General features: G+C 35.6%; 1 long non-coding RNA gene across 1 annotated transcript; it reads left to right on the plus strand.

The window, feature by feature from the left end:
• Positions 1 to 7,865: 7,865 nt before the first annotated feature.
• Positions 7,866 to 35,996, plus strand: LOC144365332 (uncharacterized). Its single transcript, XR_013423641.1, has 2 exons — positions 7,866 to 7,926; positions 35,373 to 35,996. It is a non-coding gene; the product is annotated as an uncharacterized LOC144365332 (long non-coding RNA).
• The last annotated feature ends 36,093 nt before the right edge of the window (positions 35,997 to 72,089 follow it).

A 72,089-nucleotide genomic window follows, 5' to 3' on the forward strand; every position in this document is an offset into this window, starting at 1 on the left:
ATTGAATTTGAAACATAATATATAACCATATTCTCATGGTGATTTCGATGAGTTGAAGAAAGAAAACCACATACATTATGGACACAGGGGTCAGGGCACTCAGTAGGTGCTCAAGTATTCATTAAATGATTGAATGAAAATTCTGAAATAATTATGAGTGATAATAACAATATACACACTATAAGTTGGGCTCTTGGGATATAAGATAAGTGGGTTGATGTAATTCAGAAAGGAAGACTTGGGAAGATGCTGAAGAGCATGTCGATTTCAGCCTGTCATCTTCAACCCTGGCTGATATAAGAATAGTGAATGCCTAGTTTCCACCTTAGTAAAGTGCTATTTAATTGGTCTTAGGTGAAGATTAGGAGTTTATATGGACTAAAAACTACAGAGGTGATCCTAATAATTAGTCAAGGCGAAAATCCCTGGTGTTAATGGTCAGAAAGACCAGAAAAGTGCCAGGCAGAGTTGCGGGGAGAGGGATGGTGGTATAGAGGGAATTGTGTATACAGCCTTGAAAAGATGTACATTGTCTCAGAAAGGAGCTAAACTGAGGCTAGTCTAGCTTAATATTGAGGTAATAAAATACTAAAAATGGAGTGGCCTAGACAGGGATAGAAGTGACAGATATATGGCTCTTTCATAAGCATGAGCTTTGATGTTGGATGGACACAGCCTAAACCCCTTAGATGAGTTATGTAGCATTGACATGCTGTAGATTTCACAGCTGTAATGTGGATAGTAATTCTCTTCATGTATCTCTTATAAAGGCTACAGTGACCAAACATGTGGAAAACAGGAAGAGCTGAGTTAAAGTGAATATGAAAATAGGGACAGAGGCAGGAAGATGAAAGTGCCCAAAGCAAGTCACATGCTTCATGAGTTTTAAAAACGATATTCCTAGAGAAATAAATAGCTCACCCCCTCCCCCACCACATGAAATAGACTGAGGATCAGTAAGCCACTATTTTATGGAACAAAATTAATCCAACCTCTCCCCTACCCACTTCTATTACTAATCAATTCCTCCTCAAGACTGACTTCACCAACTCGGAAATGAAACCAGCGATGTGTAAGTCAGTTTGGGAAAAATAAGAAATGACTCTTTGTGAAAGTTTACTTAGTATTTTTAAGAGCTCATAGTAGAAGCAGAAGCATCTAAGTCCCATGAGAAAAAGCTAAATGAAAATAGGAAGTACTGAGAATGAAAGCCACATACATTTTGTAAGAATTTGTCCTTCAAAATGTTCTTGGTAACCTATTTTCACATAAAAATAATCTTGTTAACCTTCAGATGAATATTATCTACATGGCAGCCCATACTAGTATTGCTATTTTTAAATTAAGGAAATGGGGTTGTTTAGAGACATATGAAATAATCATTTAGGCAGCCTTTTTGACTTAGTTCAAACAGAACAAAAAGTAATAAGTGAGGAAGGATGATCTAGAAAGAAGAGTGGATCTCTTTGTCAACTTCTTTTCTCTCTCTCTCTCTCTCTCTTTTTTTTTTTTTTTTTTGTCTACAGCTGTCATTAATTTACCAGGCCAGCTTTTGAAATGCTTTCTAGACATGATTGGCCTAAGTATTTCTATTGTGTCTGTGCATTATTGTGTACTTTTGCTCATTTTGTTGCCACAAGAAATCAGAGAAAGAGTAGATATGTTACTCAGATACACAGTAGAGAAGGTGAGCTGAAGACAGGGACCAACTATTCCAAGTAAATGTGCCTGGCTGAGCAATAACCATGACTACGACCGGGCTGGAACAACAGCTTTCGTGAGGTTGAGCCACTGGTATTTCAATTTAGACTCTAATATTCATTCCAGTAGTCACTGACCTTTTTGAATCACACTAACTACAGTTCATTCCTGTATCTTTCTTCTGCTTGATATAATAGTGAAACAAAATACATAATTCCATATGAATGACTTAGACTCTGATAACTGTGAAATGAAGCTCACATTTTCAATATATACATGGCTCTGATTTTTAGGAATACTCGGGTTAAATATCCTGGACCACTTGTGTAATCTATACCTGCCTCAGATTTTTCATCTATAAAATAAATAATAAGTTTTACTTTATATTAGTGAGGATTTTATTACATAAGAAGGCATATAATGTTCTTAAGATACAATGGGATTGATAAATGTTATCTACATGATTTTGATATTGAAGATAATCATTTCATAATTATATGAGTGTTTATTGATTTTTCATTGAATACAAACATGGCTTTTTTCTCCCCCTTTTCAGTGATGGGATGGAACACAGGGCTTTGTATATACTAGGCAATCAGTCTACCACTGAGCTATATCCCTTGCCCCCAAATTTCATTTTTTTAAAGAAAAATAATAGCTCATATTATAACCAAAGACACTGAAAAAATTCAGATTAAAATATGGAAAAAATTCTAAAAACACAACTACACAAAATATGAAAGATAAAATTAAAATAACATGCGCTTTTTTTTAAGCTAGACAAATTGATTTTAAGGTTCGTGCAGAAAAATAAGTGTACAAAAACAGCCAGGTAAACAGTACAGAACTACATATGGGAGCTAGCATTAGCATATGTTAAAACCTACTATAAATCTATAGTAAATCGCACTAGTAATTGAAACAGTGTGTTATCAGTACATGATAAAGGGACAGACAAATAGAACTGAGCAAAAATTCTAGAAGTAGATGAAGGTACAGTCTGTTCATATCTATTTATTTACATCTGTTTCCTGTTCCTGGGCCAAAACTGAAAACTTATCAATTTTTGGACTCCTATCCTGCATTGACTTAGCACTAATGTACTGACAGGTGACTCTTGATTTCATTTACTGCGTCTAGATACTGGTTTTACTCTATACCAGCATGATTCCCTAGAATGTTGTGCATTGGTGGAAATATTCTAAAAGCTGCACTGTCCACTAGGTCAGCCACTAGCTATACTGTCTACTAAGTCTTTGATATAGGACTAGTGTGACTCAGCAACTTATTTTAAAATTCTATTTAATTTTAATTAATTTATATTTCAATAACTATAGGAGGATGATGGGGATTGTAGTGGGCAATCCTACCTTATGCTCTAAGCTCCTCCAGGACAGCTTCAAGTCTGTGACACCAGTATCTAGCATGTTGCTTGAGAGATGATTGGTTTTATTTTTCCAATCCATATTAATCATATTCCAGATGTTTGGCAGGAAGACCTATAACACCCTGAGGTTTACCTCTAAATCGAAAGACTGAAGTCTCAGTGCTGCCCGTGGATACTTAGAAGCAGCAGAAGGGACAGCTGGAGGTGGGCTGTGCACAGTCAGGGAGGAGAATTACAGTGGGAAGGAGTGTTTCTTGCAGACTTGACTTTTTCTGTTTGGTAAGCACAAGCTGGGTTGACCTGGATCACACAAACTTGCAAAAATTCATTCCAATTTGCAGGAACTTCAGAGTCCTGCTTTCTTATAATTGTGAATTTTTTAAAAGCAGGTATAAGCACATATATTTAAAACACACATTTATTCACCTGCTCGAGGGGACTGTAGCTTTCTTAAAAGAATGTTTCCATATTTTTCATAGAGAAATATGTCTTTGAGGAAACATATGCAGCAAGTGGTTTAAATAAACACCATTCTTAGAAAAGCAGAAAATTAGATGGAGAGCTTAACAGCTAGAGAGGGGGGAAATTCACAATTTGAAAAGAATTTCTAGTAATCTGAAAATTGTTCAAATTAGAGCTAGTAATCTACAGACTGTTCAAATTGTGAACAGAATCAAATAAAATGTTAAGCAGTAGGCTGATTAGAAGCTAGTGGCATAGATAACTGACTGAACTTTCAGCTTTCCCATTCCCTCCCCCATTTGAGAGAGCTACTCAGCTTCTCTGATCTGTTAGCCCCTTTATCTGCAAAATGAGAGGAAGCATTGTGTTGTGTAAGTGAGGTTTGAGGATTGGAATGGGCTAACGTAAGTAAGTACATGTCAAAAAAGGTGAATTTCCTCTCCTAACATCCCCTCCCACACTATCACAACTCTGAGTTAAAGAGCAGTATAGCTGGAGAAGATTCTAGAAACTACTCAATTAAATGAGGAAATTGAGTATGAAAAATGCAAAGACAAAAGTGATACCAGCAACGGACTCTAAAAAAGGAGATGACAAAAGTCACCAGTCACACACCTGCTCCATGCTCTGTCACCACCTTTGAAATCAGTACTAAGTGCCCAAAACACCAAAGATACAAACATCAAATGCATACTTTTGAATTTTCTTTTCTCACACTGTGATTTGCAGTATTTGTTTCAGAGTTAATTAAAAGTATTACCAGAGTAGTAAAAAATTCATTCCAGCAGATGATTACAATCACTGTAAACAAGAAATAATGACCTCAACAGAATTTTATCTAGTAGAAGGACAAGTTCTTTGCTATCAGTGTTCAGAATCATCTGTGTTTTCCTCTTTTCTAAGACGGTGCCTTGTTCTATCCTGAATTTCAACTCAAAATATGCATGTGAGTATTTGTGTCTCTGAATTTTCACCGCCTAGTACTGATTTCAAACAGCTTTCTCCCCGTCTCCCAACTATTTGGGTGACGTTTTTGGCTTCATTATCTTTTCTCTTTGGGATCATAAGAGATGTCTGATTCTGGCATGAGGACCTGTGGAATCACATATTAAAGACAAGGAATCCTTTAGCAATGACTGTGGTTAGAATTAGCACCGTGTAGAAGACAATAATCAATGCATAGATCAAACATTTGCTCACAAGAAAATTTCTTAGAATCATTCAGCTTGATAATGTGTTTTATTCAGATTTGACTGTACTTTTTTAATATTTATTTTTTAGTTGTAGTTGTACATAATACCTTTATTTCACTTATTCATCTTTATATGGTGCTGAGGATCGAACCCAGGGTCTCACCGATGCGAGTTGAACGCTCTACCACTGAGCCACAACCCCAGCCCTTGAATGTACTTTTGATTTACAATAATTATATAATTTATATCATTTTTCTCTGTTTCATAATTTTGCTCTTAATTTTGCATAGGTAAATGCGTACAGAACTTTTTGTGTCAGGTTGATTTTTTCATATAGAATTTTTGAGCTTAACTACAACTTTCCTAATGGGAAATTGTTTTAGGTGAGGTATTCAGATATACTAGAGCCTAAGAGAAAAACCAACAAAAGAATCATAATTTTTCCTTTTGTTACATGAGGTGATAGTACCTAAGTACAAAGAAAATTAGTGTTTTATCCAAATTTTAGAACATTGCTCTGTGGTGTCACTTTGTAAAGGAACACACAGATTATCCCTACAGTATGACATGGGTAGTTTTCTCATTATCTTTATTAGAAAATCTAGATTTGTAAATATTACTAACCATGTGTTTTTGTTGTTATTGTTGCTTTTTACTGAGTGCTTTGGTTTCACCACTCTTCCCCTTCAGATGTTATTTCTCCAATATTTTTCTTTTCTTTTTAGCTCCACTCTCACCAGCTCCTGCCTACTATATATATATATATTTCTATTCCATATATATATTATTTAATTATCCATCCATCTGTCCTACTTGGGAAGAACTCATAGGATGAGATAAGGCTAAAATTAATCATAAAGGAAGATTTCCAAAAGCTTTCATTCAGAGTGCTGAATTTTCGCCTCTATTTTTCGTTTAGAGATGCCATTTGGACAAATTCCAAGATGAAACCTCCTTTAAACAATAGCCCCCTAAGTGAAGCTATTTTCTAGTTGATTTTCTTCCTTTACAATTTCATGCTTTGGTGCAATATTTCTGGACACTTAACCTCTCACCACTTCTCAACAGGAATCTCTTTCTTTATTAAGAGTAACAAAGCCAGGAGGGGAAGCGGGGAAGCAGGTGTTCAAAGCTTCAGTGTCCACAACTAGGAAAAGAAAAAAAGAAGAAGAAAGAAAGAAAATATCTTCTTCCTCCATCTATGTAGAATATAATCTTTTTACAAATATGCCTTCATAGGAATTCTATTGTCAGTTTGATTCAATTTGCTTAACTGTGAGTGCATGTGACAGCCTTGCCAGAAAATTTCCGAGATGTCCTATTTTGTCTTGTTCTTGCTAATGAGAGGGAAGACAGGCTCGGCACACTCCTCTGGCACAGCTCCTGCCCTGACCCAGGGGTAATGGGCCTAACTAGAATAAGGACAAAGGCCCTTCCAGGAGCTTCATCATTAGTCCTTTTTAATTGTAGTGTGTAGGAATCCACGGATCAGTAATCAAAAAGTCCAATTTTGAGACAAGTTATTTTTATAATAGTTATTTATAAAGCCATCATGTGGTATAAATTAAATTACAATACCATAGGTCCACTGCTTTTATTTTCTAATTGGATGTAAGGTGAACCAAAATGACCTATAGAAATAATTAAACTTTTTAAGGTGATAAATTAATGAAATTAACTTGCTAATTATTGTGAGACATGGAAATATTAGTACTCTTCATTTAGATAGAAAAATGTTGGAGGAATTCACTGATACCTTTTCTAATTTTTCTTCTATATTTTATCTTTTTAAAAATTTCTAGTTCTAAGATCTACATGTCAAAAATCTGAAATAAAGTATTTGGTGGTTATTTTTATTCAGAGTCAGTTCAACATGCTTTTTTTTCATCAAGCACAGAAAATGTGAGTTTGCATTTCAGATGTCAGTTTTAAAAAATAACCTGTAATTGGTGACATTCTGTGGAAGGAGAAATGAACATCCTCACATATTTTTGTTGGGGCGGGGGTGGTAAACAGTAGAGCCTCTGTAAAGAACTCTTTGGTAAAACTCATCAAAATATAAAAAGTACATAAAATGTGATCCAGGAACTGTACTTCTATATATTTATCCTGTGGATATACACATATGTGAGCAAAATGATGCATGTACAATGATATTCACTGGTGCATATTTGTAATTCGGAAGATTAGAAACAACCCAAATGTAATTATTAAAAAACATGCAAGTTTATTTGTGTTCCTAGTGTGAAATGACATAGAATTATTAAAATAACAAAATAATTCTAATAAAATGATACAACCATTAAAATCATAACACCTGACATTTATTGAACAGTAATAACTGAATAATATTTATTAGATAAATGTATAAGTTTACTCACCCTTCATAATCGTCCTATGATATTTATACTATCATTAATCCCATTTTACAAATAAGAAAATTAAGAGGTTTCCTATGGTGACCAAGATAGAAAGTAGAGAGGCCATTATACAAATAAAAGTCTTATTCTGTTACATACTGCATGAACAATTATGAAAGTATATAGTATCTGTGCGTATTTATAAGAGATATATTTTGGGAGGGAAAGAAGGAAAAATACATATTTTTAATTTACCTAAATAATATAATTGTTTTAAAATATGCCTTCCTAAGTATTTTATTGTTTATTAGTTCACAGGAATTTGCAACCATACACCCATTCAGTAAGGATTTTTCATTAGAGGTAAAGGTTTTTATAAATCATACATTATAAAGCATTTGTATAGTACTGCCCTTGTTGATCTGGTAGCCCCTAGACACGCATTGCCCTGGAGCATTTAACCATGTGACTCTTCAAAACTGAGATATGCTATAAATATAAAATTCTCATCCAATTTAGTCCAAAAAGGAATATAAAATATCTTAGAATTCTTTTATATTGATTTCATGTTGAAATAATATTTTATTAGGTTAAATAAAATGTACTGTTAAAATAAGTTTTATATACTTCTTTTTGCTTTTTAAAGTGTACCTTCTAGAAAATCTTTAAATTTCTATTAGACAGTAAGGATCACATTGTATTTCTATTAGATAGTAATATTCGAAAGCATTTGTTTCACAGTACTTCACTTTCTGCCCCTCCAGCATTTCCCATGCATGGTGATTCTTGGTGTTTGATGTACATCAGAGTCCCCTGAGAACATGTAAGTAACACCTACCCACCCACCCTCACCACCCCACCAGAGGTTCTGAATGAATTGGTCTGGGTCTCCTGCATCACTTTGCTGTTGCTGTTGGAAACGACTTTGCATCTAATATGATGCCATGGAGAACAACTGCTCTATTTAAGCTTATAGGGTGCCTAATAGGCAACCCAAAGATATTAATTTTTCAAAAGGCATTTATTTTAATAATATATTAGGTGCTAAGTTTAGCAATTCTTAATTAGGTAGAAAGTTTTTACTTGGTTGAACGATTCCCAATAAATTGGAAGGCAGGAAGTTATCAATTAAAGCAAAATTTTAAAATTTTGGAGGTCTTTACTTGTTTAGGTCTGCTTAATCTTTTGGAACAAATAAGCCTCAGCTATACTGCTGTTTATCCTCCAAATTTGGCCAAGAAGCAGTATTTGAAGCAGTTCAAATAGACCAAATAAAATTTGCAAATCTGTTTTTATGAGGACTCTGATAAATTGAATGTGACCCATAGTACTGGCTTAAAGAACAAGTCACAGAAGTACGTTTTTCTGTCCCTAATATTCCAGTGCCATATAAATGAACCATGGAAAAATATACTAATAGAACCTTCTGTGCCCTTCTGGATGAGCTCCACTTTATAAAATGCCACTGAAAATTGATTCTTATCATACATTATTATATTCCATGGAAGTTCTTATTTTTTCTGTCATTTTTCATAATTCATTCTCTTTTCTGCTACAATGTCCTATTCCATATTTTGATTTCCATTGCTGATTGGATGGTAAAAATAAAATACTACTGGTAAAGAAACTAAAATAAAATAAAATTTTGATACAAAATTATTCAGCTTCTAAAATAAGAAAACTGTTCATGGAATTTGGGATATTTTTCCATTGGCCTCTGGTTTCAGCAATATTGTCATTTTCCATTTGTGAGATATCAAAAACTAAACTATAGGAATCTCAAAATTTATTACAATTTAACCTGTTTAAAAGTTATTTTCTATGGGATTAACTTATTTCCAAATTAGTAAAATTGTCTTTGCAGTTTCCAGTATCGATAAACTAGACTATACATTCCCGTGTACAGTTAAAGAACAAGAGAATATAGGACAGGCACTTATCTGCCTTGTTCACTACATCTCTCCCTTGACCAGTAAAATAACATATGCATTATTCTTAAATGAAAGAAAATAGGAATGAATGACAAAATATTTCAAAGTATAATATAACTCCATTGTGATAAAATTCCTTAATGAGGAAGTGAAGTTGTAATTCAAGCACTCTGAATTTTTCACTATTTTTGTTGTGATGTTTACTGTTGAATAATTCTTAGATTAGATTAATAAATAATTTTCAAATTGAAAATTTTACATATTTCTTAGGAATTACAAAAAAAAATACCCTCAAGTTTAGGGGGAAGTTTTAAGATTTAATTTAAGCTTGCCTTACAAAGTATTATTTCAATTGACAACAGCAAAATTGGCAGCTACTAACATTTTAAAGTAGAATCAACTACTATAATTTTAAAAAAATAATAATGGTGCCGTGTTCACCAGTTTTAGAAAAGTTGGATAATTGTACTGGGTGCAACCTAGCATTCCAGGTCTATGCCCTTAACAAGAGCCTGTGAACAGAGCTACTGTCACTCCATCTTGGAAAGCCTGCTATAACAGGGGCAGCCTGGGCAGTAACTCAAATGATATGTGAACTCTCTTGTAGCTGAAAAAATGGATAGATGAGCAGACTAAAACATTTATCAGCACATTTCCCTCATAGTATTCCTTTAAAAAATAGTGTGGATGCAATTTAGGTACACTTGTGAAAAATTCCCTTCTCTTGTCTAGATGATTTCTAGGCTGAAAAGAATTGGGATTTATGAAACAGGGCAAGCACAACTCCACTGCTGTCGTATGCTACCGTCACATCAGGTAAAATATGTGACTTCTTGATCAAGTTCACTTGCAAAGGTCTAAAGTTAAAAAACTTGTTGGAAGAAGGGACTTTTATCGGATATACAAAATGCTTAGCCAAACAATCTATTAGTTTCTGGGAATATTGCAAACTCCTTGTCATCTGTCATTAATATGTTTTTATAGGTATGCTTAAAACTGAATAAAATTTCTGGCAAAGAGAAATTTATTTGTTAACTTTTAAAAAATAATCGAAAATTAATCTCTAGTAATTGTAGAATAGTTAACTTTTTAGAAATGGTAATATTTTGGAGATGTAGTTTTACTAGATAAACCCTAGAGAATACTGTTAAGCGGCTTGATTTTGGGCTTTGTTATGGCAACAAATATAATAGTTGCAAGCTCTTTTCCTGAGATTATAAATGAACTGTGTTCAAATCATGATCCTCTCACTTAGTAGTTCTGTGGTCATGAACAAGTAAAATAACTACCTTGTCTTTAAAATAAGACAAGTAATAATATACACTCAATGTTCTAGGGCTATTTTAAGAATTGAGGTAAGTCATGGCTATGATAAAAATCTAGTTTAGCCAATGTTCACTAAATACAAGCTATCCATATTATTAGTTACACAACTCTTAAAAAGATGTAACTATTTATACAATAAACCTATTTAAAAATCATGACAATGAAAAGTTCCCTGTTAGCCATTACCTTGTTTGGTAATAAGACTCTAGCAGAGCCAGACTAGCTGTCTTCCCATCTCAACTTGCTTTCTGCTGTATTACCTAGTTATTGAAGCTGATGAGCTATTATTCAAATGCAAATCCTCCTGCTCCTAGTTAACACCAAAAAAAAAAGTCTATAAAAGTCCAGCGCTTATGTTATCATAATGTTCAAGATTTATTAAGAGTTTATTTTCCAGACATTATACATAATTTCATTTAATCTTCACAATAACTCCACGACAAAAGTTTCATTATTATTTTTATTCCTTTTATGGATAAAAGAAGTGAAGCTTAGAAAAGTTATGTAACTTGCTGCATGTCCTGCAGTTAGTAAATGTTACAAATGAAATTCAATTCAGAAAATCTGATTTCAACACATACAGTTTTAAATCTTTTGCTCCCTTTCCAAATGTATGTATGATATGCATATCATAAGATTTGAGATGGTTTATTTGGTAGGTAAACTTTTTAAGAGGCTTCTTGTTTATTTAAATGTGTATTTTAAAAAGCTCAACTTACAATCATACCCATAATATCAAAATAGTTTTACACAGGATGAGATTAAAGTTAGCTGGCTGGGCAATGTCCTTGACGTAGGCCATGTGATTTTGGTGGTGCTTTGGTATACCTATTAACACCTCCAGTTGTTGAACCATGAGGATATAAGCATCACATAGATTACTTGGACATTAACATGGATTCCCATATATCAAAATTCTACATAATTATGCCATGCATCCATTATAAATTGCACATGGGGCTGTGCATGCTATGATTTTCTTTTCTCTTGAATCTATCATGGATCAGTGCTTCATAAATAAGTCCGTTAAAAACATAATGCTAAAGACACTGATGGAAACATAGGTGCTTTGGTGATCTCAATGAAATCAGTCATGTGCTTTCAGAATAGTAGGAAGACCAAATTGATGAATCACCTAAAACCATCTGTTACCCTTACAAAAGCGCCAACTATAAATAAAACAAAAACACCATGAAAATATATTAAAAATTATTTGAAACTTGGATGTCAGTGGACTGTCTGGAAGCCTAAATGTCATTAGGTGAAGTGCGTTTGGTGACATTTAAAGTTCTTGTAAGGAAGCAGTCTGTGTCAAACATCAATATTGAAAGGTACACTATGGTGGAAAGTATTGAATTTTTTTAAAGCAAAGCAGAAGGTATTCAAGACCTCAGAAACATCAGTACTGGTGGCAGGAGCTGAAATTGCACAGTTGCAGAAGTCTTGCTTGTAATGGTGTAAGTTTAATTGGCAAAGTTGGAGCTACTGAAGTAATTGGTGGAACCCTTATCAAACCAGCTGTCAAATAGCACAGGTATATTCTGTGGGACAAAGAAACAGGAAATAATCTGATAAGACAACTCTATCAAATACAATGACAGATAGGACCAATATGTAGAGCAGTGTTTATTTTCCTCAGTACAATGAAGCCCATGACCTTCAATGGAAACTAAGATGACACTAGTAATTCAGCAAATCTGATAGTATTTGTCAGAGATGAGCTGATCAAAGAAGCCCAGTAGGACATAATTGGGCCAATCTTTGTTAACTCTTGAAACTGTTGAAGAGATTTTAAAATCATTGATAACTTCAAGACAAACAACGACAGGCAAGCCATGTATTGGGTTGTGCACAGATGGTGCGAAGGCAGTGGGGGCCAATAAGAATGACTTGTTCCATGTATTCAAGCTGTTGCACTGGAAGCAGTATCTGCTCCCCATTTCACACATGGGGGAACTTCTCACTACCAAAGATATAAAAATTTAAGAAAAGACCACTATTGAAACTATGAAGATTGTCAATCACAGTAAGGACAATAAACTGAATTCTAATTTTTCTCAGCTTTGAGAAAATATCAACATTAATTACAATTACTGTTTCCTGTAGTAACTGGAAGAGAATTTTTGTGTCTTTGATGATAAATTGTACACAATGGGTAAGAACAAATGCATGGTTTAGATTGGATTTGCAGATCAGCATGTTGAAACTATATTTTCTTCTTTGAATAATCTCAACTTATTTCAGGGCAAGCAGCTTACCATTTTCTACATGAAATAAAAAATGACTGTGATGATTTTAGTTAAGAATCTATAGGACATAGATCCTGATTATAGTGAGTTGGATTATTACATTGGTATGTATGATCTTATAAAAACATATCAAAAGCAGTAAAATTTTGAAAATTGCAAGTATTCATTTGATAAATACCTCCATCAATACTTAGCAAAGGAGAACAATTTTGGAGTATGAGTGAGTAGCATATTTTTTATGATTTGATCTACCAGATGTCCTCGACATATTCATATCTAAATGAATTCTGCAAATGGGTTCTTACAAAAGTTTGTTGAGCTAAAGTTACTTCGGACATTTTATGGCACCATGATCTAGGAAGTAGCTCATGAGGTGTGTACACTAAGATATTTGCAAAGATTTTAAGGACTTAACTACAACTGGTCAATTTGTGGTACATTTTTCATAGGTTCTTGAAAAGTGGTAAATCTCCTTTTTGTAGATATAGACTTCATGTGGTAGCTATTAAGTAAATGTTTTAATGATATTATTCAAGTCTTCTATATCCTTATCAGTTGTTATTTGCTTATTCTTTCAGAGCTTGAGAGAGAAACGGAAAAGTTTTCTTTACTCTTCTGGTTTGTTTGTATCTCTTTGTCTTTTTTATGGTTTTGCTTCATAACTACTTGTTAGGTTTTTCAGCATGTTAAGGTTGTCATGATAGATTCATCATAGATTGTAGCCATTTTTATAGCAAGTTAAACTTTTAGCTCCATTAAAAATGTTTGACATTGAACTCTGAATTGTTTGATCTTTAAATTTTCCAGGCTTCATTTTGTTTGCATATACTAAGCATCCGATTGTTTGACCGTTTTCTTTCATCGACTCTGACTGGCCTTTGTTTTATTACATACGTCTGTGGTTTATCTTTTGTAGGTAGCATGTAAAATATCATTTTCACCAAATTTGGGAATTCTATTTCAATAATGAATTTATCCGGCTTATTTTGTTTTTTTCCTATATATGTAGACTGATGGCTTTCACTTTACTTTTGTCTTTTAATTTTGTTCATCTCAATTGGTTTTGTTTTCCTTTAAATTTATTATCAGGGATTTGTTTTTTTCTCTAGTAATTTTAAGACGTGAAGTTTGTATTTAGATGTCAACTGCTAGTTTTTTTTTTAAAGCCCCAAAGTATTTTCTAACATATTAAGCTTCAAAAATGAATCAGTATGCTTGTGATTTAAAGGCATCCTGCCTTCTCAGAATAGTAATGCCATTTAACCCCCTTTTTTCTTTCTTCTTTCTCTCTCTCTTGCTCTCTTTTTTTTTTTTTTTTTTTTGCTCATTATAATTCTCCCTTCAAATGTATGATTTTTATCAGCTTTTAACTATGTTCACATCTCACCCATGGAAACAGTCTTCTCTTGATCACACATTGCTCTTGTGTAACTGCTTTATTTCCTCCTTGCTACTAAGCTTTTGGAAAAATATTGGAAATAGCAGCCATTCCCACTTCTCACCTGCCTGGACTCCTGCCTATCACTCCACTGGTATTCCTCCTACCTCTAGGTGCTCTTCCTCAGCACTTTGTTTCATGCCTTCCTCCTCCACCAGGCCTTTATATGTTGTTATTCCTCAAGGATGAGTCCTGGGTCTCTTATCTCCTCTCTCTGGGACATTTAGCCTAAAAGTTTCAAATGACACTAAGACTTGCAAATATGTGTGTGTGTGTGTGTGTGTGTGTGTGTGTTTGTAGTTCCAAACCCAACCCCAGATATTCCAGGTCCATACTTATCACTGTCTTTGTACCTTAAAATTAATGTGTCTACAACTGAAATCCTGATTATCTTCCCAGTACCAACTTACTGTCTTGTCCCAGGAACACAGAGTCCTGAGCAAGCCAAGGGTGATGGTAGGAAATGATTTTGAAGACATCGTCCAGGCCTGATCTTGACTAGCTTTGGAGGTCATGGAAGGACTTTGGCTTTTCCTTTGAAATGTAATGTCATCTGAGCCTTCCCTAAGAGAAGTAACCATATCTGTATTTTAAAGGATTGCGTTATCAATGGAGCAAGGAGACCAGCTAGAAGTCTGCTGCAGAGATTTAAGTATATCCAGTCTTGAAAGAGGCTTGTTAGCAGCAGCAATGGAAAAGATTAGAAGTGATAACATTCTAATATTTTTCCAAAGTAAACTCACATGTATATGTATACTTTATATATACATATAACTCTTCCAAGGCTTAGTTCCAGCATCATCTGCTTATGAATTCTTTTCAGCCAGTACTATTCCTTTAAATCCTGTAGTATTGTTTCTTGTGACCTGTAAATGCCTCAGATGTTATGATTATTATATTTTATTCTACCCATTTTTTTTTACATATGTTGCTCTTTCAACTCTTTGAGGGCTGGTATATCATCTGATTAATAACAATGTCTGTACACAATTCTGGGCACTTAAAATATACTAAATAAAACTTTGTCATATTCAGGGGTGAAAGTCAAAATTGTGAACAGCCATACTGAACATGAAAAGGCCAACCTGAGTAGATGTTCAGCTGATAATAGGGGACATAATTCTGGTGCGTATCAGCTGAATATTAGCCCTTCAAAGTTTGTTTTCTTCTATTGTATGCCTTTATATAATTTTGATCTCTTGAATCTAGTGAAATAATATATAACCAAAGATTCCATGATTCAATACATAGTTCTTTTCAAAATCAAACTTTTCAAGACAGCTCTGGTCTTCATTCTTACCTGGGCTTTACCATGTGTCAATTGCCAAGACAAAATCTTACCAGATCTTCAAATCAACACATCCTTCAAATTATCTAAAAGAACATTGATCTTACCTTTGAAAGTGAGGGTTTTGACACTCCCCAGGTAATTCTTCATCACACGAAGTGCTTTTATCTTGCCTCTGACACATCAGCTGGAACACTGAGAACAGTGAATTACAGGCCTTTCATTGAAAGGTTATTTATACAGCAGTCAAAAATATCTTAACCATTGACAATGTTAAATAAAAATCCACTGACAGTTTATGTTCTACTTTATGCAAACCAACCAGCAAGACCAAAGCAACCATGGATACTCAAAGGAAAAGCACCAAGCTGCTCATAAAATGGGCCTCTTTTGGACCTCCTGGATTTAGTGATGCTTTTCTTCTCAAGACATTTAACTAAACAAAGATTAAGGTGAAAATAAAGTAAGTAAATGTGTGATGCTATTTTCTGGATACACACACATATAGATAGATACATATTTTAGTCATCATGTTATAAAATAGTGCCTTTTAGCATTTCAGCATATAGGACCACGGATCATCTGAAATGCTACTTAATCTTTAGAAAGTATTTACAACAACCCAATGCCCCCTAGAATAAGAGAGCATTTAATGTGGCAGACCATGATGAAGGGGAGGCAATAAAAGAGAAAGCACAGCTTGAAGTACAGTATAACTGGGTGACTTACACCTCCCTGCTGAAGGCAGCAGACTTGCAGTTACAGAACTGCTAATCTGTTCTACTGTTTTTTAATCAGATGTTGGCATTATCTGCCACTAATTGCTTTTTCATTTCCACTTGTAATTATTCCATTGCATGTTTGTAGTGAGAAGCTGAAAATGAGGCAGATCACTGAGAAAGAATTAATTGTTAATGAATAATCATCAGTAGGAAGCCAATTTCATTATCTTCAAAGAGGTAGCCAGAGATTAACCACTAGCTGTGGTTCTCCTACTTTCTGTGCATGACTGTAAAGTAATCACAAATAATCACGCCCTCCAACTTCATCAATTATTTTCTATTATGTGGATTGATACCCATTTTTGTCTTTGTTGTTTAATTATAATGGCAGTATTCATGCTGGGGAGTGCTAATTGGAAGGTGTTACATTCAGTGGGCTCTAGGCCTAATTATTAGAGCATCTTCTTCATTAGCACATGATCCTAGAAGGGTTTCATGGTAGGAGTTACTAATTTTTCCAAGTTACAAGAATATCATATTAGGAAACTTTTGCATATCCTTATGCCAAGTAACACAGAAAATCTTGTTTCTGGTCAAAGTTTCATGCCTACTTATAGAGAGTTTTTGCTTAAATAAACCCAGGGGATGAGTTAACCTAGGTCCTGGAACATAAGGCCTGTATCTGCCCTAGAAGTTGGATCTGCCTAGGACTGTTGATGAGCTTTTGCTTCTGCTTTGTTTCTGCCATTATCAATGCTCTCCCCTCAGAATGGCTCACCAGGCCCCCTGGGACTATTACAGCTCTTGGTGGAGCTATGCGGGCTCTTGATGGATGCACCATGAGATGGGTTTGAAAGTCAAAATGGAAGGGTCCTAATGTTTGTTTCCTTAGTGGTCTGGTGATGCCATTCCACCCAGACTTAGGGAAAAAAATAAGTATATATTTGTACTTACCATTTGCATGGGGCTGTATAACTTTTCAAGGTACTGTGTCCTTTTTTTCATATTTTACTATGCTTTGACTTTATTATTTGACATATTTTACTATGCTTTGACTTTATTATTATTAATACATATTAATTACACAAATTAATGGATTTCATTGTGGCATTTCCAAACATGCATATATCATGCCTTGATGATGTCCACTCTACCTTCTATGTTCTTTTTCTCACCCCTTTATCCTCAATTTCCTTAGTCCCCTTCCCATTCACTAATAATCCCTCTTCTTCTTCTCCTTATCTTTCTTCTTCTTCTTTTCTTTTTCTTTCTTTCTTTTCTTTATTTTTGGTGTCCACATATGAGAGAAAACATGAGATACTGTTTCTGAGTCTGGCTTATTTCACTTAACATGATAACCTCCAAACCCATCTAGTTGCCTGCTTGAAAATGACACGATCTTCTTTGTTATGGATGAATAACCCTTTATGTGTATATGTACCATATTTTCTTTATCCATACGTCTACCGGTGGGCTTATCTTAGCCACTGTGAATAGTACTACAATAAATATGGGTATGCATGTATATGCAGCTGTCTTTTGTATGCTGATTTTATTTACCTTGAGCATGTACACAAGAAAGTGATATAGCTAGATGACATGATAGTTCTATTTTTAGTGTTTTGAGGAGCCTCCATACTGTTTTCCATAGTGGCCGTATTAATTTACATTCCTTCCAACCCTGTATATGGGTTCTTTTTCTCCACATCCTGGCCAGCATTATTTAAAAATATATATAGTAGCCATTCTGACTGGGTGAAAAGAAATTTCAAGGTAGTTTTGATTTGCATTTATCTGATGGTTAAGGCATTGAGTCTTTTTTTTATATAAAATTATCCATTTATATTTTTTCTTTTGGAAAGAATCTGTCAGATCATTTGCCCATTTTGATTGGATTACTTGCTTTTTAGTTGTTAAGATCTTCAATTCTTCATGTGTTCTAGATAGTAATCCTCTGTCAAAGGAATAGCTGGTAGATTGTTTCCCTTTTTTGTGCAAAAGCTTTTTCCTTTGATGCCATCCCATTGTCAATTCTTGCTTTTATTTCCTGAGCTATCAGACTTCTGTTCAGGAAATCTTTGCCTGTGCCAAAATCTTGGAGTATTTCCCCTATGTTCTCTAGTAATTTCAAGGTTTCATGTCTTATATTAAGGTCTTTGATCCATTTTGAGTTGATTTTTTTGTACAGGATGAGAGATACAGTACTAGTTTCAATCATTTAAATGTGGATATCCAGTTTTCCCAGCACCATTTGTCAAAGAGCATTACTTTCCTCCAACGTGCATTTTTGGCATCTCTGTCAGCAATCAACTGGCTGTAGATGTGTTGATTTATTTCTGGGTCCTCTATTCAGTTCCATGTCACTGTGTTCTTTAACAGAGCAGCAGATTCCCTGCTGTGGCCCCATAAACTCGTATGGCACAAACTCCCACATATAGCACAGGCATGTTCACCTGCCTTCTCTTTCCATGGTGATGCACAGCTCATTAGTGAGTATGACTGAATAAATTTCTCTCCAATTAAAAAAAAATCCTCAGTGCTTGTAATGTCTTTCAGTCACCCAAAGCCCTTATTTTTTTGAAACCTACAGAAAAATAAAGGCATAGCATGCAGCAATCACAAGCTTATTGGTTTATAAAACATGTTCTTGAAAATATCCAGGAAGAAAAATTTACAAAACAGATAGAAAACTTGGGTGTAGTTAGAAGAGTGGATTTGGTCATTCCTCACCTCATGTAAGCCATGGGAGGCAGTATAAACTATTAAACCCCCAGGAGCCTGAGTTTTCCTCATAAGGTTGTTGTAATTAGATATAAGATGTATTATGTTTAAAGGGCTTGAATACTTGAGTCAGAGGGTGAGAATGGGGAAAGCACATGTAAGTTTTTATAGGTGTCTTACATATGGGACACTGACACATAATGGGTTAAGAAAGGTTCAGATGTCTCCTAGCTTTATAGGTACAGCCACCAGTGAGAGGTACAAAGCCTCCAGACAGAAAACATTGCTTATCGAAATTCCTACTACTCAGAACTTTTCTCATGAGTACAATAATAAGATTATTCTTTTACCAATGCACAATGACTTTTACCCAGGCACAAAATAACTTTACCCTACAAGGACAATAACACTGAACTTTTTGCTCATTTGTTAAATGAGAGGTTGGTAGTGAGAAATAGAATTTGTTAAATAAGAGGGAGATGGTGACAAATAGAATAAAAGGAATGGTATAAACATGGACACACCCACAAAATCACAGTGTTTTCTGTTATAAAAGAGAAAAGTGATTACCATGGTATAAAACTAATGAATTTTCTAATGTATCAATAGGTAACATTATTTTGACATTTGTGCATTGGATTATTCCAAAATGATGAGCTGTAAACAGATGCTTTGGCATGAAATGCTTTCTTTTGTGTAATAACCAAGACCCCTTATTTACACATTTTGTCTGTCTGACTCTTCTTTCATGTGTAAGACATTTTACAGGATACCAGACATGCACTTCAAGATCCTGACCTATGATATAAGTCTTAGAACAGGTTTACTGATGCTTGGTTACTCTTAGCAAAATGTTTCTACCTCCCATATCCTTTTCAGCCACTTTAATGCCTTTAATGAGAGATGCATGTTACCCTGTTATTCTGCAACTCCAAACCCCAACTCTCCCATGACTGCCACCATGGCATAGTTAAAATTAGAAGTTGAAGTTCTTTTTGTAATTTTTAATTTGTTTTGCATTGAACTAAGGGATGTTCAGGCTGGATGTGGTACAATAGAGATAGTTACCAAAAAACTTCATTCTGTTCAACAAGAGGATATACTGTCCATAAAAGCACTATATGATCCCTAGGGGCATAAATGCTTTCTGAAAGTAGGACATCATACCCGAAAAGCACACCAAACGTATTCTTTTCATGACCCAGAGGGGGGACTCAAATACAACATTCTTTACATACTGGTGTTGAATATTTATGTATAACAATAATAATATTACCATACATTTTAATACACTTTAATTCACATGCTTAGTATTGTGCTAAATATATAGAAATGAAAAAGATACAGTCCTTTCCCTGAAAAGCTTAGGCTCATATATGTCATCTCTTAATGACAGTCCTATTTCAGTGTTTCACAGGTGAGCAAGAGAAATCCAAACTGGAGATTTTAGAGGCCTTCTGAGTGTTTCCAGGGATAAAGGTAGTTATAAAAGTATACAATATGACCTTAAATATTATAAATTTTTTTGAGACTGTAGACCTGGACTTCACAGTGAAACTCATTCATTAAAATATATTAATTAACATAAAAGTAAGTGGGGCTACAGTTTATGAAATAAATCTTGATAGACTACTAACTGTATTTGGGATCATTCATTCTGTCCATTAAGTTAGCCATCATACATTTTTCCAGATGAGATCTTTCTAGCAATTCATATAGTTTTAGCTCTTCATTGCAAGAGATAAAAGCTACTACATAGCACCAGGCCCACATCCTATACATTTCCATTTGAAGTCGATTCTGAATTAAGCATAAAGATTAGCAGATAATATCAGGAAAGAAGCCATGATTGAGCTGTCCATGACAAGTAAAAACAATACCCCTACAGTACTAGTCTCCCGTTTTGTCATCTCATATCAATTTTAATACCTTATGTCTCATCAGAGAGCGCTTATACTCTAACATGTTCCCTCTTGGTGCAAGATGGCAGCTACTAAAATATAAATCAGTGTAGAGAATTACTGGATTTAGAGCCAATTCTTCTAATCGAAAATAACAGCAATGTTAATTTCAGCTTGAGAATGATGGCTTTTGTATGGTGATATAATGGTACAGACTATAATGGTGTCAACTATTGCAATAAAATATCCTTCAAATGGGCTACCTTTTTTACATTTAGACTAGGGTGACTTCTGTCACATTTCTTTTTTTGGCATGAAACTGACATCTATTAAATAAATATTAATCCCTAGCAGTCTTCAAAGCAGCCTCAACCATATCAGGATTTTAAATAACTTCATTAATTGCTTAACTACCTTTTCCCTAAATTCCTAAGGGATCCTTTGATGCTAGTCACTCTAATGAGTTACCAAGTGATTCATGACTTCAACCTGTTATCATGCAAAATACATTTCCAGTTGGAAATCTTTGCAGATGGCTTTGCCAGAAAGTAAGTAACCTCTCTAGACTTTAAAAAGGGCAGATTCCATTTATGCAGTGTGTGGAGAAAAATAATCTGCTTTTTTTAACATTAGTGCTCTAAAATGGTATTATGTACCCCAAAATTCAATTTGGGCAATATATGATCAAATAAAGGAATTCTGGTTGAATGGTAAAGGATTATTTACATTGTTTGTCAGTGAATTATCCCTGAAAAATCTCTTTATTTATTTTTTTTAAAGAGAGAGAGAGAGAATTTTAATATTTATATTTTAGTTATCGGCGGGCACAACATCTTTGTTTGTATGTGGTGCTGAGGATCGAACCTGGGCCGCACGCATTCCAGGCAAGCGCACTACCGCTTGAGCCACATCCCCAGCCCTGAAAAATCTCTTTATAATATCCTGTCTAGTCTTTGCTTAATAAATTTTTATACTACCTTTTTCCTTCCAAAGTAGTCATAGAAAACATAGAACATAAGAAATTAGTGGCTGGGTTGTGGCTTAGTGGTAGAGTGCTGGCCTAGCACGTGAGAGGCCCTGGGTTCAATCCTCAGCACCACATAAAAATAAATTAATTAATTAAAGAAAAAAATATATGAAATTAATCTAGACAAGAAATCATTGATAAAGTAATGATTTTTCAAAGGATAAGAAGAAATAATTTTTGAAATCTCTTTAACAGCTATGTTTCCTCTTAAATTGTAATCAAACATTGTATAATCTTTGGTTTTAGTAAGAAAACATTTTTCTTACACTGGCATATATGTATAATTTTTAAAATCACTGTAATGTTAACAAGGAAGTCTATTGTTATGGCTTTGGATCTGGAATGTTCCCCAAAAGCTTATGTATTAAGCACTGTGGCAATGTTCAGAGGAGAAAAGATTGGATAATGAGAGCATTAGCCTCAGAGTTGATGAATCCATATGATGGTTTAGTAATTTGAATGGACTACGGGGTGATAACCAGGAAGGTGGAGTATGAATGGAGAAAGTAGGTCACTGGAGGAATGCCCTTGGGGATTATGTCTTGTCCCTGATTCTACTCTCTCTTTTGCTCTTCTCCCACAACCCTCTCTCTCTGTCCCCCTCCCTCCGATCCTCCCTCCTTTTCTCCTTCCCTCCCTCCATTCTGGATGCCATTAGCTGAGAATCTTTCTTTTGCCATGTCCTTTCTGTGATGATGTTCCTCCTCCCCTAGGGCCAAGAGCTATAGAGTCAGCTGCCCTGGACTGAAACCCCTGAAACCATGAGCCAGAATAAACTTTTCCTCCTCTAGGTGGTTCTTGCCAGGAATTTTGATCACCGATACCAAAAGCTGACTAACATATATATCATTCCTGGAGAAGACCATCAATGAGAGTCCATCATTTTCCCTTGTACTCTGGTCTGGCTGCTGTCCAGGACTGGGGTCAATTCCATTTAGGCTTTCCTTTGTCCTGTGTTGAATCACCCATTTCCAGTGTTTTAGAATAAAGGAAACTACCAAACTGCCTTTGGGAGCATTCATTCTGTCAGTCAACTCCGCCATCATACATTCTTACAAATGAGATCTTTCTAGCACTTAATATGGTTTCTAGTTCCTCGGGTAAGATAATCGCTAATTATATACCAGGCTCACATCCTGTACATTGCCCTTTGAAAAAGTAAATTCTGAATCAAGCACAAAAATTCACAGATAACTGTTGAATAGCTTTTAAAAAGTGTATGTTTATAGTATTCCAAGCACTAGGAATATTTGCAAGTCTATGTTCTTAGGCAATAAAGATGGCTGGAAGAATGTATGCAGACTCCTCCTCTTTTATAGGAAGATACCTTTGAATCTAAGACCTCATTGAAGATTAAATCTGTGAATTCCTAAGATTAAATCTGCAAATTGAAAGGGAGTCACTTAGGTCAAATAAACCTTTTAATTTATAACTATACTGTCCACTTCTACTTTCAGTATCTGGTGTCTCCAGTTCCTGAACTTTTCTCAGACTTGCGGCATAAATCAGTTTATTTTCCTAGGTACAGATTTCAACTTTCCATCTTCCCAACATATGTTGACATTGGCTCCTCTGCTTTTTAAAATTTTTATCCTGTGGATGGTGGTGGTGGTAGTAAGTGGTGATGATTTTACTATCACGTTAGTCAGTCATGGAAAGGAATGCAGCAGTGATAAGTAGATTTGTTCAGTCTGTCATGTTAACTAGATGTTGATTTTTCAAGTCTTGTCATTTAGTCAGGAATTTAGGCAGTCAACTAATAGGTCTAATATGAACTGAAAATATTTCCAATCTATTGAGATGGAAACTCCTCTAGGTTTCTTTGTGAATATTTCAGTCATTTTAAATCCCTGCTTACAGAGATTCCACAGAACTTCTCTGGGAGCTACCACATAAGGAAGGAAGAATAAAAGGCTGCTACTGGTTAGGACATTAGGATGCCAGTTCCTCCTCCCACACAAAATCTAAGCAATTCGATCTTTGCCTGTTTCAGATATTATGTTTTTTACATTATTTTAATTGGATAAAGAATTTCAGATATCTAAAATGTTTGAATCCACTGTAAGTCAAAATACAATTAAATGTAGACTATGCAGAACTCTTGAGAACTCTTGAGAATGAGTGACTGGGTCTTATGACATACAATGACACCTATGACCCTTAATATGCTAATTGTTTTTTCTTCACTATCATTCACATATGGGCTGTAGTCTAGGATCCTATGTCAGCATGTGGTCATACTCCAAGTGGATGTTCTTTGTACCTTAAGAAGGTGCTGAACTGGGACACAAAGTAGTATAATATTCCTCAGTGTGTCTACTTGCTCTATCTTATGACTTTCATTTTCTTTTCATTCTTTCTCTTGCCTTCCTTAATCTTATAACAACTTAGCCAGAAGTTTATTCTTTTTTTTTCATTAACATTTTCAGAGAACATACGCAAATGATTCTTTCATTCCATTTGTAAAGCAGCAATCAGTTTATATTCCCTATAACCACTGGGTGATTGTTTCCATACACTGAGTGCTTACTTAAATACCAAAGGGTTCATTTTCCCAGGCACAGAGCCATTTAAAAACCTGATACTTTTGGAAATATGGAATTTTTCTAAGAGAATAACTGACCATAGGTGAAAATAATTAATAAATTAGCATAGTGTAGACATAGTTAAACACCTGATATTGGTTTCACAAAGGAGCAAACCCCAATATCCTGACTCTCATTGTGAGTGTTACCATTGAGGAGAAAATAAGCATCCCCATGCATAAACCAGTTCTTTGTGCCTTTCTGACTGTATGGCTTCAGAATCCAACCATCTCTATGAAATTCAAAAAACAAGAAATTTATTCCTGAGTCAATTGCTGGCCATCTTTAAAAACTATAAACTTATAATGTATAATTTTTCAAATACAGAAAGTATTAGGTATGTCTCAGTTTATTAAAAAAATCAATGTATGAAATGTTTGGAAGCTATAGGATTTTTACAAAAGAACACGTGTAGGCCTTGGAGTGGGGCAAAATTGAATTATTAGGGACTCAAGGAACAAATTAAGCTTACTCTAGGATTCTTTTATGCATGTATACATTCTAAGGGAGAAGTGTATGTGTCAACTGACCATATTTATAATAGTCAAATGAGACTATTTTTATTCAGAGGCTGTAAGTTAGAGGGGGGAAAATCATGTAATATTGCAGAGAGATACTTCCAAACATGCTGAATGTTTGTTGAGATTTAAAATAAACTTTGCCTATAGGTTCTTAATTCCTTAACTACCTGATCCCTCCAAAACAAAGATGACAAGTAGAAGTTCTAGAATGTATTATTGGTTTTTTCCCCAAATACTGTACTAAGTTCTCCATGAATCAAGAACTCTACCTTCCTGCTAGGTAAACCATGGTCAGATAACAGTAATGGTCTAGAACAACCCAGTCTCTGTGTCTGAAAACAAAGATAGGCAGGTAGATCTTGAATTGAACAGAGTACAATTTACTGGGGAACTTGCTGACAGAGCATGGTTCTGGGAATCAGCAAGAGCAAATGGATCCCCACAGTTTGGGTCTGAAGGAGGGGCATATGTATCTGTCAGGACAAAAGTGACTTAATCCAAGTTGTAATGTGCTTGCCTTATCTTAAGCTAACATCAAAGAGTCAGGCATGTTCCTGGCGCCAGGGTCTGGTTGTCAGGCTCCACATATCAATCTAGTGGTTTCATGTGTTTATAGTTTTCTGGGAAGTCATACAGGAAAAACCAACTAGAGCTCCTCTGGTCAGTCATGGCAGTTACAGCTCAAGATGGCTGCAGTCTTGTCAAGTCAAATCCATACAGATGTTCTTGCTGCCACTGCCACAGTTCCCAGGGATGTATCACATTCTATAGTGACTCAAACTGAACCCTTAGTTTCAGTGTCCTTCCTTTTACTTTTCATATTTTTTATTTAGGATAAAAGATATGGCATTTTATTAAATTCAGATAGAGTGTATGTTAATATGTTAAATCCTTTACTAGGAGTCAAATTACCACTCCCCCTTTTTTTAAAAAAAATCAGATAACAGAAACTTTCTTAAAAATTTTTGTGTATGATTCAAATATGCAAGTATAGCGAATCTGAAATGAATACATTTGAACTATACCATAATTCACTTTTAAAGTCAAAGTCAAAATGCAAGTTAAGCTCTGATTACAATATTCTCATCCAGTTGTAGTAATATTATATGGTGGCTTCACCTGGGTTCATTTTCTACTGATGTGTCATGGTTGAGAAAAGTCACACATTTGGATTTTCAAAATTTAGGTGTTTCATGGTGTTTTTGCAGTTGGCAAATTATAATGTAGTTTCATTACTCAAAATGAAAAAGTCACTGATTTATAGACTAGAAAACTAGAGCTCAAATTTTCTAGAATCTAGAAGACTGAACATTTTGAAGAATAAATTATCTTTTCTCACCAATTTTCCTTTTTAAACAAAAAAAGGTTAAATGGATATGGAGAGAATAAAGGCAATAAGGTAAAATCAAGGAAATAAAGATGGATTTTTAGAATAAGACATCCTGTTTCTATAATATAGATTAGTGATAACGGATTTAACAAAAAATATAAATAAAAGAGAATGACTTTGGAAGCCAAATTTTTAGATGAGGAAGTTCAGGATAAGAATGCTAGTCATTTCGCAAGTATGGATTAAGTACTCATAGTGTTTTCCAATGTACTTGGGTACTTTGAATCAATTAAGCATATCCTCTGATCTATCTCAAGATAGACATGATATCAGATAACAGAAAGCAATTGATATGAATATAAACAGATAATTGTACTAATTGCAAGTCTGTGTAGAAATGAAACAAGTCACGGAGAAAGTGGCTGAAACTTTTTAAATTTACAAGAGGATAAAGGCTTGGCTCCCCCTAAACTCAGAAATGTGGCTGATTTCTTTTATGAGCAGAAAAAAGGAAGAAGAGAGAAATGAACCTTTAGCCAACAATTTTACAATAGCCAGTTTTGACTTCCAATATTATTTGTATCCATTGCTGAGAATAAAAATGTGCCAGTAGACTTAGGAAGGAAATAATGTTTAAAACAGGAACTTCAAAGGATTTTTTTTAACATTATGTGAACTACATTTCAGGCTATAAGGAACATTTGCTTTGTTAAAAAGCCTGCATGTTTCATGTGACTGGCATATTTACACCATGACTGAAAGAGTATTTATCATCTTTCCTTTCAACAAATTCCCTCTCTAGAGTTTCTCAGCTCTAATGATTGTCATCACCAGCTTCCAAGTTGCTTGAGTCAGAAATGTTGGCTTCTTTCTTTTAAGTCTAGTTGCTCTTTCAACTTGTATGTCCTCGCAGTCCCTGAATTTTATACTTTCACGAGTCTGTTGAATTTACTCATAATTTTTCCTTTCCCACTGCTCTACCTCAATTGGTCCTTCTCTCAGGTTGGTTCCTACCTCTTCTATTCCTCCATACTAAAGCCAAGAGAATTTCCCGTTAGCACAAATGAGAATGGATCATTCCTAATTTAAAACCCTGGTCTGGTTTCTCATCATCCCTAGGATAAAGTTCAAAGCCCCTAGTATGGTTTTGCCCTGAACTTTATTTGCCTCTCCAGCCTCATGCCTGTGACGGACTCCGTGTATTCCAGCCATTCTCCATCCTCCACTGTAGCAATTTTGGGACTGCACCTTTTGTTTCTAGGCTGTCAACAAACTGCCCTTTCATAGAATGTTTTTCCCTTCCCTCTTTCCACAGCCCACTATCACTATCCTGTCTGCTTTACTCATAATTAGCTGCCTGGTCCTCAGCTTGCTTGAGATTTCCATGAAAAAAAAAAAAAAGAAAAAAAACTTTCTATACTCCTATCCTTCAGTCTCTGGTGAGGGGTCATTTACTGTGGTGGGTGTTCTTTCTGTTATCATTGCATGTTTACTTGTAAGTCTCACTAAGATACAAGTTCATTAGGACTAGAGATGGTATCTTGTTGCCCCTTAGAGTATATTCCCAATTTGTAGCACAGTGTCTGGTATTCACAGAGTATCTGTTGGAGGAATTAATCATTAATAGACATTTTATGTGTTCTTCTACGAAGTTTTGTTCAAAGGAAGAAAAAAAAAACGTGCTAGTATCAAGAGACAGATCAGCCACACTAAACCTCATTAGTCATATATTTGTAAACAAATCTTTGATACTATTCATACAGGCTGCTCTGACTAAGCAGCCTTGAATCTAGGCTAGCTAAAAATGGTGATAGCTAACATTTACTGAGGACATACTGTATGTTGGGCAATGTATTCGATTGTTCTTATGTTTTTTAACCTCAGTTAATCAAAAAAAAAAAAAAAAAGGGCAATACTTCCTAATGGCTCTTTTCTTCATTCCATATCCAGAAAGCCTTTTCAGCTATCCTCCAAAACATACTCCGAATCTATCCATTCCTTCAATTCTTTCCTGCTTTCCCTTTAAACATTACCTAAGCCACTCCCGGATTAATGTCAGGTTTATTAAGAAGTAATTTACATACAGTGACACTTGCATGGTCAGTTCTTCAGTTGGATGAGTTTTGATCCATGTAAACTGCTGTGTAACCCCTACCACGATGAGGCACAGAGGTCACTCCAGAAAGTTCATGCACTTTGTCCCCTCTTCTCATTCCAGCTAAGGCCATTGTATCCAACCTGTTCTGCCCTGAAGTTTTGCCTTTTTGAGAATTTTATATAAATGAGATAGGTAACCTTTAAAAATATGAAAATGTTTTGATCAACTTATCACTGAGTATAATGATTCTGAGATTTGTCTACGCTGGTACACGTAGCAGTAGTTTGTTCCTTGTTATTGCTGAATACTATGTTTTATGGATGTATGGCAATTTGTTTATTTCTTCATTGGTTAATAGACATTAAATTGTTCCTAGTTTGGGCTATTATTTTATTTTAAAAGTGCTACAGATTTCCTCATACAAGTCTTTGTTGGACAATTTTTTTTTTTAGTTAATTTCTAGAAGAAGAGATTGTTGGGTCATATGGTAGATGAATGTTGAGCTCAAAAGAAACTGCTTAACTATTTTTCAAAGTGACTGTACATTTTGTGTTTCCTCCAGAAATACATGAATGGTCAAGTTACTATGCATCCTTGCCCTCGCTTGGCATTTTCAGCTTTTAAAATTAATACAGTAGACATGAAGACATTTCACCGTGTTTTTAACTAGTAAACAAGGATGTTGAGTAACTTTTCATGTGATTTTATTTTGCCACTTGTATTTCCTCTTTTGTGAAGTGTCTGTTCACATCTTTCTTAAATTAATTGTGTTGTTGGCCTTCTTTCTTTATACATTCTGATAAATTCCTTTAAGAGGTAAAGTGCTTTGCTAACAGTGTGTGGCTGGTCTTTCTCCTAACAGTTTCCTTCAGTGCAGTTTTTTATTTTGGTGAGGTTCAAATGCTATGGTTTACATGTGCTTTGTCCCATCCAAAACTCATGCTAAAATTTGATTACTTTGTTTTGGTGTTTGGAGCAGAGCCTTTAATAGATGATTGGGCCTTTAGAAGGTTAATGCCTTTCTCATGGGAATGAGTTACTCTCAGGGGAGAGGGCTGTTGCAGAGTCTCTTGTGGTGCTTTGTCAATTCCTCATGGGCCTCCTCACTCTCTACTTTTCTACGACATTATGGAGCCCAAGGCTTTTGCCAGATGCAACCACCTGATCTTAGACTTGCAGTATCCAGTACCATGAGCTAAATAAACTTTTCTTTATAAATTTTCCAACCTTAGGTATTCTGTTATACCAACCAAAATGGACTAAGATACCAATTTATCAATATTTTTCCATGGTTCACATATATTTTTGTGGTTGGGTGGTAGTAACAGGGATTGAACCCAGGGCCTTGTGAATGTTAGGTGAGTGCTTTGTCACTGAGTTATTTTTATTTTGAGACAGGGTCTCAAGAGTTTAGTTTGGATGGTTTGGAGCTTGAGATCCCCTTGCCTTAGCCTTCGAACTAGTTGAGAGTATAGACATGTGCCACCATATCTGGCTTGGTTCATGCTGTCTAGTGTTGTCATTCTTATCCTATATAGGTCATCTTTGTCTAACCTAAGGACACAAAGATATTCTCCTAGAAGTTTATAGTTCTAGGTGTTTTACATTTAGTATGAGATAATGTCAGAGCTTTATTTTATTTCTTTTGCATAAGAATGTAGTTCCAGACTATAGCTTTCTCCATAATACCAGAATCATCATAAACTTGTAGGAGTTAAGTTTTTAACATTTACCTTTATTTATATTATTGCAAGCCTGTGATTATTTGCCTCTCATTTAGGCACAGGCTGGAACTGCTGTGCTGACTTCCTCCTAGATATTACAAGTGCCTGGTTTTAGATACCACAGACTAGTCATCATTGCCTAGATGCAATGTGGCTGTGTGTAGGTGATACCAAATCATTGCTATATGAGCAACACACATAATTTTTTAACTATGTGCTGGCAACATAGTTAAAAAATTAGATGCAGGTGATATGAACTAGTATCTTCTCTTGAATACTCACAGTGAGCAATATTGGCAATGCCACATGACCTCCCCTTGGAAGGCAGCATCCACAGTTCTAGAATTACAATATTTCATGAAGAAGCTACTCTTTCCATTTTATAACATTCACATTTATTGGAACTATAAGATACTAAATCACAAAAAAATTGCATAATGACTTCATTTACATATATTTGCTCTTTTATTTTTTTTAAGAGACTAATGCAGATTTCCTGATGGCATATGTAGAATTTAATTTGATTTTTGGAGTCCTCAGAAAACTAGGTAGGAATTACCATTCTGGCTAAAAGACTGGGTTCTTCCTCCTGCCAGCTTCCTGTCTGTTCATTCTGCCTTGACTCCACAAGGATTCTATAGATCTTATTTAAGTTGTATCAACATGCACAGACGTATCTGCCCTAGAGAAGCTCCACTTAACATTCTACCCATCACTAATGTTCCTTTTTCATTTGGGCTTTTAATTTGAATGAATTCCAAATTACTATTTATTCTGATAGAAACACCACTAATTGCACAGAGTACCTTAATAAAGAATGGTTTTCTAATGCCTTGTACTTTTAAAACAGTACTAAGGCACTTTTCTTTCATAGTTGTTACCAAATGCTGTTACAACTCTTGCTCCTTGATGTTTTCCTAATGATGAGCCAACTTGAGATTCAAGGGTTTTATGGTGAGTTCTTAACGTTTTCGTTAAATTTGACCTACTAAGAAAGTTTGGAAAACATATTGACCTGATGATGATGTACAAAAATAAGTCTCTAGATTTGTGCTTAAAACAGATATAAAAATAAAGGAATCAATTTTATTTTCTTGATCTTGATACCCCTTAGAGCTTATTATTGGATCCTCCTTCATTTATTTTACTATAAAAGATTTAATAGTTGCATTGATGGCCTTCTTCTTCTTCTCCTCCTCCTCATAACCACACCTCTTGTTAAGTGATTTACAGTTTCCTTGTCAAGGCATGAGACTTTTTCTTTGCCTCTTGGTCTGAGTGTAGGCTTATAAATGGTTTCAGCCAATGGGGTGCAATAGATGTGATGCATGCAGAGACTTGGAGGAACACGTCTGAAGTTGGATTTATTCTCTTGTGCTTCAGTTATTGCCCCAGAACTGCAGGCCCAGCTCAGACTATTGGTTTCAGGATGAAGGTAAGAAATACATGCAGCAGACCTCAGCTACCCCAGCCCAGACAAGCCTGGATTTGTTTACCTCCAGATACATTCAGACGCCTGAGTGAATCCATTGTAGATAAGCTGGTTCTCACAGATACATACAGGATAAATGTTAATTGCTGTACATCTCTGAGGTGTGATCATTATTTGTTGCAGTTGTTAACCACATTAAGAACTTTTTGAGGACATGATCCTTACTTACTTTTTTTTTCTTTTTTAATCCTAGGTGACTGGAACTTGGTAGGAGCTTATTTAATGTTTATTGGAGCTTTCATCAATATGAGAGCCACTGAACATAGTTTTTGTCAATTGAATTTTCTTGCCCTCATATCTTATGCTAGTAGCCACAACTGAGAGCTCCCACATCTAATAGAGAAACCCTGTGATTTACCATCCTAATGATACTTACCCCTCTAGTTTTTCCACACCCAATCTCTCCAGGAATACTTTCCACAGCCTCTCCCAAACCCCTGACTTAGGTGGTATTTACCATTCTCAGCAGTAAGAACTTTGGCTAATAAAAATGAGTGTTCATGAATGAATGATGTATAGATAGTGAGGGCTAAATGGAAAATTTTATTTATACCCCAGCTCAACTCAGGCAGTAGTGTTTTATCTCAAGTCATGTTTCACAGCAATTTGAAAAGGGACCTTTTTGTGCTTCCTTGTGAGCTAATCTCCTTCTATTCCTCTTCCAAAATAAATATCCTCTTCTCTGTCAAACCTGTTCTAAATTATCAATCTAAAAAGTCAGCTAAATGAGGAATTCCAGGTAGCGTTGTCTCTCATAAGGAGATTTGCATGTTGACATTCCTTCACTCATTCAACAATGCTAAACTCTGCCCAGCCCATTTCGAAGTGCTGAGGGTCTAGTGATGGCTGAGCTGATCATGGTATCTTTCTTCACAGAATTCATGATTTAGAAGTGAGAATAGCTGGGAAGGGTAGTATGTATTGAGAAGAAGAGGAAAAGGGGACAGTGGTGTGTGTGGCAAAAGTTGCTGACCTAGTCTAGAGAAGCAGGGACTTCCCCTGGGGAAATGATGGTTACCCTTAAAGAAGAAGTTGAATCTAGTCCAAAAGTATAGGAAAATCATTCTTGGAAAAGGAACTGCATAAAGTTCCCAGGGAGAGTTGGGTCATAGGTTTTTTCCAGGAACCAAAGGAAGTCCTGGTGGGCGAGGGTGAAAAGGAACAGGGCGTGATCCTTGGTGACGATATTTTGAATGTGCTCAAAGTTTGTATTAGTCAAAACATTGTTTTAGAGTGGTGTTTACGTAACCTGGGATGCTTCTGAAAGAAACTGATAGGTCAGGAAAACCCAGTGTTACAGAATCAGAATCTCCAATCAACGCCTCTGATTTGTGCTTTAAGCTGCTCAGAGGGCAATTCTGAAGTTCTCTAAATTTTGAGAACCACTGGCCCAAATGAATAAAGCTCACAAGTAGAAGAATGTCAGCTATCACCGATAGGTAAGGGATGTATTCAGGTAGAATGCAGAGTATTCCTGAAACTATTAAAAATAACACCACCTAGGGTGGAAGGGAAAAGGAGGGGGCAGGGTTTAGCAAGGGTGGTGGAATGTGATAGACATCATTATCCAAAGTACATGTATGAAGACCCGAATTGGGTGTCAAAATACTATATATACAAACAGAGATATGAAAAATTGTGGTATATATGTGTAATAAGAATTGAAATGCATTCCACTGACATTATTTTTCTAATCAATTAAAAAATAATAATAATACCACCTGGACCAGTGTCTGCTACTTTTTGGCCAGTAGCACCACTGATTCTGTGTATGGATAGGAGCATGAGGTCATGCTAAGCAGGCCTGACATTACTGAAATATTTCATTTTGAAGGAATATACTCAATAGAAATATCAAACAATTTTAAGGCACATTTAGCTCTAATCTATATATCATAATAAATCTTGGAAAGATAACTGGAATTCATCTACCATACTGTTTTCTTAAAAGCTGCCCCAGCCATACCCCATTTAAACATTTTTCTGGACTTACCAATTCTATCCAGTCCCTCTGCCCTGTAGTATCTAGATGCTTGTGAAAGAGGATATTATTAAGAATAATTACACACCTTTGCTGCCACTTACTGAGACTTACTCAACATGAAGCAGTCATGTTTGTTTTCTCAATAAATATTATTCTACTTGCTTCCCATTGTATAATATGAAATTTAAATGTTCAACAAATAAAATGTAACTTTTCAAAGAAAACTATTATTTTATGGAGATTAAATTTACTGCTTTGGAAAATTTGAAATTGCTTTCAAGCTGGGAATGGTAGTACAAGCTGCTGAGGCAGGAGGATGGCAAGTTCAAAGCCATCCTCAGCAATTTAGCAAGGCCTTAAGCAACTTAGTGAGACATGTTTCAAAATAAAAAATAAATAAACAAATAAATAAATAAATAGGGATGGGAATGTGGCTCAGTGGTTAAATACCCCGTGGGTTCAGTCTCTAGTATCAATAAATAAATAAATAAGTTTGGGGATTTGTGCCTTAACAGCTTTGAAGGTTGTTTACTGTTAAGGGTAGCGGTGTGTCCATGAGCAGTCTGTCAGAATAAGATTGAGATGGTAGATGGTAGTTAAAGTCCTTATGCTCTGTTAAGAGCTATGTATATGTTGTTATTATTATAATTAATGGTGACAGTAGAGTGTTATAAAACAGGAATCTTTTCCTTTTTCTGGAAGGACACATTATTTGTTCATTTGATTTATTTCCCCTACAGTGCAAAGCCAGAATCACATTTGTTTCTGTCTGGAAACCCTCAGAGATTATGAATACTTTTGAAATGGGTTTTCTTCCTCTGTTTCTTACTCTCTCTCTCTCTCTCTCTCTCTCTCTCGATCGCTCTCTCGCTCTCTCACTCTCTCTTTCTCTCTCGTACACGCACTCTAATTATAATGGCAGGTATAGTAAGATCAGAGTATTTCCAAAAGCTTCTGCTCTTTCTACAATAATCCTCTGAGAGACCCAAAAGAGACAAGAAGAGTTTCCTTTCCAGATATGCCAAGGCCTCTCTCATAAGCCCACCATAAGCCTGTTACGGTTTAGATATGAAGTGTTCCCCAGAAGCTTATGTATGAGACAATGCAAGAACTTTCAGAGGTAAAATGTTTAGATTGTAAGAGTTGTGATATAATCAGTTGATTAATCCACTTAACTGGGTGGTAACTGTAGGGTAGGTAAGGTGTGGCTGGAGGAGATAGGTCACTGGAGGCATACAGACGGGGTTCATGTTTTGTCCCTGGTGAGTAGAGCTCTTTCTGCTTCCTGACTGCCGTGATGTGAGCTGCTTTCCTTCTCCATGCTCTTCTTCTCTCCCTCACCTCAGAGCAATGGAGTTGACCATATGTGAACTGAGACCTCTGCAACTATTAGCCTGAAATCAACTTTTCCTCATCCGTGTTGTTCTTGTCAGGACTTTTTGGTCACAGTGATGAAAAGCTGACTAAAACAAAGCCTAAGAAACAAATATTGGCCAGAGATGCTTGAAATTCAGGAACATTCTCCTAGAGAAAAAAATTTCTGGTCCCTGACTAGGGTATCACACATATAAGAGGCTGAGATTACTATTCAGTTGCTTTTTTAAAATAACTAACATATGTATAGTGAAAGCAAGAAGGGCTCCTAAATTCTGTGTTTTATTAAGAGCAAGATATCACTATGCACCAATTAGAATGGCCAAAGTTCAGAATCCTGACAACAACGAATACTACTGAGGATGTGGAGCAATAGGTGCTCACATTCCTTGCTGATGGAAAAACAAAATGATCTATCTACTTTAGAAAGAGTTTGTTTCTTAGAAACCACATGATCCAGTAATCATGCTCCATGGTGCTCATTCAAAGAAGTGGACCACTATGTCTACACAAAAATCTGCCCAAGGATGTTCATAGCAGCATTATTTATAATTTCAGAACTTGGAAACAACAGAGATGTCCGTTAGTAAGTGAATGGATGAACTTCGGTACATGAAAACAACGGAACATTCAGCACTTAAAAGAAGCTAGCAAACCACGAAAAGACCTGGAGATGTCTGACATGATTGTTAGTAAGTAAAAGAAGCTAATCAGAAAGGCTACACACTTACCAATAATGAAAGAGAATATGACTCCAAGTATATGACATTCTGGAAAAGGCAAAACTATGGACACAATAAAAAAAAAATCATGGGTTCAGGGTGGAGACAGAGTTGGAGCTCAGAGCGGGTCCTGAAACTACTTTACACTATTCTATGAAACTACTTTACATTATTGTAATGATGGAGGTATATCATCTTCTTATACATTTGTCTAAATGTATTGAATGTACAATGCCAACAGTGAAGCCTAATGTAATGTGTAGACTGGTAGACAGTGATGTGTCCAAGTAGTCTTATCAGCTATAAACGTTGTACCACTGTCATGGGAGATGTTGATAACAGGGGAGACTGTGAACATGTTGGGGCACAGTGTATATGGGAACTTTCTGCATTTCCTCTCAATTTTGCTGTGAATCTAAATTTACTCCAAAAAATAAAAATGAAGACCTTAAAGATCTGATTTGTTTTCTAGGATTCAATTACTACCAGTGATGTACATTTATCAACTCCCCTTTTCTTATTTATTTGAATAATAATTTATATAATAAAATCTACCTTAAAAATTCTTAGAAATGAAGCAAATAAACAAATTGATCAAGGTTACTGTCATGATTTTTATTGCTGGTCGAGTAGTCATCTTTATGTAGCCCTGTGATCATTTCCGTGATCTCCTTTCATTCTCTCCATATCAGGGTCTCTGTACAAAACTACAACTACTTAAGCAATATGCTTATTGGGGATTTTAGATGACAGAGATGATATATGTGCACACCTGATTTTTCTAAATGCTTTATAGTAAGCAAATAAGTGGATGTGCAGAGAATATCTGCAATGCTGTATTTAAGGTTCCCATGCTTTTTTTTTTTTAGCATTACAAATTGACTGTCTAGCAGAATTAGGCAGAGAAAATATACATCAGATCTATGATGCTTTGTGAATAATTGAATAGCCACACAGGTGCAAAAGATTTCAGATGAGGTTTTTTTTTTTTGGTGGGTAATATGTATTAGTTTTTTAAATGTCAGAAGAATATTTCAGGGACTTCTTGTCACCTTCATAATAAAAAATTTGCATAAGCTTAGTTTATTAAATAGCCAACATTTTTCTAAACTGCTTGCATTATGATGATATTATCTGTATCGCATTTGCCCTGAGAAAATAGCAAATGCTATTTTAATTCTTATTGTTGTTATGCTTTACAAAACTGGCTTATTTTTCTTTTGTTTTGAGGAATAGGATGCTGCCTCAGCATGGTATTCTCATCACATTCCATTAAAGCACTCTGCATTTGTCCCTTGTAGCATTTGTCACAATTGTAATGATACAATAACCCACATAATGATCCATTTCCTATTTATCACTTCTCCTAACTTATAAGCTACTTGTAGGTAGCCTTCATGGTAGAATCCTAACTTATACCATGCTCCCAACACAAATTAGATAATTAACTCATTTTTTCTTTCCAGTTGAAGGATGGATAGACAGCAAGGAGTGTGGGATTGCATACTTTTCCTCCTCTCCTTCTCTCATCTTCTCTGGTGCTGTTGTGGGTTGTAGGTTCCTAAGAAGAAGCAGAGAGGACTGGGGGAGAGAGCTCCTCTTCCCCCTGCCCCAAACCTCTGCTCAGGTCCATACTCAATCCCACCCCTTTTGGCTTTGAGTGCTGAATGTCCTGCCATTGTAGATATATGCAGCTGGAAACAATTATTCTGAGACGAGCAAAGGTTGTGCACACTGCAAAATTTAACAACAACAACAAAAAAATCATTGATTCCACACATGGCCAAGGTCATCCTCACACCACTTTTCATGTAGCATAAATTCAGATCCTTTTGTAGAGAAATTTTATTGTGAACAACTGCACTATTTTGAGAACATCCTTAACCTTTTGAAGTTGACTTCACGGTGGTCATCCCCTTCACAGAGGAGATCGGTGACTTCACACAGTTTTCTTCAGTCTATCATCATGGACAGACTATGAAGCAACTGGAAGGCAATTCTAACAGAGTTTTATATTTCAGAGTTGGTTTATTCTGATTATGCTAATGCAAATACCTCACCACACACAGTATAGCTATAAAAGAAACTGTTAGAAAAAAATAGATCTATGACATGCTAAGTTATGGAATAGGGGAGACAGAGAGGCCATAGCTGCAAGACTAACAGACCAGGTGAAAATATATTAAAATTAAAATTAACCATTATTTAAGAAAATGTGTGTTAAAAATCAGATTATAATAATAGTAATATGAGACATCAATGAAGATAATGAAATCTGATGATGGATTGTAGACTCAAAAATATCTGAATTCAAAGATTAAAAAAAGAAAATTATTTTTTTGTGAAGGAGGTACCAGGGATTCAATTCAGGGGCGCTCAACCACCAAACCACATCGCCAGCCCTATTTTGTATTTTATTTAGAGACAGGGTTGCTCAGCACCTAACTTTTGCTGAGGCTGGCTTTGACTTGCATTCCTTCTGTCTCAGCCTCAGGAGTTGCTGGGATTTCAGGTGTACACCACCATACCAGGTAAAAAAATTCTTAATAGCATATAAGTCCAGTGTCAAATAATGAAGAAAATTCCATGTCATGTTATAATTTGTGATTCAAACATTAGAACAAAATATCAGAGATGCTAAAGGAACAAAATGTAGGTGTGGCTAATCATAATTTTAAAATCAGTCAACCAATAGTACCTGGGGCCCTCCTGCAAATATTGCAGTAACCTCTGAAATGACTCACCCACTTCCCCATGTCTCCTAGTAGTACGTAAGCATGTACTACCCGTAGGTCCTCTTCTTCTTTTCACACATTCATTATCTTGTAAGGCCCAGTTGCATGCATGCCCACTGTCTTCCATGAGCCCTTCTCTGATACCCATTATCTCCCTCCTCTAACTTGCCATAAAACTTTATCATTGCCTGTCTTATTTATGACTCAGAACTTAACACTTTGCATTTTAGTGACTAATGCACATTTTAAAAGCTTCCTTACTAGTTCATAAACATGGGATTGAAATTTCTGGGTATATTCCGCAGAGGTTATTAAATATCCAGGACACCAGATCCTCCATGGATAAAAGTAGACAGTGCATGACTTTCATGAACAGATTCTGTCTAGAGAGCTCCATCGTTCTCTTTCCTCCCCAATTTCTCTTCTCTGATCTTCTAAACCTGGCTCAGAGACCCCATTCAATATTTAGCTCTTTTGTGAGACTTTTCAAGACCTCCAAGTTCAAGTTGTCTCTTCCCTGACACACACATGTATTCATCATCTAGAAGGTTCAAACCACTATGTGAGCTTTATGGTACTTTTGTGCTGACTCCTGGGGTAGGTCATCATTTTTGTGTTCACCGACCCCTGTTTTCTCCAGTCATGATTGTAAACACTTTGAGAGGAGAGATCATGCTTTAGCCATTTTAGCTCTTACTGTCATTTAGTTTTTATTATGTACTTATCAGCCCCAGATATTAGGGAAGGAAGAAGGAAGGAAGGATCTTGCAAGGTAAGAGCTCCAATAGCAGAAAGAGAAACACAGACCAGTGTTCTAAGCTTAGCTTTTGTATGACTCAATAACATTGCATTTGGCTACATGAACTCTGATTTAACCAACAACTCCATGATGACATTGGTTAAATTATCAGCTCCAGACTAACAGATCCCATTTATTTTTTTCCACTTTGTTTCTGAGTTATCCTAAACATCTAGAACATAGTAGGTGGTCAATAAATATTTGTTGGATGTAGGTGAATTGATGATTAGTGAAAGTTGACTTCTAGTCATTCTGCATAAAAGATTGAGGTTTGGGGCAGGAGCCTCTTAGGAGCTAATTTCTTGGCTAGGAAAGAGTAGAAAGCAGTGTGTGCTCCTGGCACATCTGTGCTGCAGGATAACTGGACTATTTAGGCAGGCCTATTCTCCATGATCCTCATTTCACTTGATCTTAGGCATGCCTCCTCTAGCAGCTACAAGCTGCATTGGAATGGTCTCACTTGAAAATGCTCAGCCATTAATGATGTGGACTTATTGTGCCATTTCCCCTAGGGGCCCAGTAATTTTCCTCTGACTATTCTGAGTAGATAAATGCAATGTGCCTCCTCTTTCAGAAATGTCTTTACTTCTGTGATAATTTCCAAAATATATTTTAGTTACCTTGAATTAAGGTGAAGAACTCTCTCTCCATTCACTTGTCATTAATAAACAAAATCATCCACCTCATCATGGAGTTGTTGGTTAAATCAGAGCTCATGTAGCCAAAAGCAGTGGTATACTGAGTCATATGAAAGCTAAGCTTAGAACCCTGGTCTGTGTTTCTCTTTTTGCTGTTGGAGCTCTTACCTTGCAAGATCCTTCCTTCCTTCCACCTTCCCTAATATCTATTGACAGCCCTCCAACACAAGGCACACTGCTACTTGCTGAAGATATAGTGGAAATGAGGTTAGAAATACTTTCTGTCCTAATGGAAATTAGTCTCTTAAAAGAGATTGACTACTGATTTTTGCTATTTTAATTCCAATTGTTTTAAATGCAACAAAGAAGAACAGAGAACTATGAAAGCTTAAAGGAATCCATCCTGGTTAGGTGGGAAAGGGACAGTAGGGTTTGGCAGTTTGGAAAGTATCATCTGGGAAAATGGGTTAAGTCTGAGCCATGAAGAACTAGCAAAGAAAGTGGGGGAAGAAGAAGAGAAATGTTCTACTAAGCAGAAGAGAATAAGTAAAGGTGACCCCCAACTTCCAATGGTTCAATTCACAGTAGTAGTTTTACTTCACCATGGTGTAAAAGTGATACACATTCACAAAAATTTTAATTTTGAACTTTTACTAGGCTAGTGAGCTCTGGTATGATACTGTCTTGTAATGTTGGGCAGTGGCAGAGAGCCCAGGCTTCTGGTAAGCCACGTGATGACCATCACAAGGTTGAACAACTGATAGTTTATGGTGTACTGTGTTGATAAGTTATGATGTTCTGTAGGTTAGGTGCACTAAGCACATTTTCAACGTACAATGGGTTCATTGGAAGGCTACCCCATTATAAGCAAGGAAGCATCTGCCTGTATGTGGCTTTGAGTGGTTATTTCATTTGTCCTCCCACATTAAATATACAATCAAGTAATGAGAATGATTTTTATCAAATTAGTAGGTGGCTTAAACATATGACTCATGAGAAACACAGTAGTACACTAAATTAAAATTTCATACACTTTTATTAAAGCCTGTATTTTTCTCCCTAGCCATATGACTGAGTTGAAAGTCTGCCTTCATTCATTAATTTGAAGTGGTGGTATTAGAAGAAGTCATATATAAATATTCTTAGAGTTCTTTTTGGATCGAGTTACACAGAAAACTAGTCATTTGCTCTTTTAGTTTTTCAAATATTTAGTCATATCCTTAAGAAAATGTGCATTGCTGATCATTGTCATATTGGTGATTTTTACTCTACTTCAAATGGAATTTTTGGAACAGTTTTTCACAATGTATGTTTTCTAGGTTGATTGAATTTTCCATATATAAATCATAGTAATCTAAATATAATCTTTGAAAGTCCGATTAAAGGTTATTAGAATGTAAAAACTGGTAGGGGAAGCAGCCCTACTACATTTAATGCAATGGATGTAATTTAGTTGAAAAGAAACAAAATGATTGAAAATTGAAGATTACTATTCTAATGTAATCCTTCTATGGCTGACAATGAATATGGCAGGATTATTGGATTTTTATGCATGTTGTGATTTTTACCCTTTCTAGAATGAAAATTTCATATAAATCTGAAACATTGAGTATATTTTGAAATATATATATATATATGTTATATGTAGTAATAAGAATATATAAACATATGTGTGTACGTGTGTTTTTGTATGTGTGTGTGTATAGTTATAACTGCAGCTAATCCTAGTAAGAATTATCTTTCAGCCAAAAGTGATGTTATGTGTGACCTCTTTTTGCCCATAGAACTAAGCAAGTCCAATAGATCAAAATTATCTAAGTCACATCTGTCAAATTAGAGGCATTATTCTCTCAATAAGATTACAAAGGATATTTTTATCTCTTTTAATTCAGTGGTCAAAGGATTTCTAACAAAAAGCTACTAACAAAATGTCTACCATTCTGTACACTTGCCACTTTTAATAGCATTTATTTTTAACTTCATTCTCTATAACTGAAGTAGAGTAAGTATGTGATTTTGCAGGTTCAGAGGACAAATGTGAAAACTTGACTCTTAATTTCATGTCCTAGTTCAAACTACTTGGGACTCATACCTCTCTCCTTGAGGCTTTAAAATGTCCATTTTATTTACATAGTTTCTACTCTTTCTACATGATTTCTATCTTCATCTAGGTGACGTCTATTCATTCATGAGATCTTAACTTTTATGCCACTTTTCCAGGCATGTGCAACCTAGGTACAGTTGTACTTCACTGTTGAATTTGTTGTCTGTATACTTGTTTTTATATGTCTTCTCTACTGGACTATAAACTTATGAGGGCAGGAACCATTGTTCATTAGTACAATCCCCTTTCTAGTAGTTACTTAATAAGTGTCTGCTGAATACTTGAATGAATTATTGCTCATACTGTCCTTTAGGGCTCTGGACTGGGTTTACAAAGAGAACCTATGAAGAACTCTTGGCCCTTCTCTAGAAAAAATGTGATTCCACATTGAAGAGAGAACTAGTGACAATTAATTTCTACCTCTTTTTGTGAAGTTCTGAATACCAGATACAGATCTTGGGTCATGTTATATTTATATTGGGATTTTAATTTCTTTTATAGTTAGATATCATTCTATGATTATTTAAATCTTTTAAAAAATGAATAATGTAAGAAGAGTTCTGGGAAACATATAGCAACATAATAGTGGTGTGTGTGTGTGTGTGTGTGTGTGTGTGTGTGTGTGTGTGTGTGACTTACTATGGCTATTGTATATAACCAACTTTGTGCAGTATTAAAAGTACAAATACAAAGATGCATTACTGCTCAACTTACTGATGAATTTAGCCAACATCCTTTATGAGACCAGATTCTTGCTCTGGTAATTACCAAGTACAGGTATTATAATTTAGATAAAGTATGGAAAGTGCTTAGCCCTTTGGTTTTAAGAACCAAAGGAGATATATTCAGATATTCATTGCTTTCTTAAATGGCAATATGCCTGCCTTCTCTTAGACATTTGATCAAAAGCCAATAGCACATATAACTCTACATTCACCTGATTTTATAAAAGGAGAAAGAATGTTGGTGTTCATTGAAGAGAGAAGTGAAAATGATGAACCAATAGGGTAAAAACCATGTCAGTGATGTGATCCATAAGAAATCTTCATAAAACTCCCCTCAAAATTAGTTGAGATTTTCTAAATATAAAACACGTAAGATCATTTAAGAGTTTGTTCAGTGGAAATGTTGGGCTGCATTTGTGTGTAAAGAACCGGTATAATATTCGCTTTCACCACTTTCTTACGAAGCAGGGTGCCAGGCTGTTGTTCAGGACAATCACCAATCTTACGAGCTTTTTGCTGTTATCTTCATGTAGCATCATATGACCATATGGGTCAGAAAACTCCCATATATTAAGACTGGCAAATTCCAATGATGCTGGAACACCTGGAAGTGCTTTCGGGCCACAGTCAGCCCATTTTTCTCCAAGGGGCCTTTCTGTCCACATACCACCATCATTACACTTCTTACTTTGGGTGATAACTGCCTGTTTCACTTGTCTGCCTCTCTTAAAGACTATTAGCTCCTTGAGGACCAGTTATTCTTCTTGGTAAACTCAGTGCCTGGCATGGTTCCTGGCCCAGAATAAAGGTTTTGTTGTTGAACTGAGCTGTGGTTGAACTGAACTGAATGCTCCTCCACTTTTTAAGGTTCATAAAAATGTAAGCCTCTAGAGAAATGTCCAAATCAGTACTTGAAAATAAGCCATTCTTATCATAAGGTAGGCAGTCTTGAGACCACTGATCAAAAAAGATTCAAATATAATCATAGAGTTTGGAGCATCTTGGGTTATTAATTTCTCAGGGGGAAATGATTTGATATTTGTTTCTCACACTATTTTAATTGATAGAATTCTTACAGTATAGATTTTTAATGTACCCTGAAAAACTCATGTGTTGGGCAATGTAGCAATGTTCAGAGGTGAAATGATTAGATTATGAGATCTGTAACCTAATCAGTGGATTAATCCTTTTATGGGTTAATAATTCAAATGGACTAATGGGTAGTAATTGTAGACAGATAAGGTATACTGGATGATGTAGGTCACTGGGTGCCCTTGGGTACTTTATCTTGTCCTTGGCTCCTTGTGTGCCCTTACTTGCTTGCTCTCTCTCCCCATCCCCTGCCCCCTCTGTTTCTGGGTTGCCATGAGCTGAGTACCTCATCTCTACTATGACCTTCCAACATGATGTTCTGCTTTACCACAGGTCCAGATCAGCAGAGTTGGCCGACTAAGGACTGAGATTCTAAAACCCTCAGCCCAACATAAACTTCCTCCTCTAAATTGTTTTTTGTCGGGTATTTTGGATACAGTGATAAAAAACTGACTAACACCAGAACCAAATTTAAGATGCTAAAAAACTTTCAGGAATCAAAATATATGGATCAACTTTCACTGTCAAGTTCACGGATGTATAGTCTTCATAGTATACACATAGGTCTACATTACCAGAAGTTCTTGAGTATTATCAAGATCTTCTTGATGCTGCTCAAGAACTTCTTGAGTAGTGATTTAAGAGGGCATGGCTGTTGACGCTATGGGATTCTACATAATTATATGTCTAAAATGTTGTTGAGATAGAATTGACTCCTTTTTCTTAATATTAATCATCTGGCAGTCACAGCAGAAAACTTTTGAGAAATTCTTAGATTCCTGTAGTTTGTTCTCTGTTCGAAAAGGAACCTGAAATTGGGTGACTTGTATCCAACCACCAGTATAATTTCTTGGGAAGCTTTACATTCTCATCACTGAAACTTGGTGCAAAAATGATATTTCTAATAGCAGAAGTCTATGGTCCAAGGGATTCTCACAAGTTCAACTTCTTACTTTTCAAGCTTTGGTAAGCACAAGCTCTTTACCTCTTTTCAGTTAGTAAGGGCAACCAAACCACAAGGGGATTTCAGATTTCTCTGTAAGTTGTTGTCATTGTAAATTCCCTCTTCTTGATAACTAAAAGGGCAATTAGAGACAGACCTTTTCTGCCATTCAAGTTAAAATGACTTATCTTTAAAATAAATTGATTAAATTTCTGTCAGTATACCTCTCTGAGTTCCAACCTCCTCCAGATGCATTTTATACAAAGTCAAATCAATTACTATTTTATTTCTAATTAAAAATAGCTGCAAAAGAGTGGTGTATCATGTCACAGTGGACACACTTCAACAATGTGTTTTATGGGAATTCTGGGGAAGAAATATCTCAAATCATACACTTCAATATTCACTAAGTCTATGAATCTTTCAGTCAGAAGTTAATATTCAGAAAGGAAGAGAGCTACTCACACAAATCAGAAAATAAACCAAAAAAAATGAACTTCTGGTTACTTTCAAAACCACAGAATGTGTATTATTCTTTCTATATATCTACATAATCTAAATATTTGATTGAAAAAAGAAAAAAAACAATTCTATTATTTTGCCCATCTAATATTTAACATTTTTAAAGATTTCTCTTTCACCAGAGACAGAAGCTTCTAGTTAAATATGTACAATATTGTATAAAGATCCTGTATGGGAGAGGATTTTCTGTTATTAGAATATAGTATTTTATTTTCCAAAACTGTTTCTGAAGAAAATCATTTATTTATGCCAAGTGATATTACAAAAATATCTCTTAGCCTTTCTTTGGGGGGAAAATTGGATTTTTTCCAACTTGTAACTGGAAATATACAATTCTTCTTACAAATTTGGAGTATCATATATTTAATGCTTAGAAATACCATTGGAAAAAGGACAGGAAGACATAAATTTTAGATAAATAGAATAGAAATCATAGGAGACTAGTATTTAAATATTGTACTGCAAGAACAGCTTTGGTTTACAGAGTAACCAGTGAAGCTAGCTCTCTGGTCAGTACTGTGAAATAAAGGGTAGATAGATTTAAGTTTTATGATTTCTGATCTTTATCTGAATAACAAATCTGCTTAGAAAAAGCTCTAGAAAAAAACAGTGGGGTACTGCTTTAAGAAAGATCGCCAAGAAATTTAAAGGAAAAATTCTTCCCTAAGTCAGATACGCATCACATTCTATATACCGACTCTGGAGCTCATTTAAGAGACATGATTTTGTACATTAGATCCCCAAGATGTATTCATGTTATAATTGAAAGTTTGTTGACCAACATCTCCCCATACCCTTTTTGTCCCCGGCAACCATGTTTTATGAGTTGGACTTTTTGAAATTCCACATATTAGTGAGGTCCTATGGTACCTTGTCTTTCTGTGTCTGGTTCATTTCACTTAACACAGTGGTCTCTAGGTTTACTCATGCTGTCACACATGGAAGGATATCCCCTCTCTTTTTATGACTGAATGGTATTCCATTGTGTGTATGTTCACAAAAATACCACATTTTCTCTATGTTAGTATTAGTTACTAATATTACATTATTTATTTGCAATTTTATAAAGAGAAGATTGTAAGTGTCCTAACCTCCCACCCCACCCCCACACAGAGATGGTAACTATAGGTGATGATGGATGTATTAATTAATTTATAACTATTATAAATTGTGGTTATAACTTCACAATGTATGTGTATTTCAAACCATCTCATATGCCTTGAAAATATACATATTTTTAATGAAATATATTTAAATTAAAAAATAGGGGAAGAGACTATAATCCTCTTGGGAGGAAAAAATTCGTGATTTTAATAAAGAAAATTTGGATGCTGATTTATCTCATAGGATAATAATCCTACTCATGTTTCTGGAATTTGCATAAGGAAATACAGAAATGGGTACTTTTGAAAATGAGAGTGACCATGAAGATCATATGTCAAGAGTAGACCAGTAACCTTTACAAAGCTACACAAAAGGTTTATATTCAGTCAACAAAAATTGTGGCTTTGTTTACTGTTGTTCTCATTTATGCATTTTTTTTCCCCAAAGACCAGAATGTCAACAATTGCTTTTCAGAACATAAACTATGGATTGAAATCTCCCACTTAGTACCCGTCTTTTAATTCAGTGGAAACCCTCTGAAATAAATGATATTTATAATAAAAGATCCTACATCTGTAAATTAACTTATGCTTTCAATAGTGCTCTGCTAAAAATTTTAGTCATAGATAGTTTGACCATGATGGATATTTTATTGTTTTACCTTTAGTGTAATGATGCAGAATTAGAGAAAAGAATGTCAAGTTGGAGTATCCCAAGGTATTTAAACAAAAGTAATTTAAAGGAAATTTGTCTGTGGTAGCATCAAAGATTAGACAATGGTAGTTATTTTTTTATTTGACTATAAAAAGATTATGTTCCAAGTCTTTGAGTAATATTTATTCCAGACCTAAATAGGAAATAGCAAAAGGTCAAATTCATATATCTGCATAAACCACTTGGGTTCTTATTCACACACCAGGAATGCAGTGTAAGAAATATTGCCTCTTCAAAAAGGGCTGTTATGCATATCAGTTTACAGTAAGGGCAGCATGGAATAGCTCACATGGGTTTATTGAGGCGGCTATGTACAGGATTTAAAAAAAAAAACAAAAACAAAAGCAAAATGGTTTATCATTTTACTGAAGAATTATTGTCTAGTTGGTACCAATTTGCATAGTTGCAATCATGTCAAACAAAGGCCTTCCCCTGTGGGCTTACGTTCCAGGGTCAAGTACTGACAAAATGGAATATCAACTACAGACAATTGGGTGGGGAGGATAAGGAGAGGGAGAGATGAGCAAAGAGGTATACTATTGTTAAAAAGGGAAAAAGAACTTCTTAAGTGAGAAGTCATATAGCCAGATAGGATGTACTTTAATGTTTTGGAAAGGCGTTTGGTGGGCAACTTAAATTCTTGGAAAATGTTTCAACGTCCTTATGGTAAAGTCAGTGTTTGGGGACAGTAGTGTTTCCTTCCTAACTTCCTGGTGGATGAGGGCTTTCTGTGGTCTCCGGAACTGGAAAGAAGCTTGGCTGCTCTGCAAGAACAGAGGATTTCCATGAAGTAGTAAGTATCAGGCCTCAGAAGCCTTTTCTGTACCAAAAAAGGAATTGTACTTCTACATTAGTTAGAATAGGAGGAGAGATCCAGGCTACATGCTTTTAATCATTTTAAGTGGCAGCAGTCAAAACTCCCATAAAATAAACCTTAGGAAAACTGTTTATACAACAGATTTAAGTGACCTTGAATGTTTTTTTAAACTCCAATTTATCACGAGCAAACCCATACTGGGCTCATATGCAATGCATTAATCATCAAGCATATAAAATAAGCTACATAATAAAATTAAATTAAATCTCAATTTACCAAAACATTAACATGCTAACAACTACCAACTTTGTTAAGTCACAGTGTAGAGAGGAAATGAATAAAACACTAGAATCACTACACCAAACAATGTAATTGAAGTTAAAATGCTGTTTTCTGTGGTTCTTTTTAGAGAAAATAACAAGTTGTTTACTTTAATGCAGTGACATTTTATTTTGTGATTAATTTTAAAATAACATTGTAAAAACTACAAACTCATTTTAATTTGACAAGCATTTGGTAATTAATTTTCAAACAATGCTATGGGAACCCAGAAAGCACTCTTCCTTTGACATGTATTTTATAATTTATTTTAAAACAATGCTTCACAAATCTGCAAAGGCATAATTCATCTGGGAGTTCATTAATTATGCAAATGAGTTGCAATTAACAAATCTGTTCCAAGGATGACATTTGCATAATAATGAACTTCATGTTTGTGACATTATTTAATAAGATACCTTTGTGCATTTTAAAACAAAACACTCCTGTGAATACTATATGATGAGCTGGGGTTGAAAATGGACATCTATCTAGTCAATGAGATTCAAAACCGTATGCAGAAAAATGTTGTTAAAATAAACAGAATTATATTTAATTCAAATAATAAATATGGATATTCTTTTTAGAGCACAGGGGTTTTGATTAATCTCAGCTTCCCTAAATAGCATAAGACTTTAATTTACATTTATAAAGACCAGTATACAAATTAGGCTAAAGCAAAATGAAACAAGAAAACTGTTAACTTTGGTTTACTATTTCAAGTGAAGGTAGGTTCTAAACTAAACCCACAAACCCCAAAACATAAACCTTTTACTAGAAAGGAAAATATAACATGAACTCAAATGATACCATCTGTCTCAAGGTTGTGGCAGGATGACCACAACACGTGAGTTTGTTAAATCCGTAGTCATTTATTGAATGAACATCGACAGTGGGCCAAAAGTGTGCTCAAGAAAGAACAAATAAAAAGAAGATGAGCTATTTTGCTATCCTTGCTTGGAATTACGTCTAATGAGGGACATAGACACATAAACACCAAAGCACTAAAATGAAAGTTATCGGAGAGAAAAACACAAAGTGCCCTAGGAGCCCAAGGGCTAGAATAACTGATACAGTTGTGTGGATTTAGCAGCATGTAAAGAAAGGCAGACAAAGTCTTGAAGGATGGAAAGGAGTTAATCAGTGGTCAAGAACATGAAGGGTATCTAAGAAACAGCAAAGTGCTTATACAAAATCAAGAAATACCTAATAACAGAGATGAGAAAAATGACAGGAAGGTCACCATGATTTGGTGCAGAAGATATGGATGGGGGACAAATACTTTTCTTTTCTATCAGAAATCTTAGAGATTCAGATTGAAATGTTAGAAAGATAATGAGAACAGTGTTAAAGTAGATGGCTTAGAAGGGACAAGACAACAGATAAATTTTTTTCTGCTGCTCATCAGTTGCAAGGAGTGCATTGATTAATCAGTGATATATATCTCTTTTTAAAAACGTTTTATTTGTTCTTTTTAGTTATACATGACAGATGAATGTATTTGATATATCAAACATACATGGAGTATAACTTGGTTATACATGTCAAGTTACACTAGTTGTGTATTCATATAGGAACATAGGAAAGTTGTGTCTGATTCATTCTACTGTCTTTTCTATTCCCATCCCCCCTTCCCTTTATTCCCCTTTGTCTAATCCAGTGAACTTCTATTCCCAGCATATGAGTTAGCGTTCGAATATCAAAGAGAACATTCTGCCATTGGTTTGGGGGAATTGGCTTATTTCACTTAGCATGATAGTTTCCAGTTTCATCCATTTGTTGGCAAAGGTCATAATTTTATTCTCCATTGTGTTTATGTACCTAATCAGTGATATATTATCTTGAATGAAGGATGAAATCAGGTCCCTATGAGCCAAGTGTTTGCCCTTCAAAATCAATATGACACTGTGATAATCATAAGACCCTGATTCTATCACATGGCTTCCCTAAATGGTTTTTGCTTGTGCTTGTACCCTGTCTGATTATATCTCAGTTTGAAACCAAAGATTTCTTAGGAACTACTCCATGCCTCTCTGTGCCCATTTTCTGCCACTAATAGGGTCTTCCAAAGCCAGTTTTATCTATCTGTTCTCCACTTAAGCCTTCAAAACTCTATTTTCATGGTTTGGAAATAAAGGTAAATAAGTAACAATAGGTAATCCTGCAATAGCCAACCAGCCAAGCACACTGGTAATACCTTTAGATTCCTCCTGGCCAAGCTGCTTCTAGAATCACATGGTAGACAGAATGGGCAAAAGAAACAAAAGAAAATGCTCATGATGATAAAATTGAATAGCCCTACTCAGTGGCAAGAATTGTCTTGGTTTTGATTTATTTTGTTAATTTTTAGCATAAAGACATGAAGTTTTCAATTTCAATGTTAATCTAATATGATTCCCCCCTATTTTTTTAAAATAATAAACTACTGATAGATAGCAAATCCTATCCTATAAAAAAATATGAAGATGGACATTATTGGTTGTTGACCACCTGGCATCCATTCTCCATTCTTACCTGTACCTTGTTTTCTTTGGGAAATTGTCTCTTCCCCCATTGTGCACAGTTCTGGGAGAAGGAGGTAATAAACTAGCTACTTTCCCTTCTATTCTTTCCTCCAGATTCCATCAGGCTTTGCCTAAAATCCAGGACACTGAACACTCTCTTCCCAGATTTTGAGTCTTGGTGAGTGTGTTACAAAGACAGAAGCAATAGTAAAGCTTCACTTCCTGTTGTGGTGGCTGGTGCTCCTTCCAGAACTTGATCACTAGAAACCACATGGGTCCCATGAGCTCCCTCATAAGCCTTCCATAAAATTCATCTTTGCCAGTCATTACTGGAGAACTCCAAGGCAACACAGAATCACAAAATGCTCATGTTAACCCTCCCAAAACAAGATCCTTGTTGGGTAGGAATAATCAGAATTTCTACCACGATGTAAGAAAGTAATCTAAGGAAAATGCTACTTTGAATAAATGAAATATAAACAAAGGACTCCAGATGAAGTCTCTATAATGTCCATGGCAGTTTTTAATGGTGGCATTGATCCCTGAGCCCCTGTAACTGGAAGCAGAGGTTGAAAGCCCTGTAGAAGCTTGCAGAGATACTGAGACATCTGCATTCTCAGCCCTTCATTCCGTTTTCCCAACCTAGCCCTACCCCTTTCCTTCAATAGGAGTAGGCAGACAAACTTATGTACTGTCTCACCTTGAAAGCAGGAATGGGGAACTTAGACAGAGAGTAATGATTCTAGTGTTGAAAATAGATAAGCCCCCATAGGCTCAAAGACCTGGAACATCAGGGCCATCATATCAGCCCAGCGCAAATAGCTGGCTTAAAACGGACTCTAGCTGTCTCTTCCTTGCACCAGATTTAAAGTGTGAAAAAAAAAAAAACAAATTTTTAAAAATTGTAACAATGTAATAATTGCAGTATCATGATTAAAGTAGCGATTATCTTTGTTTATATTAGATCCTGATAAGATCAAATATGTTTTATATGAAATAGTTTATAGAATAAAAACTTTCATCAACCACCAGCACATTTTAAAATATTTAGATACTGGGCATTGTGATAAAATATAAAAACAAATTATTGAAAAAGAAAAAATAATAATAATGTCCAAAAAAAAAGAGTATTTAGTTCAAACACTGTCCCTGTACATTTTTATGGGAAGTTATATAGTGGAAGGTGGGAGGAGACACCTTACAACACCTGTGTTTGTCTAAATGATGCCATTCAAACTGTGGTCCAGGCTTTGAAAATTTTTTTTTTCAGTGTTTATATTTCCTAAATCCTCGTAAAGCGTTCCCATATGCTCAGGATCTGTCAGCGCTGTTCTCTCCATGTGCCCACAACTGTGATCAGTGACTCAGACTTCCCAGCGAGGAGACCAGTCGTCCTGCGCTCCAAAGCATTTCCTTGTCATGTCCTTTTCCCTTTTGAAGTCCAGTTGCCAGAAATGCTTAGTGTCTTGGAGCTAAACCAGGCATTTAAAGGAGGATATCTGAAAATTCCATGGAGCATCAACGTTTTCTCTGGTTGGACTTTATCTGCCTAGGAGGCCCAATGAGGTTTCAACCTGGTTGTTATTAGATACAAGTTCACTTTTCAGAATAGTCCACTAACATTGCCTGATTATTCACATCAGCAGTTGTCATTCCTCGTTGAACATAATAAGCACCTGGGGAACATTTGTTTTAGAAATGTCATTGTTCCATCCCTACCTGAGGGCAGGGTTTAATCATTAGCATTTTCTACAAGCCTCCCAGGTGATTCTGATGTGGAACCAGGTACAGAAGCACAGATTAGGTCATAAAGAGCGTGTTTAAACACTGCCAAGGGCGGTGTCTCCTCTCTCACATGACACGGGTCTTCTAGCTGTCTGTAAAGAAGAAATTTTCTGCCCATAATGATACCAGTATTTTTCTTCCTTTTTTCCCCCTTTGATCTCTCCTTGGATCTTCTAGCTGTGTTAGTTATACATGTGGATACATTGTTCATATTTTCCAGTTCTAATCCAAATCTGTGTATGTAAGTACATATATATGTATATTTCAGTGATATTGCTGTACCTTAGTTCAAATAAGTTAATACTTTCATACACAGTGCATCATTTAGCCAAAATCCACTTTATATTAATGGGAAGGAACTAGAATAAATAAAGAAGTTAAAAAATAATAATTCTAATTTATGAAGATGTGAGCCTTGGAACCATATTTATATGTGTGTGTGTGTGTGTGTGTGTGTGTGTGTGTGTGTGTGTGTGTATATATATATATATCAAAAAAGCACTGATTTGCTTATATGAATTCTCATCCATCTCATAGTGATGAATCACATCTACAAATTCCTATCAGCAATTTCTGTCCTTTTCTACACCATCTTCTGGGGATCTCATATCATTGTAGTGAAATGTTAAGTGGTGTGTGGTCAGCTGAAGCCTACTGGTCGGATATCCAAGATGATTGACGTACATGGCTGGCAGAGAATTTTAGCAGTCTTTTCTTTTTCATACTATATTTCCTTACAACATAACAGTAATTGATTTTGTGAAGCTGCCAGGATAATATTCATTTGATGATTTTAATTGGCTTTCTGTGTTCCAGTTTTTCTGTTAGGTGAACTAAATATATATCTTGCCATCTATGAATTTACCTTTGAGAGGGAAAGAAAAAAATTTAAAAAAAATAAAATGTATTTGTAGAATGGTAGATATGTGAAAATTGGCAGCTATGGAGATTCCCAGAAAAAGCATAGGATTAGGAAGCCAAGCAAGGCTTCCAGAAGATGCACCATCTATTCTGGCACAGGGAAGTTATACAAGCATTACCTCTGTTAACAGGGGCAAACGAGCTTTCAGGGAGAGGAAATAGCATGCAACAGATTCAAAACTGAGAACACAGGGTCAACTGGAGAAATTATAAATACCTCAGAAGAGCTGGAATCGTCTAGATACGTGACTCTCTGGAGAGTCAGGTGAGCATATTTGCTGTTACAATATTCACAAACTGTTCTCTCCATGTGCCCGCAACTATGATCAGTGACTCACTCAGTGACAGTGGGGTCTTTTCAGTGCTGCCTGTGTGCCTGTGTGGAGGCTCCTTCCCCCACCTGTTCATACTGGTTTTGGCCACGCAGCATCTTGCTCTGCCTAAAGGAAGGTAAGCAGAAATGACCTGCATCTATTTTCCTCAGCAGTTTTAAAAACCTCTTTTTTATTTTTACTGCTCTGAGGGTAGCCATGTTCTTCTTCATCAGACTGGGTCCTCCTGAGAGGATGGCATGCACTGAAGCCCCCAGCTGACCCATATGGACAGGAAGTGAGAGTGAAAAATAGCCTTTGATGTGATCGGCTTCTGGTTTTTCCTGTACATAAGTCACAATATCCTGACGGATACATTGGACTTATCCACTTTAAACAGTCTATTATTATTCTATGTCTATTTTGAAGGTGTTCCCTGCAAACTAAATAGCAGTGACTACATCAAAACACAAAAGAAGAATGGAGGAAAAGCCATCATTTTCTGTGACACTCTTAATTATCGTATCTGAAGCAAAATCATAAGAATGTACCCTCTTATATTTTACAATTTGAAGACAAAAGAGATCCAAATAGACTGTCTTTCAGGGATCTTCATGTAGCCCTTGAGGGTTGCTTCCTTTCAAGAATGTGTGCCAACCGCCTTGCTCAGGAAGATCTTAAATGGAGTTCTGGCTTTCAGACCCTCAGGCTGGTCATGAGACACTTTATGAGTCACTAAGTACCGTCCACTTGGCCTCTGCTCTCCCCCCAGCCCCATGAAGGCTAGCAGTGATGGGTCTGAGAAGCCACTTTTCTAAGTTGGTAGTTCCCTGGGGCTTTGTGATTAACTCAGTTAACACTGAACTAGCAACTGATGCAGGGTTCCCTCTGATGTAAAAGAGTATTGATGGTGAAAGAATGAAAAAGTAGAAATGTACAAGTCTAAGGAGAGAAAATGCTTAGGAGAGAGATAGACCCTTCCCACAGAGGTCAGAGGATTAATGATTAAGATTCTTGTCTTTGGACTGGGGTTCAGTCCCCAGATTTGTCACTTACAAGTAGCTGCCTATTCTCCTCAGTTTCCTCCTTCATGTCACAGGGATGACCATAAGTGTGTGGGGCAGTACACACATACTCTGATGTGTATTGTAAGTAGTATAATTAAATAGAAAATCTCTAAGGAGAACACTGAACAGTGACTGACCAAGGTTCTTTTTTTTTTTTTTTAAGCTGTAATAATATCATTCTCATTCTGTGGTGTCACATGTGATCCGGACTGACCAAGTTCTACTACTCATATAATTTATTAAGAGAAGGACCAAAGGTCATACAGCTCTCCCCAGTAATAGCAAAATTGAAATAAAATTCTTCCTCCTACCACCTTGGGTTACAGTTATATAATAGAAAACCCATAATAATAGAGATTTTTAAAAGATAAAATCTTTGTGTCTCGTGTCTAAGAAATCTGGAGTTAGACAGTCCAGGATGGTATGATAGCAACACAGTCAACACTGATCCTTTTCCTCTTTTGGCTCCATTCTATCCTTCAAGTTTACCTCATAATTCCAGATGTCAACCAGAGCTCCATTCATCACATCTGCAGTCCAAACATCAAGAAGAAAGAGGAAGTAGTTAAATGCTCGGATTGAGTCAGCTGATTTTCAGCAAGCCACCCATAGAACTACTTTATCTCTTAGGCCAGAGTTTAGTCATTTGGCCATACTTAACAGGAAGTGGAGAAGAAAAATGCAATCTTTTAATTTGGTGGCCTTTCTACCCCAAACAAAAATTTGATCCCGAGGAAGGAGAGTATGAATGCAGGAAGCCATCAGCAGTCTCTGGCCCCTCTTCACACTTGGTCGAGAGGGTGAGGAGTTAGATCTGGGCACAGATGCATAACTGTGAATTTCTGAAGTACTGACCCAGGTCCAGATATGGGCCTCAGGCTTTCTCTACATGCCAACCACTTTTACTAATCAGAGTCATAGAGGAATGTTCATAATACAAAGCAGAGACCCAGAAACTGTATGGTTTATGAGTCAATGACCCCTTTGTATCCTTTAGCCACTCCATAATGGGTCATTTCTTTTTCCTATATATTGCTCAGAGCATTTGGACTTGTTGACCCTTGACAAGTTATAAATTAGCTCATTCATCCTAAAGAGAAAGGGTGATATCCTTTCTCATGTGGGACATTCTGTATATTTTTATTTAAATATAATAATTTTTTTCAAAAGAATATCTTTAATCATATAATCATGTTGTCAGGTTATTAAAAATATCAACAGACTTAAGAATACATATTAACTGGTACAGACGTAAAATACCTTCCACGATTTTTCCTTACATAATTATGTGTGATGAAAATGGAGCCTAATTCTTCTTAGCTGAATAACATAAGCAAAATGTTTCATTTTGATTCAAATGTATTATATGAAGACAGCAAATTCATTCTATCTTTTTCCTAAAGGATGTTTGGGATGAGGAAGAAGTAATAAACACTTATTTCTTTTGATTATTATTTTTATTTGGTACATGTAAATATCTGCAAGGAAAAATTAATTCATTTTGTTTGTTATTTCTAACGATCTGAAATGAGCAATTATTTAAGGATTGAGAATTAATAAACGAGGCATATTGTGAAAGGGAGGTATAAAATGAAGAATAACATATACTCTTAGTTTCTTCTAACTGTAATAATGTTGCAAAATACTACATCCATTTCATATTAACCCAGTTAGAACTAAAACAGAGAATCTAACAGAAATTAAAAAAAAATAAAACAATTAGGCTATTTCCTAAACAAACAAACAGCAACAAAACTTTCATTCCAAAAATGAGGAAAGAAAAAAAAATCATCACCCTGCAACTGACATCAGGTTAGCAGGCAAATATCAACAAAGAACGTTTGACATTGAAAGAAACCCCATAAAGAAGGAAGAGATCGAAGAGAAGGCTTTCACTAAACAGGGACCCTTTGCTTCCAGAGATTCCACTGCCCCCTATATTTCTCTGACAAAGAGCTGTTCTTATACAACTCCGGCAGACCTCTATGACCCCTCTTCTTTCCCCTGATGTGGTCTAAACTCTCTTTTCAAAGCAAAACATTCAGGTCCCTAGAATCTCTTTCACTGGTTATACAGACTAGAAATTCCACAGCAATTTATGTTTTGTCTTGGTAAATGCATGTTCTAGAAAAACCCCACCGTATACTAAGAGAACCATTTGAAATCTCAAAAGTTGATCAAGGGTTATCAGATGCTTAGAGACAGGTGGAGTATTCTCTGGGTTGTGGGACACCTAACACTCCATGCTTTAAAAACCCTCTGCAATCAATAAAAATTCAATTGAAACTGAAAAAGTGGAACATGATATCTGTTGGGAAAAAAATCTAATTCAGCAAAAGCCTTTGGATGTTGAATAGTCCAAAATAAAACATTCTGGAATGAGGAAAACCATGTCCTTCATGTAACAATGGCTATTTTCAAAAGCCAGAGCCCTAGCACTGTTAAATAGACCATCGAGGACAGCTGTTCAAGTTCAACAGTGAAATAATCAGACATTCCTCTCTGCTGCCATTTGATATGAGGTTCCCAGACAAGATCTGTAAGGCCGGGAAACAAGGGTTGGTAACAGAAGACACAAGGAGGGGGGAAAATAGTGTGAATGGAATGAGTAATACTAAATGGAATTAAGATTCTGCACTTGCTTCGCCAAAGATTTATATGGGCGAAAATCCCAAACCTAAATACAGTGAGGTCTGGAATGTTGGAACGGCTTTCGGAGATGGGAACATGTGTGGGGCTGCCAAATGGGTCATTGTTTCTAAAAATGATGTGTCCCAAGATGACAGCAAACGTGTTTCTTCGACAACTGGTGTTCATTTGTGTGGCTGCAGCAGCACTTCCTTCCTGCTTGATTTGTCCTGACACGGCTGCATTGTGATCCACACGTGTTGCCAAACTGAAGATTACGGCTGTTTGGGGTTTTCGTGTTTATGAATATCATTTTCATTTGATACGTGTTACTATAATATTCAGGGAAAGAGGAAAGAAGCCAGGATGAGCATTTCATTCAGCAAGCCTGTTCAGAAACCCCGGAACTCTGAGGATATAAAAGAGTTCGCTTTGAGGCCATAATGAGCTCTTCTTATTTATGTTCACTTGACTAATTTATCTTTTGTATATGTTAGCTATTTTTCCTCAGGATCATTCCTTTAGAGGAAGTCTTTCCAAATGCTTTTGATAAGGATCTGTGAGATTTTGTTTTGCTCTGGTTTTATTTTCTGGCTTCATTAGTGATAACTGGAAACAGTTGGGTATAGAGCCACTCAACATTATTTTCCAAAGCATCATTTCTGGAAAGGTGTGTGCTGCTGTTCCCGGTCCTTGAAGTCTTCGTGCAAACCCACAGCTGCTCTACTGTGCTCCTGCTGTTTTTAGGGTTTACATTGACTCTAGTTAGAGTTTAATATATCAATGCACCTGCACATAAAATCAATCACTAAATCTTAACAGTACTGCTTAAGGAATGTCTTCAAAGTCTATTCTTCTTGTCCTTCCTCACTGTCTGTCTGTGAGGCTTTACCGTCAGAGCTCTCTCTGTTCCCTAGCCAACAAGCAGCCATTCTGGAAATCCCAGCAGTTCCTCCTCTGCTTAAAGGGTTCCACTTGTCCCCAGTTGCTTGTAGCATGGACTCCACAGTCACTATCATGACATCAAGGCAACTTCTCATGATGACAAATGATCTCTTCAGCCTCAACTCTTGACACATCTTTCAATGTCCTCTGTTTCCAGCTACTGACCAGCCATCTCACAAGATCTTCTCTGACAAAACAATATGCACAGTTACTGATTTTCAGCAGCAAGAAAATTCTACATCAAATCAATAAATGGAGCTTACAGAAGCAGGGCCCAAAATAGCAATATACCCTGCTGACATTCGTCCATCCACACAGCCATCCATTCATTCCACACATGTTTTCCAAGTACCTACTCAGTGCTAGACACATTGGCTGTGGGGAAAAGCTCAATAGCCTTTGTAGGTATACCTGGAAATTCAGATAATTCCATTAGCAATATTCTCAGAAAATGAAGAATAAATTATGTATGTGTGTATGTTATGTATGCACATACACATTTACAACATTTACAAGAAGGATATTCAAATTATTTCTAACCACCAATAGGGCATAGGCATAAACAACTCAGATTAATTCATTTTATTACCTGAAGCCCTATTCCCCCCTTCCCAAAAAGTGGCACTGGAATGACATGGAAAGGGTAGAAAAAGTCACAATGACATAATTTCCTGGCAAGACTAGGGTCTAGACAACAGCTTTGAAGAGATACTGATAAATCTCTTCATTTTTGCTTATTCCTAATCTCAGAGGGAAAAAAATCAGAAATGAACAAGAGATTTAAACATCTTATTTTTTATTGTTTGAGTAGTCACATAACGTTAGTACTCATTTTCTAAAAACTATCGATATCTATACCCCCAAATGGCATCCCTTCAAAATCAATGATTTTTTGTGAATAACAGGTCAACCAAGAGATGATAAGCCAAATCCATACCAGCAGGGCTGATAATGATTAGTTAGTTGCTTGCTATTTCACAGCTACCTCTTCCAAAAGTTAAAGAAAAAAAAGAAGAAGAAGAAGAAAGAAAATGATATTAATTGCAAAAGTTTCACAGATGTCTGCAGCAGTTGACCAGAGCTCCTGGGTTATTGCTTGTCAGACTATTAATGGGTTTGGCTAACCATGACAGTCATTACGTTCCCCCTCCTGTGAGCTACTTTCTGTGTAATTTATGCATAGGTTTTGCCAAGATTTGACAACTTTCAGGATATTAACATAAAATTAGACTGCAGAGCCGAACAATGGGTGGCTTTAAAATTAGCCGTGGTGAAAACCAATCAAACAGAATTGGCTTTTCCTTTGCATTGCTCCTAAGTTTATTATCATTGTCTTTCCTTTCCACACAAGAGAGTCCATGTCAACAGCTCTGCAGATTAGAGAGAGGAAGAAGGGCCCAGAGAGGCATACTGACCTTGGAGAGGGGCTCAGTGACCCAGGCAAGTACCCACCAGATAGAATGCCCATAGTGGCTTAAAGGAGCCTGCATGCCAACCATTCTCAGAATTGACTCAGGGCACACCCACATTTTGGAGCTCATCTGAGGAGGAGAACTTTTCCTCTGCCATCTCTCGGTTCCACACAGCTTGCTCAGTGAATGCCATTACAGAATGCGATGTGCGTGTTAATAAGCCAGGACATCTGGTAACCAGCTTTTTTCTGATTCATTAACTGACTGTATTTCTGTGGCCAGCGGGGAGGAGAGGAGAAACTGGAAGGTTTTGCTTTTAGCAAACGGGTAGTTGACGTATGTTTTGTTTCTCTGGTCTCACCTCCACCTTCAAACTTTGCTCCAAGGTTAGCATTTAAATACAACGGACTCTAGGTCAGCAGTGTCTTCTCTGCCTCACATGGAACACATAGTGCTTAGATTATTCCATGTAGTCTGAGAATGTAGGAAAGGCATCTGAAAAGTCTTATTTTAAAGCAGAGGGTGAAGGAAGCAAAGGACTTGTTTAAGATTACACAGGTAAGGCTGAGGTCAGGCAGAGGCCAGACTCCAGGTATCTTCACCTTCGATCCTGTCTTTTCTGCCTCAACACATAGCTTGACCTAGTCTCTTTCTTTTTGTTTAGTGTGACTGTTATCTTTTAGGTCAACGGTGTCTGCTTGATTTTTCTTTTTCACTTCTTGTTCAGATGCTTTTAGAAGATGTGAGCAGAGTATTGCTGAATCAATCCTCCTGCCTCTCCTAATAAGTGATTAGGGACCCATTGGAGCATTTATAAGAGGTACTTAGGGACAGCTAATTTAAACTTTCCAAGAAGGGACAGTTTCAATCCAGCTTGTGAACAACCCTAGGGAATACAATCAACTAATGAGAATACAACAACAACAAAACTCAAATGGAGAATAGAACAAGGTTGGGAAAATCTCTCAATGATCCAGATGTTTTTTAAAAATTTCAAAAATACTATTACCCTATCCCAAAACATTTTTAAACCAGCCTCTCTATGGAAGTAAATCAGGCTCAAATGCTCGAGAGAGTGATTGAGTAAGAGAAGTATGACTTGATGGTACATGTTGAGGGATGAAATGGACAATGAAGTTTCCATATGTTGTTTTTACGCAGTAATTAGAAACTGTCACACACCGTTTCATTTTTTCATTTCCTTGGGCTGATTTGCGTGTTGGAACTTCCTTTGGAGCAGAATGGAGAGCATCAGACTGGCACCCAGTTGAAAAGAGGAGCAGAGGCTTATGGGCACCCTCCCTCCTCTGAGGCAGGAAGGAAGCCAGAGGCAGGTCCTGTCAAGGCACATTGTTCAGTGAAGCAGTGAGTGGTGCAGCTGCCCTGGACGTCATTCACGTGGCTCTGCAGCCTGCCTGGCTTGAAATGCTGACCAAGCCCTCCAATTGGTCATTATGGAGCACTTTGGCTATCCGAAGCTCATCGCCCTTTAATGCACTTTCATTCTGTCCTAATTTTTTTTTTCCTTTTCTAGTTGCATGACCAGACTTAAAGTGGGTACCCCATTATCCCTGTGGCCAGGCACTAAGTGGTTCCCGTGGGGCCGTGGCAAATCTACATAAATAACCTTATCATGTCTGGATCCTCATATACAATCTTTTTCTAGAAATCTTCAGCATTATAAACAAAACAAAACAAAACAAAACCCCCCAAACACCAACAAGCCAACAAGTTTCACTGAATAGAGATTGTAACTAGGAAATAAAAACTCTAGAAGTCTTTGAATGTCACTGGTGTTCTCAAAATCTGCTGCTTTCTAGTACTAAACCATTAGTAGTGAACTGACAAATTCCAGAAAGCTAGAGGAATTTCATTTGTCTAAGATAGATTATCAATGTGGACAGCTATTCAACTGAATACTTAAATGACCCAGAACATAAGAAGAATTGAATTACACAGGTATGATTTGACTCAGAAAAAGTAAAGAATTTTCCAGAATTAGATTTGGTCAGGAAGAAATTCCTCGAGAAGTTTAAAATGCCATCTTAATTAAATCCTTTAAGATACATATTTAACTAAAAATACAGATAAACAGAAGAAAAAAAACAAATGAAAAGAAATTATAACAATCCCATCCTTAGAAGCAAGCATCATTATTATTTCGATATTCATCTTTTGACATTTTTAGTATGGGCATGAATAGGTTTTATATGTGAATTCCTTCATAAAAATAACAATGAAACTAATGTCCTATAAGAATGTTCTAGCATAAAAGACATTAAGAACATTTTTTTCAAAAAAAATATTTCTACAATATCATATTAATTTCTATATAGTGTTTTGTATTCTGATAGTTAATCTGTGTTAGGCAGTCTCCTTTTTTAAAGACTTCTAAATTGTTTAATTTTTTTTCTATTAGAATATATGTGATGATCACTATTGAATATCTGTCTTTGGCATGCCAATATTTCCTTGGGATATATTTCAGAAGCAAAAGTGCTTACTGAAAGGACCTGTTCATTTTTAAGGCTTCTGATACAAATCTCTAGTTGCCTTCCAAAAAAGTTGTATTAATTTAGAATCCCACCAGCAGAGAGTGAGGTACTTGTTTCCTGGATCCCCTGCCAACACTCAGCATTCTGGTTCTTTTTAATCTTTGCTAATCTGAGGAGTGAAAAAAATGGTGTCTCTTTGTTGTTTTAATTAATTCATTCTTGAAACCAACATTTCTGAAGATAGAATGGCACCCACTTGCTCCCTTACAGCATTGCATATGTGAATAGTTTATGCATAGAATTTGTTATTACTTCTATTTTCTAGTTCTGTCATCATTTTACAACAGGTAAAACGAATCTATTTAGACTACAAAGGCCTTTGATTTGCTAGGAAAATACAGATGTACGTACATGAAGCACGAAGGCTATCTATCCTCTTCCTTGTGTCTGGGAAAATACAAAAGACAATGGAATGTTAAAACCATACTTTGTTGCTGAGGGAGTAAGAGTGAGATGGCTGGAAGATAGCATTATTGGTCAGCCAGTGGAAGGCGTCCATTGGCGACAGCACAACTGCTGGAGGTGACTGTGTTGGTATCTGTAACATGTTGATGTGTGAAGTGAAAAAATGAATCCTATTCCTCAGGAGAGTCCTGCATATGTCAAGTATATTGTCTCATTAAGCCAATCCATTTATCAACCCACTGAATGCCAATTAAATTGCACAGGATGGTGCAGGTATATGGTGGGCTCTTGGTGCCAAACTTTATTACAGCTGAGCTTTTCTGGCACAGTATGTTCCACCCAGCAAAATGGCAGGCATATCAAAGCCAAATTAAATGTTCTTGAAATAATGCCTTTAAAGAGGATGAAATGCCACAGCCTGGCAGAAAAGAATGTGAAATGTAATGTCAGTTCTTAGTGTACTTTTAGTTCCAATGAAGATGTCAAGGCTCAGATCCAGCCAGTGCCAAATGTCTTCACAGCGTGCAAATTAGATCAGTGTAATTTCATCAGGAGAATGATCAGACTCTGCCGTGGTTATGGCTGAATTCACTGCTTCTGCCGAGGGCTGGGCCGAGGACCTGGGGCCCAGCTGAGCTTGTGCTGCCACCCTCAGAAAGAGAAAGAACCCTATCACCCCGTATTGCTCTCTTGATGCCACTGTGGAAAGTCAGCCTCACCCCTCAGAGATGTTGCTGAATGGGCATCTAACACAAAAGACAATAAATTTGTTTGGAATTTTTAAAGAATCTTCTTAGTGAAAATCAAACCTGAAGTAAGTGAAATACTAAGCCAGTTGCCAAAGGGTATTACATGCAGAAGCATTTAATGTTTAGGACTAAAAATGAAGTTTGTATGAACACATATAGATATTGGTATTAATCACTCAAGGTATTCAATTTCCAGGTGTATTTTGACATCTGTATGATATGATGATAAATATTCTTAAGAGTCACTATATAGAAATAAATCATAAATATGAAATGAAGAACATTGAAATCTTTAGCTATAAAACGGAAGATCAATAAGAATGCAGTGATTTTTCAGTGTTAAGTATAGGAAAGAACAGACACCATGTGGATCTTGGGAGGGAAACTAGAGGTGATATAACTTACAGGTAACATCTAGAATAACTGAGAATGAGCCAACTTTCTTGCAAGAGACTTATCACCATAAAATTGTCCATTTTGAAACTGTTTCTTCATGGACCACGGTTAAAACATACCCCTGATATGATATTTCAGTTTAAAAGCAGATTTTTCACATATTATTTTCAGTCACAGCAATAGTATCAGGATTCCTCTTTGAATTTGTTGCTAAATCCTCAGTAAAGACAAAGCAGAATTCCCAACACTTGGAGACAGGCCTCAGAACATCAAGAGAGTTCTCAGTTTTTTATGTTTCAAGACATTGTGGTTGATTTCTCAACCTTTTCAAACTATTTTCATTCTGCTGATACTATAAACTGCTTTGTTTATAACCCCTGATTATATAGTATTTCATAATGTTTTATATGATCCATATAAAATATATCTAAAATACTAACAAATGTAAAGGAAAATAAAAATTATCCAAAAGCCACCATTTAGACCTAATGAATGCTAATATATTTATTTGTTTTTCTAGTCTTGAGAAGTTATCTGATTTTTTTTATATCAGAGTCCCATTATTGATACAGTTTTGTTTCCTTCCTTAAATATCCTGTGCATTTTCTGTGCCATTAAAAAGCCTTAATGCTACAGAGTATTGCATACAGTATCCTCTATTACTGGAAATTTGTATCAGTATGAGAATATTTAATTGTCTTCACAATGAATGTTCTTAAAACCCTTAGCTGATATCTGACTGGTTTCTTTGGACAGACTCCTAAGAAGTGGAATTACTGAGTTAAAGGCATGAATTTTCAAAGTTCTTATTTATGGTGCTACTTCTCAGAATCTGCTGAGATAAATAAATTTATCACATACCCCAAGAAAAACAATATCTTCACAAAATCAGATCCATAAAACACTTCATTTTTATATCCCAGTGGCACTATTATGACTTCCACATGGCAAGTCTTAATTTCATAGCACCAAGATGAAGAAAAATTCAGTACACTCTAAACTGTGAAATCCCAGAGCAAGATTACCATTCCCTTCTCTTGTTATTCACTGCTGAAACCTGCAATCTCCAATTCTGGAAAATAATTTGATTGATTGATACAATTACCTTAGGTCATTCTTAAAATTAAAAAAAATATATATATTATCCTAACCTTGTAACTATTTTGATATTAACTATATATTTAATCCATATCTCATCTCTCTTCGGAATCATTTAGACCTTCTGCCGTGAAACTTTCTTTCATTTCCTATTTTAGCAATAGGCAGAGGACCCAAGGCTATCTCCTGGGTTTGCCAAGACCCCAGATGCCAAGCCTTGGAACATTCTAGTAGCAACATCTGGCCTTTTGGTGAGCTCCACAGGCAGTTGTGCACTCAGCTCAGAACTGCCTCTGGGGATGTCACGTGGTCAAACCATCTACTGATATTTGGGCTGGCTTGCTTTCTAAGGGAACAGTTGTCTTTCTGCTCACTTTGAATATGTAGTAGATAAAATTAAAGCTATTATGTGGTAAAATAATATTTTCCTACACAAACCAATTTGTTTTAAAAGTCTTCTTTAATTGGCAGATTTCTGACTATTTATAAATTATTTTAAAGACCAGGGAAAGGTATTGACTATTTCAGTTTAGGATGAGGTTTGCAAAACTGCAACAAATTCATGAAAAGTGGGCCAGATTTGCATTCAAGGGTGGTTTAAAGTACTGATAATAATTGAGGGAAAAGTATTAATATTTTTTCTGACACTTCCTCAAAAATAACCTTCTAGTTTATTTTGTTAATAAAATTTCCCAAGCACATACAATGCTCTAATCCAATATGATATTTGGTTTCCTTAGTTATTAGATTGCCAACGATCTATTTTAATGTCTTTTTCAATCAAGAGATTAAAATTCATATTCAAATAATACCAGTGATTTCTTTAAAGTTATTATCAATTTAGCATAAAAAGTAATCCCAAATGTTTCCCTTTTTGAGCATGCAAGATTAATCAGATGTGAGATAAAATGCAATTAAATTAACATATTGCCTCTAACAATTTTCTATTTTTCAAGCGAAAATAAAAAATGCATTTATGAATATTTTGTATGGTATGTGAAAAATAAGATCTAACACTATGTCAAAGCACATGAACTTCTTAAGATAAATCTTTATGGTATCATATTTAGAAATTGTTGGATTCGGGCTTCTTGCTAAACTCTATTTATCATGACATTCCTCTGTAATTCATTTTCATTGGCAAAGAAGTATTCAAATTTTTACACATCTTTAAAAGTGTATTTTTTCATACAATTTTAAAAGCAGAAATCTATTTCCATTTGTTTTTACTGGTTGATTTTAACAGTATTTTAAAAGGCAACATTATTTTTATAATCTTCCAGAGCACTGAAGGAGTGGCATGAATTCAAATTGTGTATATGTAAATGACTCATGTCCACAACTAAATCAAAGAGACTTCCTATTAAGTATCAACTGAATATTTACTTATTTCAAAAGAAATAAGAAAAATCTCTGATACTAGGACCACTTAATAAAATGTGGTTAACTATGATATCAAATGATTAAAACTGAGGACCAATCAGAATGAGAGAGTATAAATTTATGATTCCCAAGCAAACTTAATGCAATGGGAATTTCAGATAAAGTACTAGAATTGTAGAAAATGGTCACTTGAAAACATTCAAATTTTGTCATTTCTTCTTTATTTAAATAGGGGCAATTTCTTTTTGGACCCAGTACTTTGGCAAATTCAAATTAATCAAAACTATATGGGTTAATTTACCCGGTTTTTTTTTAACTGTCAATTTTACAAACCTATATCTAATTACCATAAGAATCAGACAAGTAGGAGGAAGGTCTTCTGATCTGCACTTGGCACCAGGCTCAGATTCAACAGTCACACATTTAACTGTCCCTTTCTCTTCAAACCTATTCTTTCATTCAATTCTAATGGTCACTCCTGTTCTAAAGGTTTCATCTGGTGGCATTAAGAAAAATCATGGCATACAAACCCCTGAAAATTCTCTCCTCTATGAAAGCAATGAGACAACTGGCAACAATGATCAGAAGAAACTTTTTCAAAACTCTGGAAACTAACCAAGGGCTTTTATCAATTTGAGAAGTGTTTATTTAATAAGTACAATGAAGTTCCTGGCATCCTAGCTTACTCTATTCTGCATCCCCCCACTCCCTCCATCCCCGCTCCCTCCATCTTCAGCTCAATGATAGCCTTGAAAATTAACAGCCCATAGTCACAGTGAAAACCAGCAGTATGGTAGCCATCCCCGCTCCCTCCATCTTCAGCTCAATGATAGCCTTGAAAATTAACAGCCCATAGTCACAGTGAAAACCAGCAGTATGGTAGCCACTGGAAGGGGAAGAACACAATTGGAGTTTCTTCAAACTCCCATCCCCAGAGAATTGTCTTTATTTGGACTGTTGGATGACTCCCTAAAAGATTCTAACAAGGTTTTCTCCATTGGACCTGACTGGAAGCTCCATCAGTGAGAAAAGTCTTTTCTCCAGGCTTTGAAGAAAACAATTGGAAACAATTGTTAAAATTTTGTAGTCATGGCTAACAGCTGGGGCAAACAGTAGTTTAACAAAAAGCTTAAAAGGGCAATTTGAAGATGAAATACCCATAAAGGTTTGATGAATTCTAGCATATCTCAGAATCCATGCTCATGCATTCTCAGGAAAGATCCCAGAATTCCTAAACTCTCATCTCTGGCTAACCTGGAGGTTTTCTACCCAACAGGAAGTAAAGACTGACACAGTTCTCAATTGCCTGGCTCAGTGATGAAGGCATTTTCCAGATGTACATAGAGTCCCTTGGCAAAGACTAGGAAACTCATCAGTTACAGTCATTGAAAGAAATCTCTGTCCAATCAATAATTTACCCCTTAGCATACTGAGCAGAGATTTCAGTGACTGTACATGGAAAAGAAAATAGACTTTACAGAATTAAACCAAAACATTCACTAAACAAACAACAATAGTAAATTATTGTAGGAGGAAGGTCTTCTGATCTGCACTTGGCACCAGGCTCAGATTCAACAGTCACACATTTAACTGCATTAAATTATTAAATATGTCAAAATTTCATCAAAAAGTTATTAGATATTTGAAGAAATAGGAATTTTAGCTCATATACATGGGGAAAAATAGAAAATACCCTTCAGGAAACTCAAATGTTAGAATAATTAGACAAAAACTTTAAACCATTTTACAGGTTCACACCATAAAGAAATAATAGATGTTGCTGGGTGCAATGGCACACACCTGTAACCTCAGGAGTGCAGGAGGCTGAGGCAGGAGGATGGAAAGTTTAACCTCAGCAACTTAGCAAGGCCCTAAACAAATTGGTAACACTCTGTCCTAAAATAAAATATTTTTTTTAAATTTTAGGATCTGGGGATGTGGCTTGGTGGTTGAATGCTCTTGGATTTAATCTCTGGTACCAAAAAAAAAAAAAAAAAAGAAAAGAAGGAAGGAAAGAAAGAAAAGAAATGATAAACATTTAAGAAAAAAACTATGTTTAACTTGATTTAAACATTATGCAATGTATATATTCATTAGAGAGTATGAATTTATGGTTCCCAAGCAAACTTAATGCAATGGGAATTTCAGATTGAATACTAGAATTGTGGAAAATTGTCACTTTAAAACTTTCAAATTTTGTCATTTCTTCTTTATTTAAAAGGGGGCAATTTCTTTTTGAACTCAGTACTTTGGCAAAATCAAATTAATTAAGGTAGTCTCTAAATATTTAAATTTTTTAATGTTATATGTCAGTTAATGTTAATTTAAGTTTGTAAAATAACATGTTCAAAGAACTAAAAGAAAGAGCATTTAATGAGCTAAAGGAAAATATGGGAATGATGTCACATGAACGGAAAGTATTACTGAATATAGAATTCTTGGTTGGCATTCATTTTCTTTTAACAGTTTGAATTATCACCCCTCTGTCTTCTGGCCTAAAGATCCCTTTGTGTCTTTTGAAAGTTATATTATGATGTGTTGAAGTGTAGATCTTTTTGAGTTTATCCTATAAGGGTTTGTTAAGATCCTAGAATGTGTATAATGATGTTTTTCATTAGATTTGGGTAAATTTCAGTCCTTTTTTTCTTTACAGATTCATTCTTTCTGAACTTTTCTCTCTGGCTAAGATCCTGTTAGACATATGTTGGTATGCTTGGTTGTGTTTCAGGGTCTCTGAGATTATGTTAACTTTTATTTATTCTGTTTTCATTCTGTCCTTCAGACTGGGTAATCTCAATTGACCTATCTATAAGTTCATTGACTCTTCTGCCCACTCAAATCTAGTGAATTTTTCATTTTAGTTATTGTACTTTTCAACTCCAAAATATTTACTGGATTATTAAAAAATAATTTTCACCTCACTATTGGTATTCTATATTTGGAGAAAAGAAGTAGAAAATATGAATAAATATGTAACAAGTAAAGAAATAGTTATCAAAAGCATCTGTTTTAGTCAGGTTTTTCATTGCTTGGTCAAAAGACCTGACAAGAATAATTTTATGGAGGAAAAGTTTATTTGGGGTTCATGATTTCAAAGGTCTCAGTCCATAGGCAGCCCACTCCATTCCTCAAGGCTTGAAGTGAGACAGAACATCTTGGCTGAAAAGGGTGGTGGAGGAAAGTGGCTCAAGACATCACCCCAGGAAGCAGAGGGAGCTAGTTCCACTCACCGAAGACAAAATATATACGCCAAAGTCTCTCCTCCAGGTACCCACCTTCTCCAGCCACATCCTACCTGTCTAGAGTAACCACCCAGTTAATTTCTATCAGGGATTTAATGCACTGATCAGGTTTAGACATTCAAAACCCAATCATTTCACCTCTAAACTTTCTTGCATTGTCTTATATGTGAGCTTTTGGAGACACTTCATATCTGAACCATAATAGTATCCCACAAAGAAAAACCCAAGACTATATTACTTTACTAATGAAATTTATCACACCATTAAAGAAGAATTGACACCAATAATTTTCAAATTCTTCTAAAAAATAAAGGAAGGAATACATCCAAACATGTTGCATGAGACCAGTATTACCCTTGCACCAAAACCACACAGACAACACAAGAAAAGACAATACAAACTAATATATGTAATAATACGGAGGGGAAAAGTCTCAATGAGATTCTATCAAACTAAATCTAGAAACATAGAATATATATTTTCATTTTGACAAAGTGGAATTTATGTTCAGTTTAATATGTGAAGATTAATCAGTGTAATACATTGTATTAATAGAATAAAAGGCCAAGACAATATGATTATCTCAATACACAGCGAAAAAGCATTTGACAAAAATCTAACATCCTTTAACCTGACAAAACCCTCAACAAACTAGGAAACAGAAGTGAACTTCCTTAACCTGATGAATCATATCTATTTTTGAAAACCCACAGCTAGCCTCATAAATGGGAGTTAAAGAATAAAAGCTTTCCTCCTAAGATTTGGAACAAAATAAGAATATCTGTTCTTGCCTCTTCTGTTCAACACCATAGTAGAGGTTCTGGGCAGGCCAAGCAGGTAAGAAAAACACATTCCATACTGGCAAAGAAAAAGCAAACCCTTTTTATTTGCTGATGATATGTCTGTGTATGTTGTGTATGTGTGTGTATAGATAGAGAGATATAAATGTATAACCTTAAGAAGTCCACAAAAACATTAAATCTAATAAGGAAGTTGAGTAAGTTTGCATAATACCAGATCAATATAAAATGATCAATTATAATTGTGTACAACAATCTGGTAGAGAAATTAAAAAAAAACAACTCCTTTTATAATGTAAAGTAAAATACTTAGAAATGAAGTCAACAAAGGGCAAAACTGAAAAATACAAAACATCACTGAACAAAAAACAGGAAGAAGAAACAGGAAGATTTCTCATGTCCGTGATATGAAGACTAAAATATTGATAACATGGTAATACTCCCTAAATTGACCTATAATTTCAAAACATTCCCTGGGAAAATCCCAAGTGCCTTTTTTTTTTTTTGGCAGAACTTGACAAGGTACTCAAGTTCATATAAAAAATGAAAAGGAAATATAATAAGCAAAACAATCTTGAAAAAGAAGAAAAAATTTGAAGACCTCACATGTCCCAATCTCAAAATGTACTATAAAATTATGTTACTAATATATGGAATTTGTATACAGGAATAAGCCTACATCTTGTTGGAGTGAAATTAAGAGTCCAGAAATTAACCATGCATTTATAGTCAAAGAAATAATTCAAAGCAAAAAGAATAGTCTTTCAACAAACTGCTGGTCAACTTTAATATTGTTGAAACAGAAAAACTTGGACTCTTGCCTCATAATACATGCAAAAGTCACTTCAGTCATATACTACACATAAGATCCACTTGTAAGGCTCATAGCATTAAATATAGGTGTATATCCTTCTGTCCTTGTATTAGTATTTTTGTACAAATGATAACAAAAGCACAAGCAACTAAAGAATAAGTAGATAAATTGGACTTTGTTTACATTAAAAATGTTTGTGGTTTAAAAGAAACTATTGGGAAAATGAAAATACAATATAAAGTTGGGAGAAAATACTTGCAAACATCTACCTGAAAAGAGTCTGGTATCCAGAATATAAAATAGTTATTGCAGTTTTTTAAAAACCACATAAGAAATAAAAGGGGGAAAGGATTTGACATCTCTTTAAGGAAGATATGCAGATGACTAAAAAGCACATTAAACAATTCTTATACATCATTAGTTTACAGGGAAACACAAATCAAAACTATGAGGTAGCAATTCACTCCCACTAGTGTGACTGTACTCGAGTTAGAAAATAACAAGTGATGTCAAGCATGTGTATAAACTGAAACCCTCATACAAAGCTGGTGGAAATGTAAAAAGATATAGCCACTTTTAAAAAAGTTTGACTTTTAAGTTAAATCTAGAATTGCCATTTGATCTTGTGATTCCATTCCAACAGAACTAAAAACATATGTGCATACAAAAAAATTTTACATAAGTATTCATAGAAAATTTATTCAAAATAGACAAATAGTGGGAAAAACACAAATGTCAAATCAGCTCATGAATAAAATGTAACATGTCCACCCAATGAAACATTACTCCGTCATAAATATGAAGTACCAACTTGTGCTACCACGTAGAAGAAGCTTTAAAACATCATGTTAAGTGAGGGAAACTAGACAAGAAAAGTTATACATTATTCAATTTTTATGAAACAACTAGAATAGATCAATCTGTAGACAGAGAAAATTAAACTGTGGTTACCAGAGGCTCGTGGTTGTGGGGAATGGGAAATGAATGCTAATAGACTTGGTTTTTCTAGACATTGATGGGTACATAG

The sequence above is a fragment of the Ictidomys tridecemlineatus genome, chromosome 7 (genome assembly GCF_052094955.1).
Source record: "Ictidomys tridecemlineatus isolate mIctTri1 chromosome 7, mIctTri1.hap1, whole genome shotgun sequence".
Classification (NCBI taxonomy): Eukaryota; Metazoa; Chordata; class Mammalia; order Rodentia; family Sciuridae; genus Ictidomys; species Ictidomys tridecemlineatus.